Here is a 72,089-nt window from a genome sequence, read left to right as displayed (position 1 = left end):
TGGCATTAAATGCCCCTGTGGACTCATCTACATAAGAAAATGCAAAAGAGAAATCAGGCAATGCATTTACGCACAGATCCTGCCAAAAATAAAATCAAGTAGCCGACAAGCCTATGGTGGCACATTTCAAGGCAAAAAACCACAAACATACAGACATGTTCTGGTTCATCATTCAGGCAGTGAGAAGTCCACCCCAAGGAGGTGACCACGACCTGGTACTTAAAAAACGGAACAGAAATGGATCCATCATTTAGACTTGGTAAAGAAAGGACTCAACTTGACAATAGAATGGAACCGATTCTTCTAATCAACAATCACTTCCCATGATCCTTTGGCTTATAACTAGATCCTGCACATCCTCGCCAATTAGGAGCCACTTTTGGGAAACACCACATGGCGCCTCAGTGTTTAGGCTTAGCCCTTTGGTTTTGGCCTTCTTTGGAATCACAGCTTCAGCTTCAAGCCGCCACATATAAATGCATGGTGACACCTAACTGCCATCATAGTTTTACCATCTACTGCACTGCCATCATATTATCAGAATCTACTGCACTGCATGACCCTCATAGGTTTCCTAGATGAGATCTATTGCGGCAATATTTAGTCAAAATTGCCAACAAACACATTCCTTTAAGTTCCCCATTTAGCATGCCCTCACTCCTCTCTGCAGATACTTCCAGCTCTACTGCAGAATGATCACTCCCTGGCTACGGCCACGGCATTACTAGTTGCCACGCAATGCTCGCCCGACAACACAGTTGTCAATAAAGCTTGCCGCAACAGCATAGGTCTCGGTTCCCCCACCTACGCATGCGCGTAATTGAGACAGAGCAGAACAAATCGAGGATTTATTGAGACGTGAACCTTCAGCTGCCAATCAAGTAAGATGCCCTCTGGCCCAGATATAATCTCACTCTGCACTCTATGCTGTATTATTTAGATACTACTATTAAAAGTTGGCCCAGTCTTGCGCGTTCATGAACGCAGCGTTACATAGATGAATTGAATAACCGGCTGCGGCATCCGTGGTTGCTTAGCAACAGCTGCCGCACACATTGTAACCATTTTCGAACACAGCATATACAGCTCGACGTTCCCGCCCAACATACCAAGAATACCACCCTAGCCCCAGATACCAGCGGCGAGCCTACCGGCCGCACACAGCCAGCAGCTATTATAGTAAAGCTGCGACAAGGCCGGGCACCACTCGTTGCCTCATTACAGCCATGGGGCCTCCCATAAACAAGCTTAATACGTGATTTCTCCAGACCCATCACCTTCTAAACACCAGAAATCATTACCTGGCAATTGCAGTGTGAGGTATGCATCCGCCTCTTTACACTATATAATATGTGTAACACTGTGAATTATTATTGCAGTACATCTGGCACCCATCTGCCTCCAGAGGGCCTTGCGACCACTGCGCTAGTATACACAGCGCAAACAGTATTATAACCAGCATAGTCCCAGAAGGGAAACTGTTTTCGCCTGGCTAACCCGACAATCAGGTAAAATAAAGCTCCCCTCATACTGAAGTATTTTATAATGGCGCAATCCCATAGGAAAACCTTCCATGAATCAGACCCAAATATATATCAACATAACATAATGAACATTGTATGACTGAGCAGTCAAGTAATGAGGAACCCAGTGTCCTCTCTCACCCCTCTCTGCAGCATTCATCAGAGATTAACCAAGATATAGCACTGTATTTTTTGACAGTCCCATACGAAATAAACCCAAGACACACATAAGCAATTAAAGGTAGGTAGAGATCCACAGTAAAAAGAGCATATTTTGACACTCTCTGTTTGATCAGGTGGCATTGATACGTACATCCCATTCCGACATCATTTTATTTGTTTTTATCTAGATTGGAGCACTCTCCTCACCTTGAAGGGAGTTCATACTAAGACTGCAATGCATTTAGCAATACTAGTCCTGAGGAAAGCACGGAGGAGTGATTAGACATTTAAACTGAAACCACGTTCAGCCATCCCCGAACTGGAAACACACAATGTGTCAACTTAGGAAGTGTGCTGATAATGAGTACAACGCACTAAATCACTTCAACTAGTAACCCCACTATAACATTGTAATCTTTGTTTTATTGTGTGCAATTGATCCTGAATCTTACTAGAAATGCTGTTAGATACACATCCATGTGTTGTTTTAATTTTGGTGTATTTTGAATTATGAATACAGTTTGTTTTATCAGTTATTTGACCTTTACCTGATTGCTAATGACAAGGTGATCAATACTCCTGTCTCACTGTTGGTCCTACATGTACCATATTGTGTTAAAGGGTGGGGTAGCCCGTACTCGCTTGTATCTCAATGGGTAGGAGTCTTGAACCAGTGTGTGAGTTGAGAGGTATGTGCCTCTAGCCGTGGTGCGCCATGAAAAAGGCCATGATCTGTTAAGAGGTATTGAACTGATACATTGGGATGGCTAGAAGTGTTATGCTCTCAGTAGAGAGGGGTGAGGCACATACATGCCAACATTCCCGATGTTGGCAGGAGACTTCAGATTTTCAACACATTTGTTCCAGAAAGTCCTAATTCTATTAAAGACACAGAGGCAAAGGATTATGCTTTTTCTTTCATTTTACTACTCGAGCAGCATAAACAAAACCAATAATATAACAGTAACAAAGATCAAACTACAAATCCCAGTTTAGGTACAGTCTTTGGTAGTCCAAGATATTATTGGTCTCTGAAATAACCATGTGACAAACATAAACAATCCTTAACTCTCCATCTTCATAAACACACTGTAAATCCTCCTTTACTTCCTCTTTCTTTGCTTGATCGCAACTCCGTCCAAACTGGGAACCCCAATCTTGATGCACGATCAGCTCTGTTCCTCTAATCCCAGACGGCTTGGAATCCACCACGGTCAAGACCGGAGGCTCGGATTTTGCTTGTTCAAAGCTTACTCGCCACCAACAATGCGATATTCACCATCAATTTAAAATAGATGGTCTTAAAGGTAGATTAATTCGACAAATCTGCTGATCTCATGATGTCTTCTAGTCTAACACCTATATTAAAAGCCTTGGTGGCCATTGCTCCCCTCATGAAGTGAGCACCGTAACTAGCTATGTCAATGCCTGCCTGTACCATCAATCCTCTTAACCATCTGGCTATTGTCACCAGTGTCACAGCTTTATAGGGCTTGCATAATGCTATAAATAACTGAGATATCCCTGGGGGTCTCAGTTCCCTCGTAATGCCGTCAAACATCTGACCGGGCATAGCTTGGGCTGATCAGGAAAGGATTCATATGATATAGACTTCAATCCTGTTTTAGTTCTTCTCGAAATAAAGAATGTCACCCCATTCGGTGGTATACTTTTCTTGTTGATCTCCAACGCTCTAATGTCAGAAGTTCTCTTACATGATAACAGACATAGGGGCATAGTGTCTTGATGCCTACCCCCGGGGAACCAGACCAGGTCCAGCAACCCCGGAAGCAGGCATCAAGTTATTTTGAGCAAGACCAAAAACCACTGCTATGGGGCTGTTTGGGTGCGGTCCTGGCGCCTATGGTGCCAGGCTCATATGGAGAGTCAGTCCTTACGCCACAGGCGTCAGGCTCATAGAGTTGAGCTTACCTGATGCAGACCATGCTGCAGAGCTCCAAGCCAAATGAGGCTTGGAAGGGACTATTTTACCTAGGGACTATTTTTTACCCGGGTGGGGCTCGGGAGGAATACTTACCTGGGACTACTTTGGAGGCTATTTAAACCATGCCTGAAGAGCAGCACACGCTTCGCGTTATTCTGCATCCAGCAGTGTAACGCTCACCGTGTCTGCAAGCCTGCATCCAGTCTTCTGCCACGCCCGCCTCGAGTCTGCAACTCCTAGAAAAAGGGAGGAACAGAAGAAGAAGAGGTTAGAATAAGAGCAAAACCTTCGATCCTTACCTGAATTCCGGATCCACTGCCCCTTCGAGCTGAAAGAAAGAAGCATTTTACGCGCGCCGCCTCGCCTGCTGCAGCGCCGCGCTGAACTCACCGGCCTTCGCAGCATCCGCACGATCCACCGCATCCTTCTGCACGTTCCCGCCACACTCTGGCACCTAAGGGGAACACAAGAACAGCAAAGGTGAGCCAAGGGAATAAACAGAGGAAATAGTAACTACCCCCATAGACTTACCTGATTGTCACGGGTCGGCGCAGTCTCCATTGCATCCTCGCCGTACCCCAGCCCCTAAGGGGAACAAAAGGACAACAAGGTGAGACGAAGGGACAAACAAGGGGAACTTTTCTCACCACAATAGACTTATCTAATTTTACCGCCTGAGGCATTATTCCCCGAACTTCATATTTTCTCTCCACACCTGAATAAGGGAACAAGCCGCAGGTTACATTCTGGCATTATTTTATTGAACTGTGTAGGAAAGGCCAAATCCTTACCTGAACTTCGTCAGCTACCACGAGGAACTCTTCGCTGGGGTCAAGCTGCAAACTGCAAGGAATCGGACAAGAGTGAAAGTCAGACATGTGAACTCTTACGAACTACATACTTTTCGGAGTCACTATTGTTCTGGAACTCACCACTTCCTTTGAGCCAGTGAAGCAACTGGTTATCAATGCGTCCCTGTGCTCAATGCAGGATGGAGAGCTCATCTTTTCAAACCATCAGGTGAGACTATAAGAGGGGACATCAAAGGTGATCTGTGGGGAGAACAGCGGGGGTGGGGGGGGATTTACGCTCAACCCCACGGCTGGTTAATTCCCTTTCTCCATTTACAGAAGAATATTCCTACGGGCCGAGCGAACGAAGCTAGGTGGGCCATTCCAGTCCGTCATCTCGGCCCTAAGCGTCACATTGGTGGAGACCGCAGCTGTCCAGTTCCGATCGACGCCTCTGTGGGAGCCAGGTGAGCGTAACAGAACGCGAAGCCTACCCACAAATTCCCACCCGGGCGTTATGGATACCTCAGAGACTGAGCAATTGGCCCAATTACTAGGGGAACTGAGGGCTGAAGTGCATTCCGCCCGTCAAGAAACCAATGCTCTTAGGAGAGAACTGATTTTGTCAAAAGAGTGAACTGATGACCTTGCTAGGCAACTATTGCAAAGCCAGGCTGGACAAGCACCCCTACCTGGTTCCGGGGGAAATCCAGCTCCTGTGTTATCGAGTAACCCTATGCAAATAAACCTACCAGGAAATATTCCATTAGCCCCACCCGAACGATTTGCCAGAGATCCCAAAAGGTTCGCCGTGTTTATGAACCAATGCCGCTTGCACTTATGCAGACCTGGAGCCTTCCCAAACGATCAAGCCATGGTAGCCTTTGTATTGTCATATCTCAGCGGCAGTGCAGCTGATTGGTCAATTCCACTAGTTACTCAGGATGACCCAATTCTTCGGGATTTTCAGGGCTTTCAAATGAGCATGGAAAGACTATTTGCCCAGTGCTCCCAAGGACAGGCCCGGGATAACGAACTTTTGTCCCTACGACAGGGTAACCAGCACCTTCTAGCCTACATCGCGACCTTTAATAGGTTACTAGTGGAAACTGGATGGCCTGAGGTAAAACGAATCACTTTATTTCATCGAGGGCTTCGAGGAGAACTCAAGGATGTTTGGCTCAAGTCGTGAACCCACCTCAAGACTGCGCTAAATATATAGACTTAGTGGTCCAGTTAGATCACAGACTTCAGAACAGAAAGGCTGATCGAGCCAAGTTTGAGAATCGGGTGTTGGTCAAAACCCATGCGAACCCCAAAGGAGCAGATGCTTCAGAGCCCATGCAAATCGGAGGGGTTAAAGGACCCTTAACCAGAAGGAAAGAGAAAGGAGACGGCAAATGCAATTGTGTCTATATTGTGGAACTTCTGGACATTTTCTACAGGATTGCCCTGTAAAACCACCCAAGAAGGTGGTAGGAGCTGCTGATAAAAGCCATATGGAGTCAGACTCGGGAAACGACCACGCCCGACAAGCGTAGGGGTCCGCTTGCCGAGCTTAAAGAAGGATACTAAGACTTCGCATTTTATCATACCATTGGTCCTCGTAGATCCAGGGCAGCCATCGCGTATGCATGCGGTAAGGGCATACATTGATAGCGGTGCCATAGGAAACTATGTGGACTATGAATTGGCTTCCAGGATGAATCTACCTCTCTGCCGAAAAACCACCTCAGATGTCATCACCACAGTCGATGGAACTGAAATAGCCTCTGGGCCTGAAACTCATTCCACCGCAGAGATGACACTATTGGGTTAGGATGGGCATCGAGAGACTATTGTGTTTGATCTAATCAAAGCCCCACAGTTCCAAATAATACTGGGGATACCTTGGTTGGAAACACATAATCCTTGTATTGATTGGCGAGAGAAGAGAATAACCTTCCCTGATTGTGCACAAACCTGTTACCCAAAGAAAAATCAGAACGCAGGCCTGGCCACAGTAACCACAGCAGTCATGCAACTACCTCCAGAATACCAATAATTCCAGGATGTCTTCCAAAAGGAACAGGCAAACACCTTACCTCCTCACAGATCGTACGATTGTCAAATCGATCTCATACCCGGTGCACAATCCCTTTGTAGCAGGATCTATGCCCTTACGGAACATGAGAACCTTCACCTACGATAATACTTAGACCAGTACCTTGCCAATGGCTTTATTCGCCCATCCAAGTCCCCTGCATCTTCAGCTTTGTTCTTCGTGCCCAAAAAGGAAGGTGACCTCAGAACGTGCATAGACTACCGCGCATTGAACCAGATAACTGTTAAGAACCGATACCCGTTGCCTCTGATCCCTGAACTACTAGACCAAGTGAAGGACGCTTGTATATACACTAAATTAGATCTCTGGGGGGCATACCATCTGGTACGTGTAAAAGAGGGCGACGAATTGAAGACTGTTTTCCGCACTAAGTATGGGTTATTCGAATACCAGGTGATGCCTTTCGGGTTGTGCAATGCACCAGCAGCCTTCCAATAATTCATGAACGATGTCCTTCGTGAACTCATTGACGTTTGTGTTGTCGTGTATATCGATGATATTCTAGTATACTCCTCTTCAGAATCTGATCATGTGAAGCACTTTGAGCAGTCCTTGAGAAATTGCGCCAGCACAAACTATATGCAAAACTAGAAAAATGCGTTTTTCATGCCACAGAAGTTGAATTCCTTGGTTTTATCCTGACCCCAAAGGGAGTCCGAATGGACTCACGAAAGGTGGACGCAATCCTTAAGTGGCCATCACCAAGTTCAGTTAAAGGGGTACAAAGCATGCTCGGCTTTGCTAATTTCTACTGCAGATTCATCCCAGATTTTTCACATGTCGTACATCCCATCACAGCACTCTTGTGAAAAAATAAACGTTTTATGTGGACTGAAGAAGCTGAAAATGCCTTCCCAGAGCTGAAAGCGAAATTCACGTCTGCATCTGTGTTAAAGCACCCGCGCCCTGAACTTCCATACATAGTGGACACTGATGCATCCAGTCTAGCCATGGGAGCTGTCTTGTCTCAAAAGGACCCTGAAACTGGCCAGCTTCACCCAGTAGCGTTTTGGTCCAGAAAATTCTCAGCACCTGAGTTAAACTATGCGGTTACCGACAAGGAGTTATTAGCCATTAAATCCGCCTTCAAGGCTTGGCGGCACTATCTTCTCGGTGCCAGGCATACCATTACTGTGATCACCGATCACCGAATTTACAGTATTTAAAAACAGCCAAGGCCCAATCGTCACGTCAACTCCGATGGGCATTGTTCTTTGCCGAGTTCGATTTTGTGATAACCTATTGACCAGTTTGTAAGAATGGTAAAGCAGACGCCTTATCCCGAATAGGGATGGGAGAGGCAGAAGTGAACCCAGAACCAGTACCTATAATTTCCGAACAAAGGATTCTTGGCATGACTACTCTACAGACACTAGAGGACATTCAGGTAAAGATCCAGCAACTCTTTGATCCTACAGCCCTGCAGGACTGGGTAAAGAAAGGCCCAGACTACTCTGTCACCAATGCTCTGCCTTATTACCAAGGGTGGCTATTTCTGCCACACAAGGAACTACAAGAGCTAGTCATTTCCCGTTATCATGATACCCTAATGGAGGGGCACCCAGGTATTGCAAAAACAGAAGCTAAAATTAAAAGACAATTCTGGTGGCCCACCTGGCGAAAGGATATTAAATAATTTGTGATTTCTTGTGGCATTTGCGCCCAAAACAAAAGTCAAAAGAAAAAAACAGCTGGACTCTTACAACCTTTAGACGTTCCGCCTACACCATGGCACACCTTATCGTTAGACTTTATTACCGATCTACCTCCTTGTAATGGGTTTAACACCATTCTAGTTATTGTGGATCTTTTTTATGGCCCACTTTATTCCTTTAAAAGGACTACCTTCAGCCTCAATCCTGGCCAAAGAATTCCTCGAAAACATTGTTCGCATACATGGATTTCTGTCCGTGTTGGTCTCTGACCGGGGCAGTCAATTCATTTCACATTTCTGGAAGAAATGTTGTCAATTGGCGCAAATCGACGTGAGATTATTGACCAGTCACCATCCCCAGACTAATGGTCAAACGGAGAGGACCAACCAGACTCTTGAACAATACCTGCGTTGTATGTTACATCAGACTGAGAGTAATTGGAAGGACATTCTTTGGATCGCCGAATATGCATACAATAATTCAGTACATTCTGGAACTGGACAAAGCCCCTTTTATACCCTATATGGGCACCACCCTCGAACCTCAGACCTTGACTCACCCCAACACTTAGAAATGCCCGCAGTGGACCATCTACACGCTACAATTACACAAGCCTTTAAGGAGGCAATTGCACATTTAAACAGCCGAAGGAGAAATATAAGAAAGATGCTGATCGGCATAGAAGTGAGACTCCACAGTACCAGATAGGGGACCAAGTATGGTTGGCCACAAAACACATATCTCTCAAGGGAACGCGGACCTTTAACCCTAGATATTTGGGACCTTACTCTATTAAGGCCATTATCAACCCGGTGGCCGTCAAGTTGGACTTAGCTGCTAATATGCGAATTCACCCCGTCTTTCATGTGTCACTTTTGAAGCCAGTACAACCAGGGACAAGACTAACTAAGCCACCAGACCCCATCCTTATAGACGGGGAACCCGAACTTGAAGTTAAGAACATCCTGGACTCCAAGATGGTGAAGTCAAAACTTATTTATTTAATCGACTGGAAGGGTTACGGACCACAGGAAAGGTCTTGGGAACCCAGTGACCACGTGCATGCACCTCGATTGGTGAAACGATTCCACCGAAATTTCCCAGACAAACCAAAACCACGGGGAAGAACGACTTAAGGAGGGGCCTTGGGGGGGAGTGCTGTCATGATGCCTACCCCACAGGGAACCAGACCAGATCCAGCAACCCCGCAAGCAGGCATCAAGTTATTTTGAGCAAGCCCAAAAACCCCTGCTAGGGGCTGTTTGGGTGTGGTCCTGGTGCCTATGGTACCAGGGTCATATGGAGAGTCAGTCCTGGCGCCATAGGCGCCAGGCTCATAGAGTTGAGCTTGCCTGATGCAGACCATGCTGCAGAGCTCCAAGCCAAATGAGGCTTGGAAGGGACTATTTTACCTAGGGACTATTTTTTACTCGGGTGGGGCTGGGGAGGAATACTTACCTGGGACTACTTTGGAGGCTATTTAAACCACGCCCAAAGAGCAGCACACACTTCGCGTTATTCTGCATCCAGCAGCGTAATGCTCACCGTGTCTGCAAGCCTGCATCCAGTCTTCTGCCACGCCCGCCTCGAGTCTGCAGCTCCTAGAAAAAGGGAGGAACTGAAAGAGAAGAGGTTAGAATAAGAGCAAAACCTTCGATCCTTACCTGAATTCCAGATCCACCGCGCCTTCCAGCTGGAAGAAAGAAGCATTTTACGCGCGCCGCCTCGCCTGCTGCAGCGCTGTGCTGAACTCACCGGCCTTCGCAGCATCCTCACGATCCACCGCATCCTTCTGCACGTTCCCGCCACACTCTGGCACCTAAGGGGAACACAAGAACAGCAAAGGTGAGCCAAGGGAATAAACAGAGGCAATAGTAACTACCCCCATAGACTTACCTGATTTCCGCCGGGGGTACTATTCCTCTTCACGGGTCGGCGCAGTCTCCATTACATCCTCGCCGTACCCCAGCCCCTAAGAGGAACAAAAGGACAACAAGATGAGACGAAGGGACAAACAAGGGGAACTCTTCTCACCACAATAGACTCACCTAATTTTACCGCCGGAGGCATTATTCCCCAAACTTCATATTTTCTCTCCACACCTGAATAAGGGAACAAGCCACAGGTTACATTCTGGCCTTATTTTATTGAACTGTGTAGGAAAGACCAAATCCTTACCTGAACTTCGTCAGCTACCACGAGGAACTCTTTGCTGGGGTCAAGCTGCAAACTGCAAGGAATCGGACAAGAGTGAAAGTCAGACATGTGAACTCTTACGAACTACATACTTTTCGGAGTCACTATTGTTCTGGAACTCACCACTTCCTTTGAGCCAGTGAAGCAACTGGTTGTCAATGCGCCCCTGCGATCAATGCAGGATGGAGAGCTCATCTTTTCAAAACATCAGGTGAGACTATAAGAGGGGACATCAAAGGTGATCTGTGGGGAGAACAGCGGCGGTGGGGGGATTTACGCTCAACCCCACGGGTGGTTAATTCCCTTTCTCCATCTACAGAAGAATATTCCTATGGGCCAAGCAAACGAAGCTAGGTGGGCAAGTCCAGTCCGTCATCTCAGCCCTAAGCGTCACATTGGTGGAGACCGCAGCTGTCCAGTTCCGATCGACGCCTCTGTGAGAGCCAGGTGAGCGTAACACATAGAGAGTTTGGCTGATCTGGCCTTCCTGGATAAGTCAGGGTTATCAGGCCATGATAAGAACAACTTCAATACTGTGTCTATGTCCCACAGCTGAGAATACTTCTCTCTGGTTGGCCTGGACATTCCCACTCCTCTTAGAAGCCTGCAAACCAAAGGGTGTTCACCTATAACAACCCCCTCAATCCTGGGATGGCCCGCCGATATCGCAAATCGGGCCATATTGATGGTCCTATACGCCTTCCCCTGGGCTGCCATCTGGGCTAAGAAATTGGCTACGTGGACCACATCTGTTCCATTGCGATGAATATCCCTCTCCATACACCAGCTACACCAGTTAGACCATGCAGATTTGTAAGCCCTGTGGGTCCCTGGTGCCCAGGATTCCTTAATGATGAGTTCAGCTTCATTCGATAGGCCTGGCATAATCCAAGCGCCCTGAAATCCCCCACGCGATCAGGTTGAATTTGCAGTCCACACTAGTGGATGGATTATTCCCCTGGGTTCCCGTACAATAAGCTTGTGTTTGGGGAGAGCCACTAGATTGTGATGTGATAGTTCTATGAGACTGGGGAACCACGCTGGTTCCCTCCAGTCCAGAGTAATCAGAACTATAGATGCTTCACTTGGGCTAGGTTCCTCGCAGTCATTGAGAAGAGGGGAAAAGCATACCGTATTCCCTGACCCCATGCCTGTAGGAATGCGTATGTTGCTTCTGCTTTCGGATCTGGCCTCCAGCAGAAGAAGTGAGGTAGTTGGTTGTTCAATCTCGATGGGAAAAGATTGATTTGGCATTGTCCCCACCGAACCATCAGGTCGCGATATACTTCCTCGTCCAGCTTCCAATCGCTGGCGTCCCTGAGATATCTGGAGTTCCAGTTGGCAACCTCGTCCTGGCAGCCTGGCAGGTACTCTGCTGTCACCGAGACCTGTCTCTGAAGGTGAAGACTCTGTAATTCCTTCACCATCTCTGCCAACATCTTGGACCTCGTGCCTCCCAGCCTGTTTATATATCTGACTGCCGACACGTTGTCCATCTTGAGTAGAACACAACATTGTGCTCTCTATTGAGTCCAGCATCTCACTGCATATCCGGCTAGATGTTCCAGACAGTTCATGTGTAGGGATGTCTCTTGTTCTGACCACCTGCCCCGAGTCGACAGGTCCCCACTTTGGGCTCTCCAGTCCCATCTGCTGGCATCAGATTCTGTGATCAGGTCCGGGGATGAGCCAAATAATGCTCTCCCATTCCAAGCATCAATGTGATGATGCCACCATTCCAACTCCTCTCTTACTTTCTGGGAAATTGGGACGCTTGAGTCGCAAGATGTGCCCTTTCTGATGTGTTGGATTTTAAACCTCTGAAGGGCCCTGTAATGTAGACACCCCAGGATAATTACTTCAATCGATGACGCCAGGTGTCCTATCAGCCTTGCAATGTCCCTCAGCAACATCTCTCTCCTTGACAAAGTGTGTCTGATTGGTTTTTTGATGTCATTCACCTTGGTAATTGGTAGGCTGAGAGATCCCGAGATGGTTACCAATACCAAGCCCAGGAATTCCATGGCCTGCTCTGGTTGAACCTTAGATTTTTCCCATTTTATAAGAAAACCCTGTTTCTGAAGTAGTTCTACCGTCCTTTGCACTTGTATATGGAGCATCTCCCTGTCCTGGGACATTATGCAGATATCATCCAGGTAGATTATGAGGCAGATGCCCTGCGCCCTCAGATGAGTCACCACCAGTTTCATTAACTTGGTAAAACACCAGAGTGCGGATGCCAGTCCGAAAGGTAGGCAACGGAATTCCCATGTTGTCTCTCCCCAGACAAATCTCAGAAACCTCAGGTGCTCTGCTGCTATGGGCACCGTCAGATATGCATCTTTCAGGACTATCCTGGCAAGCCGGTCGCCCTGCAAAAATATATCCCTTAGAAGGTGAAGCCCTTCCATTTTAAAATGTCTGTATACCACACATTTGTTAAACCACTTCAGCTTGATGATCAGTCTTTTTTGTGTTTCTCTTTCACTAGGAAAATGTTGCTTATGAACCTAACTGCGGAGTCTGTCACCTGCATTATAGCCTCTTTGCGCTCTAGTCCCTTCAGCTCTTCCTCTAACAACTGTAGGTCCTCTAAGTGTAGACATATGCACTTTGGGGGGGGTCACTTGGCATGATGTCGTGTGAAAATCTATGTGGAAACCCTGAACTGTCTCTAGGACCCAAGTATCTTTGGATATGTCGTGCCAGCATTCTATATGCTCTGTCAATCTCTCCCCTACTGCCGGGGTAATTATGCTTAAGGTGCACTGGAGCTTGCTTGCCCTCACCTGTGGAATTCTGTTGACGATTTCCTTGTCGCCAGCCTCTGCCCCTGGAGGGGAAAAAGGGGTTCTGTCTCCGATCTTCCTGTTCTCTCCAGTGTGATCTATCACTGTAGGGCCTGTTGTATTGGAAACGGCTGGAAGAGAAACCCCTTCCTCTACCAGCCTTTCCAAAAATGAGTTTCCCGAACACTCTCTTGAGCGAACCTTGTGCTTTATCAAGTGCTGCATAGGAATTTGTGAATTTGTTTAATTCCTTGACGAATGAATCCCTGAAAAGTTTCCCCTTTGTTGTGGTCACTGTCTCCGAAGAGTCTAACTCACTCAGTTTGGGTTCTATTTTGACTAGTAGGGCCTCCTCCTTTCCATGGTAATGGCGCAATTGGCATTACCCAACATACAAATGGCCCTTTGGCCCCACCCGATAAGTACCATCGGGTACACCGTTTCGTTCTTTTCTATGGCCTCTTCGCCCATTTGTAAGATCTTAGTCAGTAGACCTACTATATCTAACATCTTGTACTGGCAGCAGCGCCAGGACCTCTCCAGGCCGTTCTTCCCGTCCTTCACATATTTCCCCATAAATGTGACCATTGTTCCGTTTATTTCAGGAGTATCTGCAGCTCCTTCAAGGAGGTGCGGTCTAGGGCATTCCGCCCTCAATTTTCTTCTGACTTCTATTGCCAGAGGTGCCCTTAGGCGTTTTTTAAGATGGGCTGCTATTTTTTTTGGTGGTTCCCATTCAGAATCCAGGGAGTGGATCAGTGGCTCAGGGTCAAAATCATCACCCCCACAGTCCTCCTCGTTATCCACTTTCTTTTTCTTTGGAACTTTTCGGCCTTCCTCATCTGAGGTTGATATTGACAATACCTCCTCCTCAGAATAGTCATCCTCCCAACCATCATCCTCCTCGTCTGACCTGTCGGATGATCCATCTTGCCACATGACAGGCCTTGCTCTGGCTCTCACCTTACTTCTCTTATCACCCTTCTTTTTAGATGGAGTGCCCGAGGGTATGGGCCTTACATGCCCTATGGCCTGTTTTTCTGCCCCCTTTTACTCTCCCCTGTGCTTTAATCCCTTTCAGCTCCTCTAGCACCTGAGAAAACTTGAGGCAATCCTCCATCAGAGCAATTTGTTTAGGGCCCTGTCACAAGGAGGCTCCCAAGGCCTTCTGCAGCACTTGGGTCATGTCTGTGTGACTTCTCTTTGGGCTAATACTAGCCTTTCCCTCATCACTGGGGGAGTTCCTCATTAGTACAAATACAGAGGATTATATCTTATATCAAAGAGGGTGCTTAGACCCGTCACCCGTCAAGTATGTATATATATGACCTTGTTCCAGGTCATCCAGGCTTATATGTATATAGCAAGTTTTACCTGGGACCTTGCCCGTCAAGATAAAGAGCTGTGGTGGCACTTGTGACCTGCAGGGATGCTGTTCTCAACCCGTGATCTACTGATCTCAGTGTTGCTGGGAGCGTGCCAATGCTCTTTAGCTACGCACGCTTTATTTCATAAGTAGTTGAATAATGCCCAAAAGGAGTTGCTGCTTCCACATTCTGCCCAGTATATAATGAGGGCTCAACCCGACACGGTCACTGATGAAGAGTGAAGCGCCGAAACTACGCGGTCCCGTCACGCTTCCCTCTTCCGTGACCGTGCTGCCCTCCGTGGGCACTCAACGTCATTGCAGTCGCCAGAGCCCCAGTCCCGTCGCGGCCGCAACCAAACTGTCAAACTCCTCGTGGATATGCTCCGCCACAACCCTGCGATGTGTGCACACTGAAAAAATCAGTAGCACTAATTATAGTTTACACAATACATTAAGTCATTCACAAGCAATAATACAAAAGTAATTGTGTGCTTAACTTGCTGCTGAGCAGCAAAGAAAGAGGAACTAATGGAGGATTTACAGTGTGTTTATGGACATGGACAGTTAAGGATTGGTTATGTTTGTCACGTGGTTATTTCAGAGACCAATAATATCTTGGATTACCAAAGACTCTACCTACATTAGTATTTGTAGTTTGACCATTGTTATTGTTATATTATTGGTTTTGGTTATTGTTGTGGCCTAAATAGATGACAGGACGCTGTGGGGTTTCTAACAGTCTTTATTGACTGGCAACAAGTGGAGAGTTTCTAAGGCGGCCTGGTGGCGCGGGGCGCTTACTCACTGTTCAATGCGACCAAGTCCTGTGCTTCCCCAGTTGCTTCACTGTGGATGGGTTGTGCTCACCGGTGGCACGCTGTAAACTCCTAGGGCCCCCATGAAGCCTCCAGTGGCTGTGGTGTTATGCCCTAGGAGCTGTGGTGAGAGTTCTGCAACTCACTCTCCTTCTCATGTAGTGAGGAGCAGTGCTCCTGCACGACCGCTTCAGCTGGCAGCGTCGCCGACTCTGAAGCGGGAACGTTTTCCCGCGGAGCGTGGGCTCGCGAGATCCCGTCTCGCGAGATCTCGCGAGAACACGCTCCCGCGATCACGTGATGTCCCCACAGTTATGCTGCTCAAGTAGGAAAATGAAAGAGAAAGCATAATCCGAGCCTCCGGTCTTGACATAGAATCACGATTTTTCTTTTTGAAATGCATACATGTCAACCCACCCGATTTGGCGGGAGACTCCTGACTTTTTTTCAGTGAAAAATATTGCGATTTTTCACATTCTCCTGCTTAATATAATTCTAGCCCCAATGCATTCCTAGGGGAAAACATACATCTCCTGATTTCCCTGACGAAATCTCCCTCCCAGGTGCATCAAAATGTTGGCATGTATGGAAATGTACCTTATTTAAGGTTCTCCCTCCTAAAGTAATTTTAACCCCAATGCAAACCAATGGTACATTTCAGTTCTCCCACTTTTGATGCCGGGAACGCACACTCCATGTGCTGCAAAATGTTGGCATGTACATGGCCATCTTGAAAAGATGGAATGTATTCCTGATGAGTTGTGAGCTCACAAGTACTGTAGCGTGTAAAAATAAGATTGAAACATGTTGGCATGTATGGGGCATTAAGGTCACATTGAAAAGATGGAATGTATTCACGATGAGGAAATGGTGAGCTCACAACTACTCCAGCGTGGAAGTAACCGGCTTATTATATATATTTAGTGACAAAAGCCTATAAAAGAAAGGCGTGCTGATAACAAAGGAAAAGAGCGATTGCAAACCCTTCACGTTTAGTCTAGGACTCTAATGAGAACAAGTTGGTAGGTCCTCTTCTCTAACGGAACTAGTTTCTACCTCTTTTTTTGTTTTGTTGAGCTTGTTCTTTATGGTGTTTGGCCGTCTCAGAGCGTTCGTTCTTGGCCACGCCCATTGCCCGTAGGCTGAGTTCGGGGACTCGCTCCTTCTTCTTGCTTGTCTGGCTAGTGACAGGGACCGATGCCTTCACTTCCCGTGTGGCGCGGCCGTTGGCGCCCATGGCGAGGCTGAGCGAGCGCGAGCAGGCTGGCTGCCGGGAGCTGCTGGAGAGCCTCGACTCCGCCGATCTGCGTTCCCTGAGCGACACTGTCACCAACCGCCTCATCCAGCCTGTCAGCCACGAAGGTACTGTACTCTTGAGCCCCGTCGAGTGGTTTATAACGTCCAGTTTGCTTGTGCTTTTTGAGGCTGTGGTGACCTTTTCTATCGGTAGGGTGTTGAGTACGCGACACCCTCGGGGACTGCAGCACGACGACAGCACCGGAGGAACAAGAGTGTACATATGTTGTCCTGTCTCCTTGACGCTTTTGTGCAACTGCGCTATTGCAGGCGTCCCGTTAATGGTCCCCCCGCAATCCCCTGACACTCTGTTAGTTTTCGTTTTGAATGCATTACTTAAAGAAATACAGTATCCAGAATTCAAGCTGAGCATTTCATAAGTTAATGAAAAAGTGGAGCAATTTCAAGAATTTAAAAAAATAAATAAATTCCTCGGGGTTAGTTGTTCAATAACGCTTTTACTTAAAGTGGGAGCCGAGGCGTCACCAATGCGAAATGGAAAGCGGCTACTACTCGCTATCCCAGAGTACCTTCTTACTGTTGGTCAGTGGCAGTGCTACTCCATTAAACGCAGTGGCTTCCCACTGATCAGTGCCCTTACTATCTACTTCAAATACAAGAAGTACAGGTACTCCCGACCTGCAAGCACCTGCCAATTTAAAGCCTTGGGCGTCACAGAAATGAAGGAAGGCATTTCTTCGCATCTCCTTCATCGGTTTCGTTTCCCGAATGTGACCGGGGGCCCAGATGGCTTCTGTCACAACCACTGTCCTACATACCAATAGCTAATATATGGTAGCTTTTGTTTTAAACAAAGCAGCATGATCCATGTATTTATTTTAATTAGGGATGAGGGAACAAACAGTTTCTTCCAGTGTCTAGCACGTCAGCAGTACGTGAAGGTGACTTTAAGGGACGCTGCAAAGTTCATATCAAACTGCATGAGAAAAGGTTGATCTGAACATGCTGGTGGTCAAATTAAAATGCAGTGGCGTCGCAGGGGGGCCAGAGGGGCGTGTTAAGCTGCCCTCCCAGAGGCTCTTTTGAGAGCCAGACCTAGACATTTGCCAGTGAGACACCTCTCCCGTTCAACACCTAAATGAGGGTGCACGTCAGGAAAGGTGTCCCGCTGGCAGAACATGTGTGCTGAGCAAGTAGGACACCTTGCTCTTTCCTAACGCAAGAAGTGTCCTGCTGCCAGGACAATGTCATAAGGAGCTCCGGGCATCGGAGGGGCTCTCACATTGCTGTGTGCCAACAGAGCATTTCAATGTGAGCCATTAGGCACTGATGGGAGGGAAGGGGACTTAGCGCCGACACCCTCAGTGGGGCGGCACAGTGGCAGCCATTGTTGCTCCCCAGGCCCCCCCCCCTTATCATACCGCATTCGTCTCTCACTCCTACCAATCTACCCTCCTCCCCCAGCAACCCACCCCCGTCCACCCAAAGGATAGGCAAAGACCAGTAGGATGAGTGGGAGGAAAAATTGCCACAGCAAACTTTATTACACATAAAGTCAGGAGTTATCTTACAGGTGTTCCGTTCACGCTCAGGATTTTCTGCGCTGAGAGCAAGCAACTATCCCCCCCCGCCCCTTCTGGTCCGCGGGCGCCCAGTCCCTTCCTCAGCAGTCCCTCTCTACCCTTTGGCCATTTCATTTCTTTATTTTGCAATTTCTTTTCATTTTCTTTCCCCAACGCTATTTCAGTGCGATTGCTATTCCGTGCTTTACTTTCCATTACATTTTCCATTTCCGCTTAGGCTCCTTCAAAAGGATGCGTTCCGGTCTCATTTACTTTTGCTACCTTTCCCCTGGATTCCCTCTTCCCGTTTCCCCAGGTTGGCTTATTGATCCCGGTTAACTTTCTCTCCCCAAACAGGTCTTCCTCCTTCCTTTTTCTGACCTCCTACCAGGGAGCCCCTCTCCCCCCCTCAAACGAGACCCCGATCCGCCCTATCTCTCCCTGCCGCCTTAGACCCATCCCCCCCGGCCCCCAGCGCGCCCTCCTGTTCTAGAGAACCCCCTCCATCAAGCGCTACCTATCCCCCAGAGCCCAGCATCCTTCTTATCCCCATCCTCTTCCCCTGCCTATCGCTAAGGAGGGGTCCATCCCAACTAACCCCCCTGCTCCTCCTGGCCCCTACCCCCGCACTCCAAGGCCCCCCCTCCCCCAAGTTTCTTTTCGATCTCCTTAAGCTGCCAATCACAAAGGGCCCCCTTCTCTGGAGCCCCCCCTTATCCTCCCCCAATCTCCCTGGGGCCCCCCTTCCCCTCAGTTACCAACGTACTTGCCGGAGCCCCGTTCCCAGTGCCAAGTTTTCATTCCCCCCCCCCCGTTGCTGACTTCATTGTTCCTTTCCAATTTTCAGTTTCCAACGATGCATTTCCCATTTCCCCCACCCACTTTTGGAGTTGGAAAGGTCTTCCAAGCCCCCTAACCCTCCCCATTCTCGTGGGCCTCCCCTGAGTCTAATACTCCTGGGCGCCGTTCTTAATAAACTGATGGCTGTGCAGTTCCCCTTGTGGTATCCGCCAGTACTTTCTAACGGGAACACCAGGTGGGACGAGACAACCCGAGATTAGCTTAGCCCACATAAATATTTGCGCTGCTTCTTCATTTGAACAATCATCCCTTCGTCCACGATGACCCTCCAAACCCTGTTCAACAGCGCCACCCAATGGCAAACACCCGTGCATAGGTGTGTTATAAATTGCATCACCCATCGCGTAAGCACAGTAATTTGCTCTACAGCCATTGCGGTCCTCCTCCTTTAGTGCCCCCCACTTCCTCTTGGCCAGACTCTGCCCCTGCCCATGGCCACCTTCATGGTTCTATGCTACGAACAGCCTTGTCCCTTGGCAGCTCCATGATTGCAGGCCTGCTTAATTTGATATAACCGAACCCCCCGCCCCGCACTGCCCGCCGTTAGCACCGTATTTAACTCCCAATATTCACCCTCTAACCTCCCTCTTAACCCTATCTTATCTAACATTTCCGCTGCGTTGACTTTTAGAGGCCACCTGGTGATCACCTGGACCCCCGCCCACTTCCCTTGCAATTAAGGCAACGTTCACACGAAAATAATTACGGGCCCCACCACCCCAAACCTATATACGCGAGTCTGAGACCCTATTACCCGCATCGCCCCAAGGGACATCCTATTTGCCATCCCCGTCTCCGCGCTGCGGTACATTTGCTTTCCTGCTTCCCCGCATGCTGTTCCCATTATTCCTGAGACTCCCCTCCCCCCCACTGCACGCAGTTTATACGTTCCAAGCACCAGTATTCGACCTATACAATGTTAACATTATCCCCAGCGACGCATCAGGCCCTCCTCCCCACGTCTCAGCCATTATCTGAATTGCGGCAAGTGGCGACCGCGCAAGGAATGCCCAGCTACCCCCAGTGACCCAAGGCATATCTGATACCAAAAGACCCGTCTGCCCGCTGCGGTTTGGTTACCATAGCGACCATTTCCGGGTCCTGTCCAAGGTGCAGGCATAAATGCGCCCCATATGCCGGCATCACTTGACACGGTATAGCGTCCATAATTGCTGTGTATCATTCATGGGCCAGCCGCGTTGCAAATGCTTTCCCTGTCCTCCTGCAATAATCTAAAATTGCTATTGATGCATAAGCATCTCACCATTATATTCGAAATTAAAAATACCCGTGGTAATCCACAGGATCGCGGAATGGAAGCCTACTGTCCCGCCTGATAAATTCGGGCTCCCCAAAGCACACCCGGCACCTCGGGCCTATCCCCTAATCCAAACGAGGCCACCTCGAAAACGATGCCCACCACAATGGCATCAACCCCCAAAGCCCTACCACAATTGCACGTCCAACAGTCTAGGCCCGTGCTGTTCTGCGTTTTCAAACCATCCCTTACTACACGGGAGGCTGCCCCCCTTTCCCAAAGGCCCGACGCATTCTCTATCTTAAGATAAACAAAATTTCAAAACCTCTCCCTACATTACTATACATTGCCCAAGCCACTTCGCCATGACCGCATACATTCTGTACATTTCCCCAGTACCCCATCACCTTGGCCTAGCCCCTGACCCCCCTCCTTTATCCCTACCGCAGAGCGCCCTGACCATAACTCCATTCCATGCCACCGCGAGGCCCAACTTCCAAAATCCCAATAATTCTCTCTGATGTTCCTTCTGGGGCAGGGGGAAGGGGGGGGGGGTCGTGCACTGGACGCCGCGGAATGTCTCCACGTCCTGCTAGTGTGCTCCAGCTTCAACTGAGCCCGAGGCCAGGCCGATTTGGTCTCTAGGTGTTAGATTTAGGGGGCCAGCACTGCACTGCCCACCCCCATCCCTTCTTGAGTGGACATCCCCCCATTAGCATGTCCTGGCGGCATGCCTTTCATCTCCCTGTGGACGGGGCATGCGCGGGCGGTGTCCCTTGTGCGGGCGAAAAGGTGCTAACAGCCCTTTTGTCCAGGCCTCACTGCCAGCCCCTACCAGGTGCCGAAGTCATACTACATTGTCTCCCTTGTCAGCCTCGGACCACGACCTTCATGTCTTCGTGGCCATTGCGGGTTCAAGGACGATCATTTCTGCGGCAAGCTGAGAGGCTGCTTTATGGGTGGGTCCCTTCCTGAGGCCACCCCCTGAGCTATTTAGCACTGCACCCCGCCAGCCCAAGAAACCGGTCTTGCCTTAACCCGCTAGACCATCCAAGCCAGCAAATAACTTATCTTCAAGTTAATAACAGGTCTCTGCAACAGGTGCATTAACCCACCAAGCTATCTCACAGATTAAAGCTGTGCCCTGTGTCTCTTCACGCGCTTCACGGCCCGCTCCATCTCCCAGACCCCATCTTGCCCACTTCTTCCTTCACTACATAGCCAGCGCCCCTGCACCTAAGGTGACCAAATGTCCCGGTTTTGCTGGGACTGCCCCGGAATTGGCGCGCTGTCCCCCTCACCCCATTTCTCAAGATTACGTTCCTATTGGAACCTGTAGTGGACCCGTTTGTAGTAGGTTCTCCTAGCTAGCAGGCAGGAATGCACAATCTCACACAGAGGAAAAGCTGCATTTTACGAATTAATACCTGATGACTCGTGCTTAAAGGAGGCGATCAGGGTTGGCTTATCTGCTCCCCAACTTCTGCTGTCTGCATCAACCGTACAACAGTGTCTACATTTCACGGGTGTAAACGGTATTTCAACTTTTAGCTCTGTTCAATGGATTTCGATCTAGTTCTTTGCTAATAAACCTAACCATTTGCGCATTGAAACCCACAGACACCATGAACTCTTTCTGTATGAATGCCCAATGGGAATTCATGTCCCAGATTGAACTCCAAGAAGAGACAGAGGGCCTAATTTCCAAGAATGAACTCTGCACCACACATTCACTACATCAGAACTTCACTATATGTTCAGAAAGCATTACGCCCCGCCCATTATTGGTGCCACACCAGGCATTCCACCACATACGACACCTTAGCCCGGAATGCCCTACATATCATTTAAACATAAAATGAGGCCCATGCTCCCCAACCGCAAGTACGCTGAAAGCTTTACCGGCCGGGGCCCCGCCACCCAACCCGCATCTATCACCAACCCTACCCCTCGTACATGTTCCATGGGGCCGCTGTTCTTGCCAATGTTTTCCTTGTCCTACTGCAATAACTAAACTTGCCATTGATGCATAAGGCATCTCACCATTATATTCGAAATTAACCTACCCGTGTAAACCACCGGCTCGCGGAATGGAAGCCTGCTGCCCCGCCTGATACATTTGGGCCCCCCCAGGCAAACCCGGCACCTTGGGCATTTCCCCTAAACCAAACGAGGCCCCCTCCAAAACGATGCCCCCCACAATGCCATCATCCCCCAAAACCCTACCCCAATTTCACATTTCTATACATTACCCAGGACCCCGTCACCTTGGCCTTGCCCCTGAAACCCCCCTCCTTTGGCACTAACGCGGAGCGCCCGGACCTTAACTCCATTCCATGCCACCGCGCGGCCCCGCATCCCCAATCCCCATAAACAATCCCATTAAACTTAATAAAACGAACGTGTCCTTTCACATTAGCCTTCCAAGGGCGACCATCCATCCAGCCCAAACTCAAATCGGAAGGGAAAATGCTGCCTTGCAACCATACCTGCCACATGCAAATTCACTGCGGAATACCTCACAAGCATTACTAATCCCGAAACTGCCGTTTTACATTTTACAATATTAATTGACAGAAAACCACGTGCAAGTAAGTGTAACCGATGAACATGATAATTATTTGTGAACACGTTGCTGGGGCCATGCTGCTGGTTCAAAATGTCAAGTGGTGCATCCGACCCCGCACTCTACGGCAATACAGCCGACGGGCTCCCGCGCCCTACGGAGGAGGGCCCCTCGGCGTGGGCCCCCCCTTAGTGGCGACTTAAATGTACGCATGCAATTTCTAACCCATGCAATTTCCCACTCCACCGTCCCACGGAGAAACAAGCCCGCGCGGTCGGCGACCAATCCCAGGGCGCACGCTGTATTTACTTTTGATCGTACCAAATCTATTAATATCCAATCCCAGGCCAGCTGTACCCAAAGCACCATCTCCATCCCATGTCCGTTGCACCAAACGAACAGTTCTCCCTGCCCTCAGAAGTCACTTATTAACGTACAATAACTGCTGCCCCATCGAAAAAAGAAAAGAAATTTTTTTTTTTTTTTTTGCCAAACCATTTTCATCCAACCCCCCTACGTAAACAGAATGTAATGGCCCCAAACCACAGATATTCCCTACTAACGTTTAGCCCCACGAACCACCACCTAAAACTGTAGCATACCCCTGCATCCAAATAAATTGAGCCCCTCCATTTTGCCATTCTATCCTAGCGAAACCTTCTCCCAGCACTGACCCGCAAGCAAACACAAAACCTGCTTCTTTATACGAGATGAGAGGGCTTGGAAGAGTCGCTGCCCGGAAGCCTACAGTCAGAACCATGCCGTCACCCCTTTTCAACACACTAATGCTAATCCCGCATGCACCCCGCCCGTCCCAACAAGCAAACCACCGCAACTTCTTCCAACTGACTACCACGCCCTGGATGCAACCCTGCTGCAATCTGGAGCCCCCTACCCATGGCCCAACCTTTTTTTTTATTTTTTTTATTTATTTATTTATTTATTTTTTGATTCCCGAACCTGGCAACTTTCTTGCTTCTCAACACATACCTATTCCTGTGGCGATCCTAGCATGCAGTTAAACATTTTGTGCTCCGTGCATGGGCCTCCATGTTGCTACCACCCTCCAACAAATACCCTTCCTACTCCCGTCGTGCAGCGTGTATAAACCCAGAATGGCCCCCTCTATATTAAGCCCCCACCCGCAGGGAGAGACGTGCAGACCAAACGGACTTTGTGGGAAACAGCATTTAACTGCATTTAACTGCAACTGGAATTAGTTCACGTACCCTTTCGCCTTCGCTTCGCCCGTACTCCCTTTCCTTCCTTCCCGACAGGAACCGGATCAGCAGGACCGTTTCACCGAAGCTACGATCTCGAACACCCAACACCGGACTGCAGCAGGAGAACAGCAACGCAGGATACACGCGGCCGCAACAGGACAACAGCAACTCAGGATGGAAGACGGCAAACAGAGGATAGCAACGTAGGCGAGAGCCGGCAAGAGAGACCCAGCGACCTTTCCCAGGGTATTTAAGCCCAATGGGCGCGCGAGGTGATGACGTCACCTGCCCCTCCACCCCCCTCCAGGGGGTGCGATGCGTGGCTCACCCCCCCCCCTCCCCCATGAATCCTCAAGCCACCATGCCTCGTGAGGCAGTCGGCACTAAGGGGGGCCCCCGCCGAGGGGCCCTCCTTCGTCGGGCGCGGGAGCCCGTCGATTAGCAGGGACTTTTGTCTTTTTTTTGGGAACGGGAGGGAGTGATCAGAAGTGAGAACGGTGCGTAATGCTGCATGCTTTATGAAATAATGACTATTTATTTATTTTAATGTGATAGTTTTTTTAAAAACAAAAAACTTTACACAAGTCTAAAGAAATTTTTTTTGAATTATTAAACAGCAATTTTTTAAACAGCAATTCATCATTAAAATGAAGAAAAGAAAAAAACGTTTAAAATCATGTTCATATTCATTCTTATTAAAAATGTCACAGGTTATAGCCAGAAGTTAACTTTCGTGCAGTTTCATGTGATTGCATGTCAAGGCTCATTTATTATTTATTAATGCAAGGAGAGTAAGCTAGCCTTCAAATTTCTAGTATTCCCTTAACTATATACCATACTCTATATAAGGCCAAATGTAGGCTAGGATTCAGAGTGTTAATACATGCTATCCAGAAGTCTTTGGACTTAATATGGTCGAGATTGTGTACGTATCTGCTATAATGTTTTATGTAAGTTAATCCCAATCTAGGGCCTAGTGTGAGAACGTGTCTTGCAGTTTCAGGTAAGTCTTTATTCTTGCATACCCTGCAAAAACGCTCTGTTTTAGAAATGGCCCGTTCAGGGCCCAACACCGCTAGGACTGGTAGATGGTTGATACGTAGGAGTAATAGGAAGCGTCTTAGATTAACCGAGGGGCAAAGATTGAGATATCCTTGTGCTCTCCTGAAGGTATATAAAACATGAGTTATAAATCCGTAGCTAGGAAGACTCGCAAGATGGCTAAAATTGTCTTGCCAGTCCCAAATTTTAAGTCGTTCTGCCATTTGGGACTTTAGATGTATAAAATTGTCTTCTCAGTTAGGGATCCATTCTATCGCCTTAAATAGAGCTTTCATTTCTCTCGCAAAACGGGCCTGCTTATTCCTGTCGATTTCTTCTTTCACGGTTATCAAAAGGGGATTAATCGGGTTAGTGTGCATCTTAATATAGACCTCGGCTCTTTTCTTCAAGACCAGAGCTTTTAGAGAGGGTAAACCTAGCTCTAATCTTAGTATCGCCATAGGTATTCCCGGTGGCAATCCCAGCAGCTTTCGCCAAAAACGTCCTTCCAGTTTCTGCAGCCAGTCCAAATTAAGGTTAACTAGGGCTTCCAGTCCATAGATTACCGTGGGTATCAGGCACTGGACATAAAGTTGGCGGGCTGCCCACATGGAATATCCACTCTTCTTACGAGTGAACTGATATATCTAGAGGTAAGTTGCGCTGCTTTTGTTTTGCAGGCTTGTACACATGATTGGGAATTTCCCTTAGAGTCGAATTCAACTCCCAGGTATTTATAGCTATGGGTATATTGAATTTCCTGACCTCTTATAGTCATTCTGGGGCGGCTCACTTTGCCATGACTATATAGGATCAACTCTGTTTTTGTGTGATTAATTGTGAGTTCATTCTCCTCCGCATACTCCCAAAGTCGCTCTGCCGAGCGTAGGATGCCACTAAATGTGTGGTCAAAAATAACCACATCATCTGCATACGTCAGGATTAAGCAATGTTGGGAGCCAACTTTGGGAGGGCAGTTACTCACCTCTCTGATACATTTTGGAATATCGGAGACAAGCAAATTGTATAGCATGGGTGCGTTGTTTCACCCCTCTTGTTTGCTCTATCACCCTAGTTGTAGATCCACTTCCGTCAAGCCTCAACTGGACTGTGGTGTTATGGTGTAAGAGTTGCAGATAATGGAGCAAGCCTTCAGGGCACGCCAGGCCCCTAAGCTTCCTCCATAGCTTCTCTCTATTAACCAAATCAAACGCTGCCTTAAAATCTATATATAAGGCATACAGTGGTGGATTATTGGGGATTAGGGCTTTATCTCTAAGGCTGTTCATGATGAAAAGATTGTGGGTGGTAGAGTAACCAAATCTGAATCCGCTTTGAAAGCGGTCCAGAATCCCTTCCGTTTCAGTCCAAGATTGTAATTTCTGTAACAGTAAGGAGGCAAATAATTTACCAGAGCAATCTAACATGGATAACAAACGGTAATGACTATGGCTTTAAATCCCAAGGGTATTTTGTTAGGCTCACATTAATCTGCATGATGCTGTTGTGACTTTACATGCAGGATGGGGGAGAATAAAACGAAAGCAATACTATTATTGCTTAACATATTTCTATGGCAACGTGTATAGTTGGTTTACTATGGAAGGCTAGTTTATTATGTAGTGTGGTTTGCTTCCAAGTTATTGCTATAAATAAAGTACTACAAAACCTAATATCTGTTGCTTTTTGATTCTTTTTTTATTTTATTAAGCATTTAGCGTAAATAAATACAAGCTTTGGCTTTAAAAGAAAACGTTTGCTTCTCAGTTACATAGCCAAACCATCTGCATGGGCTTTCTCTTTATTCCTATGTCCTTTTTTGTTAGTGGATTTCGGGTTAATATTATTATACTTTTTTTCTTCCTCCATGGTTTGGCTTTGTCTTTAGGACAGTCATTACGTAGGGCTAGCTCCACAAACAAGCAGTCCTTTTTTTCGCTTGTATTATGGAACTGCTGGATTCTTTTCCAGTCTAATTGGCATTGTTTGAAGGAACATTCCAAGGGCTCTTGTTGTTTTTTGTTTCGGATTATCGTACAGCCTTGACCACCACAAATCCGGATCCAACTCGCAGGCCGGCATTAGTGTTGGTGTAGCAGTTTTCCTCTTGCTGATCTTAACTTAAGTGCAGTACAGTGTCAAGTGTTGCAAGGACTCTTTGTCCTTTTTACAAAGCCGGCATGTGGTATCGCTTACTATGCCACATTTCTCGAGGATCATTTTTGTTCTTAAGATGTTAAGTCTAAATCGTAAAATGAGATCCCTATGGGTGGGATTTCCACTCTTTCCCCCCCCCCCTCCCCAAAGTATACAGGCAAACATTTTGGAACTGTGGTGGTCCTTGCTGAGAGTGTGTGGGATTTAGAGGCGGCACGGGCACTTTACGTTTCGCCCAGTCTACAGACGGGGAGTAGGGTTTTAACCCTCTTGGGATTGTTACATAGGGTGTCTGTTGATACATGTAAGTTTTGTAGAATCTTGTTGCATTTTTTTTTTCCAGCTGCTCAATGGCCAAAAACGGTGCTTTTTCATTTTCGGCTTTTAGAATTGCATATTGTGGAGGACAGTCTTTTGCAATTATCTTTCTTAATGTTGCCAGAGCTTTCCATACAACCGAGACCTGCATGGAATGGAGGCCTTAGTTTGTGCCGAATTATACTCATTGGAACGCAAGGTGGGATTCTCAGAACTTTCCTCCAAAACCTGACTTCAATCTTGTCCCAGGTTTCCCACGGGATTCTGAGACATGTCACCAGCGTAGGTTATTGTTGGAATCGCCTTTAGAAGTCCACTGTTGGTTGGATCGAGAACTTGCTGTGTCTTCTTTTCACAATTAAAGCTTGTGCTATGAGCTGGTTCATTTTGTGGTGGAGATGTTCGATCCATGTCTGATCACTACAGTTGGTGCTTATTATTGCTCCCAGATATTTCGAGCTTGTTGTTATTGGTATTGGTTTATTATTAGAACACCATTTGAAGGGTTTTTTGAACTGTTGCTCTTGTTTCCTTGATTAAGATTTCAGATTTTTCAGGATTTCTTTTTTTGTTTGTTTTCTTTGACGTAAGCGTCCAGGGATTCAAGCTTTTTTTTTTTTTTGCAGGCCAATTGGGGTCTTATCCAAGATAATCAGATCATCTGCATACAGTAGGTGGCCTATTGAAGTGATGCCTATCTTCGGCGAGCACGCTCTTTTTGGCTCAAGTCGATCTTTTCTTTCCAAAATGTAAAAGTTGTAGAGTGTTGACGCCAAAGGACACCCCTGTTTTAAGCCCCTCTTTGTTGGAATTGCCTTGGTTTAGTTGCCCTTTTGATTTAGCCGCACTTGTATAGGCGCATCATTGTGGATAGCTTTGATTTTTTGCCACTAGATCTAACGGGCATCCTTTCTGCTCCAACTTGGGCCACACAATGTGTCTGTCCACTCTGTCAAAAGCGGCGGCCATGTCTATACAAGCAAGGTACAGCATCTGGGTTTCACAGATGGTTTTCGCCTTCAGCAGGTTGAGTATAAGTAGATTTAAGCCACAATCCACTCTCTCAACAATTTCCTGACAGTTGTATCCGTTCTTTCAGTCTTTTTAGGAGGATGCCAGCGAAGATTTTACCTATGACGTCCAATGGAGATGTTGGTCGGTAGTTCTCGGGCCAGGCTCCATACCCCTTTTTGTGTATTGGAATGATGATTGCTTTTGTCCATGTTTCTGGTATTTGTATGTTCTTGATGATTCTTGCAAATAATACATGACGCATGTCGGCCCATACTTCTGGTGCTTGTTTTAATATAGCGTTGACAATCCATCGGGCCCGGGGACCCAGGAATTGCTGGTTATGTTGATCAGTGACATGATTTCGAACTTCTTAAATGGTATGTTCCATGCGTCCCCTGTGGGGTTTTCTTGTGTGCACTCGACAACATTTGCGGACTCACTATAGATTTCTTGGAAATGTTGTGTCCGTTTTGCCTCATGGATCAGATTGATCTGTTCTGCTCCTTGTAGTTCAGTGTTCTGGTTTAGTAGTGCCCACATTAATTTGGCATTTTTGTTGTTAGATGCTATCAGCATTTGTTCGGAGTCTTTTTGGAACAGTTGGGCTCTGTGAGATTTGGTTCAATTCGGATATGCTATTTTTAATGTGGTTCTTTCATCAATTGCGCATTGAGTATTTTGTTTTTTTAGTGCTCTGACCTTTGATGCCAGTTGGGTTTTTCAATATCTATATCAACTAAACCTGGGAGATTTTGCTTAAGTTGGCCACATCCCGGTTTCACCGTTCAACCAAAGTGTGTGATCCCGGGCAAATCATTTAATCACACTGTATCTTATCTGCAGCTTTGTAAATGATTCACGTAATAACTTGGCATATTTGTCATGCTGTTATTTAAAACAAAAAAAAGCCTAATGTCTATAGAGTTGCTCCACATATAATGGTGCAATTTCGATATTTTGCACCAGTTATTTGCCACTTGGCTTACTTATGGCAACTTATTTGTCACTTCCACGGTGCCTCCAAGTATCAAAGACTGATGATGCTGCTTCCAATGTATTTTTATGTGAAGTAATTTCTGTTGGTGCAATTCATATGCAAATTAGGAGGTCTGAGTATATTTTGTCCCAGAGCACCTGGGCAGAGCTCTAATTGATGAGTTTCCTGCATCTGTAATGATTATGCAATTTTATGTTTTTGTTGTGTTGATGCCATCTGCCACTAATGTTACCAAAAAAATAGATTGGGGCAGGGGTGAGCGGTTTAGGGACGCAAATGAGACAGTATAGAATTGCGCACACTGTATTTTGGGTGGGGGGGTAGCAGGACATTTTTCATGGCTTGTCCCCCCGCCCCCACTTTTGCACTGCTGAATACTCCTCCCAAAAACGATGTCATACTATTAGTTGAATAAGACTGAACAGCACTCCTCAAATTAGTTAACTTAACATTTACAACAAAAAGTGACATTTGGTATTGCATTAAAAGCATCGGATGACATGTATTACAGTAAGATCGTGGGTTATTAAAGTAGTGCCTGCTGATCTTGGGCAAGTATGTTCGGAGCTCTTCTATTTGTAGAAAGGGTAGGAATTGGTACTTGTAGATGGATGGATGGATTCATTGCAGATACGCTTTTTGATCCTGGGTAAATCTAGTCCCTAGCTCTTGGGTTGAGGGGGACAGGTAAACGATCAGTACTGGGTGGACGGAAGGACTCCTCACAGTAGTTTTGTATCAATAGTCTTGCAAGGAATTGGCGCCTGGCGGTGAAGGGATTCCATGCAGCAGAGCCTTGTTATTTTGCAAATGGTATATATTGTTAGCTCTGGTTTTTCGGGGGTTGTTTTGAGGGGATTAATCATAGTGCAGCCTTCTGATCCTTGGAAAACAGCACATCCAGTTCTTGTGTTGCAAATGATTGGATAAAGTCAGCACTGTACGGTGATTGCTAGGTAGAAGCGAGCTGGCCCCCTATACCTTTTGATGGCTTTTCTGGGTTTTGGACCTTCCCCTAACCAGGCTTCATCCAACGCCTTGAGCGTGGCTCTGGATTTTTTTTGTGTGCTCGACATTAAGTTCTTATGAGTCGTAAAACGGGTGTAGCCCAAAGGTGCTCTTTCTGTTTGTCATGTGGCTAGGCCGAATGTGGCTTTTATGCCTGTGCAGTCTTGTTCCACTGGATGGGCTCTGTTTTAAATGACTGGGTCCTTTTTGACTCGCCTTCCTCCATGTCACCAAAATGGGGGTTGCCTTTTCCTTGAACTGCTGCATCAAATGGTAATCCCTTGTCCCCCCATTGTGTGTGTAAGCGGGGGAAACTGGGGGAGGTAGTCAGCCTGAAACCAGTTATGATTGGCATATGTGTCTGCCTGTTGTGTGGATTTCTTTGTGTGAGAGACGCTACCAGAATTCATGAGTGTGCTTGGATTGGATGGTCTTGTCATTGGCTGACCATCCCACGGTTTTTAAATTATTCTTGGATCCTGTTCGGGGGGCATACAAGCAGAACTTTTTATTCACTCGCCTGGTCTACTTGCTCATTTAAGGGCCAAAGCTTTGCACCAGCATCCATTGACGCTCGGTAGAATCTGACGGCAATGTTCTTCCTCGCAAGATGACCACAACGAAAGCTCTGTGGCGCTCCTTTCCCCTGATCTGGTGCGGATAACTAGATCAATGCAGCAGTTCAAAGGCTTTGTCTCCCTTAACCTCGTGACTGTGCCTGCATTGCCGGATCCAGATGCAGATGGCCATTCGCTTCTAGAACTCTGAAGAGACTCTGTAACTAACCAACCAGAGATTCTTCATCCCAAGGTACTGCTCCTTCAGAATACTTCGGAAGGAGAAAGTTGCCTTCTGCCAAAGACTGCCCCTGTATACTCTCTTCAACTCTCTAAACCAGCTAGCCTAGATAGGAAAACTGTGCATCTGCATGTTTACTTTTTCTTTTCTCAGAAACACTGCTGATGCCTCCTTGAAACTGTTATTTACTTGTAAGTGTAGTGATTTTTCTCTTTTTCCTTTTCCTATATATAAAGATTACATTTTTATTAAAATAGTGTGTAGACATTCTCTCATTGGGTATATTAAATGGCTTCCGCCTCAGCCTATTGAAGGAGGCCGTGGAGAGGTCTAGGCTGTTAAACAATGATTTTGTAGACTCCTCCATGGCCTTCGGCAGTGTTTCAAGAATCAGCTGTGGGCGAAGTTAGAAACATTGGGCTGCCCTGCACACTTATTTGAAATCTTCAGTGCGAGTCCGTTTGTATAGGCTGGGACATCTATCTGCCCTGATAAAAACAGAATGATGTATGAAGCAAGGGTGCCTCTTGGCACCATTGTTCTTTTTTTTATTTCAAATATTGGAAATGCTTTTGTAAATACACGTGACTTCCCTCCGATGGAACACAGAATGTTGGTAAACAATTTACTAAATGCAGATGATGGGTTGATGGATCATATGCCGATAGGTCTACGACAATTGGTGGATCTTGTAAAGTATACAAGGGTGAACGTTCTAATCATTGACGTAACAAAAACGAAGATTCTGAGCTATCGGGTGGGTAATAAAAGACCCTGTGAGAATTTTACTTGGTATGTAAGCAAAAATGCTATTGAAAGGGTTGATAACGTAATTTATTTGTACTTGTTTGAGGCTAAAAATAATACTTATCTCTGGGGCAAAAAGAAAGCATAGATTAACGCCAAGGCAGCTCAAACCTCACATATTGACAGGAAATATGGATACTTCTCCTTAATACCTGCGATAGAATATTACAACAAAAAAGTCATCCCTGTTTTTATTTATGGGGCTAAAACACTCTTATTTGACCTGGAAAAAACTAGGTTAAGCTTGAGGGTTTCTTGGATTAAAGTCCTAAATCTTCCACAGGGAGAGTACCATGTGCTGTCATAAGATATGAACTAAGGCTAACCTCACTGACTTAAATGGTAATTTGTAGGAACTTAAGTTCCTTGTTAATATTTATTTGGCGGAGGAGGGGTCTATCTGGTGGCTTCTGAAAATAGTTATGGTCGTAATGCCTAAATGAATACATGGTTTTCAAAATGTAAGGCTTATTTTGAACTTTTTGATTTAATTGGGGATATGTTGTTAATGTTCCCTGATGAAGCAACATGACAATTATGGGGGAGGGATTGGATATATGTACAACCCAGAAGGTAAGAGATTACCTCTGTACTTGGGATTGATGTCCGACCTCATGGATTGCTCCCGTATTACCTGCAAAAATAATTTTGGCACACAATGTTTGCGAATGTGTCTAAATCTCTTCCAGACGAAAGCAATTATAGAAGGTAGAGGGGGTTGGACGCTCAAGGATTTGCAGATTTGGTAATGAAGAGTAAACTATTGAGAAACGGCACCATCTGTTGTTCGTGTCACTCTTAACCCACCACCATGATCTACATTTTAAAGGATTTTAGAATAATTTCTCCAGGTTTAATCTGGCAAGATATTTTTTCTAATAAATCGAATGCATGGAGACTTCAGCTTTACTATTTTTGAAAGGCCTGTTTTCTGAGGAATTCAAAGAAAAGGGGTAAAAGTGCAACTGTGTGTGGTAGCTTAATATCATTGAATAATGTAACTTCTTGTTTTTTTTTGTTTTTTTTTAATTTGGGGTGTTTTGGTGTTGTATTATATTTATGCAGCATGATTATTATGGAATTGTATTGACTTGTATATCTTGATGATGATACTCTTTTTCTCTTGTTCTTAGTCTTATGTCATTTTTTGTAATGTTTCTATTTTTGCCTGTCCAGTGAAAAGTTCATGTGAAGTAGAACGCTAATAAAATAAAAGGATGCAGACATTATCTCATTGGGTATAAATAAGTGTGTACTGTAGCTGTAAATCACCATGCTCCACCTCCTGAGAGTTAGGCTTGGGTCGCTCTGTTGACTGCCAGTTGAAGGGCCTGATGAACTTGAGGGAATCCATAAAAGTACGTAAGTGAGGAAGAGGCACCTAAATTGCATGACCTCATGGCTTAAGGAAAATCTTCCTAATCGTGATTGCGTAAGGCTGTACAGGACCCTTTTTCATGTGTATTGGTGGTTCTTTGACCTTAACCACAGTTGCCAATAGGACATCTTCTCCAATCATTCCATGTGGCTTTGAGTTATTGCCTGGGGGCAAGCATACAGTAGTTAGCACACTTCGCAGAGACAGGTTTCTCTTGCTTGGTCTGCTCCCGTTTGCTTTACGCGCCTGACTTAAAATGGTAGTCCCCTGATGTGGTTACGCCTTGGAGCAGCGGACCCGAGATGAGCCACGGAGCCTGTGACTTTCGAGAAGGCAAATAGCCAGTTTGATACGCTGTAGGCCCGTGCATCTGACAACGGAGAAGCCGTTGTGCACCAGCAGAACAGAATCTGGTACCAGGTGGTGGTGGTGGTGGTGGTGGTGGGACAACATCCATATCGTGGTGGGCAGGACACCCAACAAACCATGTCGAGACCATCAGAGGAGGGAGCGCAAACCGCTTTTCTACACTAGCGTCCGTGCATAGCAACAGTCGGAGGAGAAGCCGAGAACTGGAGAGTGTCGAAACAAGAAGGCAAATGGGAGCGCGAACAGCTTCTTAACTTCAAAACCCGTATACAGCAGAATGGAAGCCTAGAACAGCAGGCCAGTAAAACTGAGGAATGAGCAGGCAAATGCCCAAAAGGAATACCCTAGCGAATGCCATGCACTGCAATGTTCCCCTGCATTAAGAGAGGTAACTGGGAGAACAGGAAGCCACCGGGGCAAGGTTATGCAGAGAAAGAAACTCGCTCCAGTAATAACGACGTGATACTAAGTAGGGGTATAACGGTATACAGTTATAGATATATGCCATTTGTAACGCGCCTATACACAAGTGTTTCAAGGCGCGACGAGGCGGGGGGGGGATCAAAGGGAGATGGACAACGATCCTACTAGGCCAGGTGTCATTCAGATCGCGAAAGTGTAAGGGTAGGGGGACTGGGAAAAGTGCAGGGGAAGGGGACGGGGAAGTGCAGTACATGGTTAGTAGAATACAAGATACATAATAGGGCCAGCTGGTGGCAAGTGCAAGGAAAGTGCGGTACATGGTTAATAGAATACGAGATGAATAATAAGCCAGCTGGTGGCAAGTGCAAAGGTAAGTGCCGGGAAAAGGGGCTGTAGGATACAGAGACAGTCCCGTAGTCCATGTAGGCAGTGCAAGGAAGAGTGGCTGGGCCAGGACATGAGATCGGTGAGTGGCCCAGTTGCAGATTCAGTGCAGGTTCAGTGATTTTAGCAGGGGAGATAGGGAGAGAAAGCAGAGGCAAAGAGGAAGGCTTTAAGGTGCTTCCGGAACCAGAGATGGTTAATTGAACTATAATAACCGTCACGTTGTTTATACCGGTATACCGTTTTAGGGCCTGCAGCTATTAAGTGAACTTTTCAATCTGGCTTGGAAAGGCTGCAGTAAGCAAGTGCTACGCATTCTTGATCTTGCATTCTGGGATGTGGCATTTGTATGGCAGACAAGAGCATAGGGAAAGTGAGGCCACATTAGTAAATGCAGCTTTGATGGTGTGACCACTCTTTCTCTCTGATCAGTAGAGTCGGGTTAAAGATCAGCCGATTTTGTAGTTTTCTCACCAATTTGAAAGATGGGGCACTACACATCTCAGAATTCAAAGGGGGGAATAAAATGGATGCACTTCTGATGCATGTCCACAAAAAACGTTGGCTCTGTAGACTGTATGAACACTGGGCCTATCAGTGTTGTGTTAGTATATAAACTGCTTCCCTACCCCACTGTCCTCCATGTTAATGTACACATTGGCACTAGAGTTGTTGCTTCCCTTGATCCTTCACCTGCCTTCTGCTTATGACACTGGACTCAAGCAGGCAGGACAGATTCTACTTTCAATTTGTAGTATCCAGAGCAATGGGAGTGAGATTTCTCAGGTCTATCCTTGATTTGTGACACCACCCATGAAAGCATTCCTCCACCTGAACTCACATGACCAGGGTCCTAATGCGCTCAGACCTGGAGGAAATTGTAATGATGGGGCGATGGGAATGTGGTGGTGTAGGCCATATTTGTGCCAATATGTATTTTAACTGTCATTTTCAAAAAATGTTTGTGCCACTATCTTTAAGAAGGTAAATGAACATGTATTGCAAGAATCAAGAAAGAAATCCACAGCGCCCACAGAAAGCTGTCCTGTTAGAATTACATGGTCAGTGGTAACTCCAACATCAGACCTTTATAATACACCAGGCAGATGGTAAACAAGCTATAGTGATTTGATCAATATGCAACCTTTCAGTGAGTGTGTGTTGGCTATGACATTTTGACAAAAGAAACACAATGACATGGCCTTTCAGACCTCACATAAGTGACTTTTCTCCCTTTTAATGGGATTAAGTGTTATGAAAACAAACTTTTATGACTGATCGCAGCGAGGGGTCCTGATGCCCATGCCACGTGGCTACAAAATAATGCAGCTCGAGGCTGATTTTCAATGCGATGACCTGTGACTGAGCAGCAAGCTCATTGCTCAAAATGTGCATTTTTACACTTCCACTAGTCACTCTTTCATTCAAGGCTATCAACGAGTGAGCGCCATGAAAGAGCAAATCTGAAGCCGCCTTAGATTCCTAGAGGATCAGCTAAAAATGTGCAGACAAGTTTCAAAATGCTGACAATGACCTTTAAGAAAATATTTAAGATTAGTTAACTCCACCTGCTATACCGCGATAACCATGATATACTGTGTTTGGCAAGAAGTTTATCATACCGCCATAAAACCAATACCGTGACACCTCAAATACTAAATGTAAAAGTGTTGAACTGGAACTGTACAAAGCATATAAAGAGAAGTACAAATAACCCAGTGTGGGAAGTGGATAAAGACTGGGAATCAAAGACCAGTGAAATAAGGGAACGTACCCTATGACCCCCAAACATGAAGAATGGAGAAAGGATGGCATAAAATCATGTAATAAAGAGAGGAGATAAGACTATCAAGTTAATAAGATCCAGATAGATATCCCAGGACGGGAGCGATAACCAAAGTGGATCACATCATATCCATGTTGAGAGAGCCTGGATTAACAGATTGTGTGAGCTCTATAAATTCAAACAAGAGTGTGAGGTAGTAGTATAGTATCCTAAGGAAGGTTGTCACAAATGCATCATTAAAGAGAGTGCAATCTTTAAGAATATTGTGGAAGAGCTACACAAATTAATCTAGGAGATATCCAGAGACTGTTATTGAAGATAGTGTTAGGAAATGAGCACCGGAAAGGGAGACATTGATCTAAAAAGTCTGCTAAAGGATACCCGAATACCAGGAGAATTTTAAGTTGGTTGTATTGTTGGTAGAGTCGGGTTGAATTGGATTTGGACAGAGTCAAACCAGCATGTTTCAGTTCCTTCAGATGGACAGGGAAATCCCTAAAGCATCAGGGAAAGATAGGTTGCCTTCCTATACGTTTATTAAAAGCAAATAAGACTGACCTTGACGTGTCTGACTCTTTTCGACCCTGCTACAGGGGTGGGGGTGTGTGTTTTTGTATATGTACATTGCTATTCCTATAAAAGGTCAGTCAGTGACCTATTTGTACTCACACACTGTCCATCCAGTCATCCCTTAGTAATCCATCTTGTGTGAAGTACAACCTGATTTTACATGTCAAAAGCAGTGTCAAATCCGAACAGTTTTTTATGAGTGTTCAGTCAAGACCTAAATGATCTCTGTAGCATGCATGATGAGGACTGGGTAGAGAAATTTAAACTCATGTAAGGATGGATAGCAAACATGAAACATGGCAATCTGGCATCCATTATAAGCAGAAGCAAGTCTCTTCAAGTGTAATGTACACTAATACGCATGCCTGCGGCCAGCAACAGTGGCCACTTTACCTCTACAACTGGATCACGGGTATTTTACACATGTTTGTCCCAGGTCTTGAAATGGACCAAGAGAGAGAATTTGCAGGTAGTTTCCCATTATATGCTTTGCAGGGTTCAACATTTATGGGAGCTATTTAGCTCCTTCTACCCCATTTGCTTACCTATTCTACACCTGGTTTGCTTACAAACCAAAGCTACCTGGTGCTATTTGTGGCTCCCCAGGCCAACTTGTGTGCTACAGACACGCATTAAAGAATTGGAACCCATCGAGGACACACTTAAATATAATGGGAACACGTTAGTGTGTTTAATGTGGGAGTTAGTCTAGCAGTGCACTGCGTACCTGCTCCAGTTCGCCAGCAGTACCTCCTACCTACTGAGTGATGCCTGGCACCCAGGTGCTTGTTTTGGCTCCTGCTCACCATCTGAATTTCAAACCCTGCCATCTACACCTATGTTATCTCAATGGAGAAACACATTGACCAATCACAATCTCCATTTTCTTGCTGTCGTGCAGTTCAAAGGAATACCCTCTTGTTACTACATATTGAGGTGGTGAAGGTGTACTCTGTGTAGTTCTTCCACTAAATAGCCCCCTCTCCAGTAAAATGTAATGTTTACCTACACCATGCCCTGTTTTCCCCCATGAGCAAAGTTTCCAGCCCAAACGTGGGCCCTCAGACACAGATGGACACTCGCTCTGTCCTGTTGACATTTCTTGGTACTTAAAACATGCTTTTGACTTAGCATCTCACACCCCACACCCAATGCACTGTGGTTTATCAAATATGTTGGCGCTATACATCAATTGGATTTTCTGCAGCTTAGTTTCAGGGGACATTTTAACTCACAAATGTCTTGCTTCACAAAGCCCTACTTGTGATAGAGGGGTCTTCTCTTTGAGAGAGAGAGGGACTCGCACGTGCCCACCTGCACCCTTTTGTCGACCTTGCTAAAAATGTACGCCACAGCGACCTACATATACACCCGATGGTGCCATCCAACCTTTTCTCATGGGTTTTTTGCCAACACAAGGGATCGTACGTCTTGACCCTTGTGTATGGCTGTTGAAAATGACTTTTAAAAAGATACCCACGCAATTCACTGCTGTAGGGTCCCCCCAACGGGAAGTGTAAGGGACCATGTCTAGGAACTGAATGAACCAACAACATTCTTACACTGTTGGAGTACATTTGGTTTAGTCGGGCTTGAGAAAAAGAGAGTCCTGCTTAAATCCTCGAGACAGACAGGTTTGCACGAGGGAGCCCGTCAAAAGAATGTGTGGCATGAAGCCTTCCCCTCTGAGGGGCCATAGGGTCTGCTATTCAAATTGCCCGTATCTAAACGTGTGTCTTCCAATATGGCTCGCTGCTTCAATTTCACTGCGAGCTGCTGTATTTTATGCTTCAAAGCATTTTTCAAAAAGGGCAGCATTCGATCGAGAAATTATGATGAATGATAGGATTGTGGCTTAAAAGTCAACTTTTGAACCCCTCTGCTATTAACATCATGTAAAATGTGGTGCTTCTTCATTAAAAATAAACACCACTAAACTGGACCCCCTAAAATCAGAGAGCGGTTAAACGTGTTACGATTGCAGAGAAATGCATCACTTATTTATATAGCGCACCGAACCCGTAGGTATCTGGGCGCATTTCTTACAATTACACAATGTTACGCATTAATAATAGGTGAGACAGTACATGAATTAAAGTGCATCGCAGATAGGTACAGGCATGTGCAAGGTAGCAGACGGAGTAAGACATTATGGTGCCTCCTGCGTGTGGAGCCACGTTTTTACATTTTTCTTGAAACTGCAGTAAGAAAGTTCTGCTCTTAGGGCTACGGACAGAGTATGCCATCGTTTTGCCACTAGAACAGGGAAGCTACTGCCACCTGCCTGCTGTAGCTTGAACCTGGGAACCTTGAGGCAGTGTAGTTGTGAGGACCTCGTGCGTGGGTCGATCTGAGATGTTTCGTGAGAATTTGTCAGCCAGGTTTTTTTTAATGCTAAGTTAGAAACACGTTTGTGAGTGTGATACAGTTTTGAATGCGATTCTGTGATTGACTGATGGTCAGTGCGCATTATGTCTCAATTCTGATATATGGTGAGTTCTAGGGATGTTCATCGCTGATCTGAGCGCATTGGTTTGGAGCATTTGCAGCTTTTTTAGGTTGCGCTGGTTGGTTCCTAAGTACAAGGCGTTGCAGTAATCTAATTTGGATAGAATTAGCGCCCTGGCTATAAATGTACAGTTTGCTGTCGACAAAAAGGGTCTGCAGGCATTGATTAGTTTTCAAGTACAGGCTGTGGCAGAAGCTGTCGCATTGATTTGTCTTGTCAGGGTCAGAGGTAAATTCCTAATGTTTTCACATACTTGGACATTTATGTTGTTGCCATCAATGTTAAAAGAATTGATCTGCCTGTCTAGTTTGGGATCCAATGAGAAGTAACTGTCTTATCGTCAGACAGGGGCTGTGCGTTGCTATCCATGCTTGGGTGATTAGGTAGATATTGTTTTAGTAGTTTTGAGTCAGTGTTGTATTCGCCAGTGATGGGGATGAGGATTTGGGTGTCGCCTGTGTATTTGGTATAGGTGACACCCAAATGGTCTAGCTCATCAAAGAAGGCCTTAGAGAGTTGGAGAAATGCATGAGCCCTGAGGAACTCCACAGGTGACCGGAGCTGGCTCGGCTGACGCCGTTGGTACTTTCAGGTTTTTTTGTCCAAGAATGATTGAATCCAAGTGGTCACATTGTCAGAGAAGTGGGCTGCTGTCGAGATGTGATTCCATAAGACTTGATTGAATAAATCAAAGGCGGTCGATGTTTAGTAGCAGAAGGAGGGCTAGATCACCTTTTATCTTTTATGTCCATTTGAGTTTTTAAATCCATCGGAGCCGTTTCGGTGCTGTGTCTAGGTCTAAAACCTGATTGTCCTAGGCCAAGAAGGTTATTGCTTTCAAGATGTTCCTGAATCTGAAGATAAGCCGCCCTGTCGGGAGTTTTCAGGAGGAACGGTACTGTGGTGATCAGTCTATAATTCGGAGGATGTTTGGCTCAAGAGTGTGTTTCTTTAGTAGTGGGAGGAAGTAGTGGGAGGACCCAGGCATCTTTCAAATTAGTGGGGACCGTACTGGTTTCAATTGATGCGTTTATTAATGTTGTGATGAAAGGTGCGAGATCCCTCGCTGCATCTTTGATAATGGTTGCCGGGCAGATGTCTCCCCTGGCCATCTTGATGGTTTCAGATTCATTATTATACTCTCTACGTTCTTAGTGGCGAGAGGGGAGAAGTTGAATAGGTTGTGGGGTTTGGGGAGGATGCTTGAGGAATGTGTAGATGTGTATTAGAGATGAGACTGAGTTATTTTCTTTTTTTAGATTCGATTTTGGCTTGTAATAGTGTGATTTCTCTCAAGCAGTGCTTTTTGTATGTTAGTGCACCATGTGGTGTCTTTTGGTACAGGTGTCTGGGGGTGGTATGGTAGATTTTTAACTCTCTAAGGATACTAAATAATTCTTTGGTGCTTGATTTGGCCTTTTCTATCATTATGGGTGTGATTTTTTTTTTTTTATTTTTTTTTTTTAATTTTTTTTTGGGGGTCTGGTGAATGGCAGTTTTGTAACTGTGGGAAGCTTTTCAGAATTTTTCTTTGAGTGCTGATGGAAGGCTCTTCCATAAGGTTTCAGCATTTCTTTTGTTTTTGCGTAAGGTTCTGAGGTGAGGGGTGAACCACGAGTTGATGTGAGCACCTGGTTTGGCTTTGTGCATGTTCAGTGGCGCTAATGAGTTAATGGCATGGTGTATTGTACGGTTGTACAAATCTACTAGTGATGAGGGGTATGTGTTAGGGATAGGGTGACTGGTAATAGGTTGTAAAAGGGGAGTAGTTTCTCTAATGTTGTTTTATGGTTATTTCTGGTAAGTGCTGGTGGTGAATTGCAGTGGTTGGGACGGTTACTGTCCTGTGTGGTGAATGAAATGATATGGTGGTCGGACCAAGCGCAGGGTGCGTTGGAGAGTACATTAGTGTGTCAATTCAGGTCTATGATCAAGTCTAAGGTTCTTCCTTTGCTGTGAGTGGGTTTAGTAATGCGATGTGAGAAGCCTAATTCTGATATAGTATTAGCGAGAGCTAAAGCATTGTCTTTTGGTTCGTGTAGGCCTAGATTGAGGTCTCTTAAAAGCATGATTTGTGATCCTGGTTTGGTGTTTGCAGTAAGAAGTAGTGTGATATCTTCCTCGAAGGTAGATAATGGTCCTGGTGGTCTATACATGAAGTAGATGGTTAATGTATGTGATGCCGTAACGGGTAACTTGATGGACAGAAGTTCTCCAGAGGGGAATGGTTAGTTAGGTATAGACCTTATGCCTAATTGGGTTTTGGCTATAAAGGCGACGCCTCCACCTTTGGAGGATTCTCATCTAGTCTGATGATAGTGTATCGTCCGATATGGCATGTGAAAGTGATGGCCCTGCCGCAGCGTGAAGCCAGGTCTCGGTTATGGCTAAGAAGTCAAGATCGTTTGGTTATGAGGTTGGCAATGTCTAGTGCGTGAGCTGTCGAGGATCTAGCGTTTATAATCGCTCCTTTAAGGAGAGGGGTGATGATATCCAAATTGCTTTTCATTAAGGTAGGATCATTATTAGTTTACTGTTGATGATTTTTCTTTTTTTTTCTTGCCTTCTTGTAGGCAAGGTCTTAGTGTTAGCCTATCCCCCTTTAATCAACTGCAGAAGGAAAACTATCTTGAATCTAGAGCCGAGCCTTGAATTCCTGATTTTCGTTGGGCGTGGTTATTTAGGAGTTGGTCTTGTGACGAGCCATTGGGTTGTTGTGAGTGGATGAGTTGATTAGAATTAGAACTGTCAGGGAAGTGGGGTTGAGCTTAGTTGCTTCTCAGTTGAAAGAAGGCAGGAATTTAGTTGGTGTAATAATATCAGATGGTGGTAGTTTCGAGGGCATCGATGAAGAAATGCTGGTTGAACTAGGCCTAGAGTGGTGGACAATAGTCAGTAACTTGATGTCATTGCTCTCAACGTTGGCAGTGGTGGCTGGTGCATAGGTTGCCATTATAGGCAGTGACGGGGAGTTAAATGCAAGTAGAATGCACGTGGTAGGGAGAGTGTGCAGGTACATGACTGGGCAAGCTTGGGCTGGTAGAGGTTGTGTGTCGACGATCAGTAGCTAACATGAGGCATATAGCAGGAGCAGTGGCTAGCATCCTACGCTATGCACAGATATTGCTAACCTGAGGCATTTAGCACGGATCATTGAATAACATGCTGCAATAGGCATAGATATAAGGCTAAGGTGAGGCAATTTATCAAGGTGCAGTGACTAACAGCCTACATAATGTGTGGAACTAAGGCTGGTATGGAACATTTTAGCATAGCCATGAGGTGACAAACATTGTTCGAGTTTGCAGCGTAGAGACCAGGGAAGCATAAAGGCAGTTAAGCATTGTGAAGAGTGGCACGTATAGGTCGAGTTAGCAGTATATGGTCAAAGGCTAAATGGGAAGCCGATACTCATTACCAGACGGTGACGAGCAGTGTGCGGCACAGCTTAAGGTGGGAGAAGCTGAGTGATAGTGGATGCGTGATTACAAAGTGGGGGCTGATAGATTGGCATAATGAACAATGTACAGATTAATGCAGAGAATGTAGCAAGAAGACCAAGATCGGAATCAATGCGCGTAGAGGTAGACATTTAGCATATCTCAATCGTTATATGGACCGTTCATGACCTAGTCGGTAGCCGTAGTGGTTGTAAATGTGCAGTGTGGAGAATGGCTCTTGCGCAGGTATGGCGTAGTCTGAGGGTCTTGGGCTTCAATGGGCCGGAACCAGCACGCAAGAGCAATAATGTTCTTGAGTTTCAAGGGGTCCAAGATAATAATTGTATTGTACTTGTGAGATAAGAGCTAACCAGGGCTTACCGCAAGTGTAGGCGGGGAAGACTGGTTAGTCCGAGCAAGCAAGGGCAGCGTGACTGGGCCTGCAGCTTGGACAGGCACAGACAGGCCTTGTAACTCCGGCTTTAGAACGATCGGCCGAATTCTGCCTGCCGGGCAATGTGGTTGGCTGTTATAGGCTATCCAATCAGAGGATGCAGCCATTTGACTATGGAGCTACTTGCAATAACAGAATGTGGCAACAATTTTCAAGAGGCCGAATGCACGATGGTAAGATTCAAATGGAATTTGAAAGCGCCAATCCGAGGCTTCAGGTCCTTGTGTACGGTACGCTTAGAATGCTTGTAGGTAGCGATACGCAGTCAATACATTATTTTTGTAGCTGGGGCAAAAATTAGATGCACGTTGAGTCGTGCGTCGATTAATCTCACCGGAGTAAATCTGGAATTCGATCTCGTGCTGCAACAGAGGCCTCAAGTCCTGGTAGTGAGGGCTCCTGCCCTATGTGCGACACTGGAGGATGAAATAACTTGGTGTAAACCTGCCTGTGGTCACTGCACCTGCACCCCAGCTTTGAACACCAGCTACTTACTACAATGAGCTTGCAGTTATTTTGCAAAGCTCTGCTGAATGAGAAGCCACCTAGGATCTACATGCTGTCTGTGATGACCCGTTGAGGTCTTCAGATGTACAAGGTCAGCACAACCTTTCTGTAAGCATAAACGTGTGCAGATAAAGTGAAACCATTCGAGTCCAACCACAGCATCTCAATTTAAAAGATGGTGAACTAATGTGATGAATGGAAATGATTCAGATAAACTACTATTTACAAAGCGGACGATTATCTGCAAAGGTAGGGTGACTAGACATGCTGAATTTGCTGGGACAAATGCAGATTTTGAATGTCTTTCCCAGTGTCCTGAGATTACTGCAAAACAAATGCATAATCTAGCTTTGAAAGTGGATATGAGCATCCCGCTTCTGAAGTTCTGTTTTGGGGCTTATACCCAGCATGAGTCATGTACAGCTAGATAAGAGCAATGGCAGGCGAGGTTGGGTTTGGTGGATGAGAGGCTATTCATACCTTGCAGTGACACAGTTCCACAAGACCTGCCTAGGGCTATACGGACCAAGAAGCAGCTAATGGAACTCAGACATTGTTAAAGCGTCTATGCATAGAGCAATTCTTTGAAGTTCAAGTCACCAAATTAGCACTCCTTTTAATAATCTCTGCATATAAGTCTCTTACATAATGTCAGTACTTTTTATATTGGGTGCTGACCACACCAAGCCCCCAATACATTTGTGTTACTCTGAATAAAGGTGTATGTACTAGGCACACAGGTTCTTGTGCAAAATACAAGAGTACTTTAGATACCATGTGCAGTTAGTAAGGAAATATGGTAAATCAACTTGAGCCTCCGAAGAGAGATGATCTCCCAAATTGCAGACCTCGTTGGTATATCTGTGGCTTGTCTTGTTTTTTCGTTTGGACAATCTAGTCAGTCTAGTAGTGACCTCATTGAATATACTGGACTTGAGTCGGGCTTTCACTTGGCACCCCACGGGGATATGTACCACAGCATCAGCAGAGTGGTGGCATATGTTTAAAATGGTTGGTTCGTGTGTGCAAGGCTTCTCCATGCAACGCTGTGCTCGGAGATAAATGTTGCTGTAGTCCACAAATACTAAACCAGGTTCTGTCATCTAGTGCTGGAAATGGAAAACATTTATCGGGGGGGGGGGGGGGGGGGGGGGAGGGATAGGGGGAAACTGTCACCTCTTTGGAGGTGCGGGGCTGTGGAAAGGAGGGGACGCGGTGTGCACCCCCACCCCCCTTGCTAAGTTGCACAACACAGCATCTGTTCATAGAACCCAATCCCGGGGATTTGCATAAAAGCATTATGGGACCATCATAATGCCTAAAATTTTAAATGTTAAACGTGTCTTACAGTGATTCAGTAAGAAACCCTTTTTAAGCAAATAATGGACTCAATTTTGATTGGTCACATAATCCATCCTAATAAAGAGATGTAAGTAAATTGCAGGACATGTATATCAGTTTGGACAGCTGCAGCACTGTATGTGACGCTTTGGAAGTTTCTGTTTGCAGTGCCGAGTCGTCTGAAGGCTCGTGGAGTGGTTTACTCGTGCCGAGTCGTCTGAAGGCTCGTGGAGTGGTTTACTCGTGCAGTGTTAATCGTTTGTTAAATGTTAAAGGTATTTGTGCAGTGCACCGTCACCAACGGAGTTGGTCCCCAGGCGCTCTGGTGGATCTGTAAACGAGAAGGTGGGATGGGTTAGTAAGGTGAAGAGGGGGTAGCATAGTGAGAGGGGTGGTATTCTGTTGGCAGCTTCAACTCGGTATACACCGGGTGCTGAGATTTGGTGTGAGTATCGGATCGATGTCAGTCCTCGTGTGCTGTTGGTCTGGCTTGTGTCGTTGCGGTGTGGTGAAGTGCGTGCAGCTTGATGTGCGAGAGATGTTTGTGTGAGTTTTTGAGTGAGATAAGTTGCGCTCTGTGACACGTGTGAGCAACCTGCGCTTCAACGAGCAGACCTTCTGTTCCTTGAGGTGGAGGATCTGCGACAGTCGTGCATGCTTGCCCCCTAGGTCTGGGGATGTAGCGGCGCTCTGGCAAGACGTTTTTGTTTACTGGAGCGCTGCTCCATCTTGCTCCGGCCCTTTCCCTGCACTGATGTTGTCTTGTGAGAAGGAGCAGGGTCTGTTACGGGAGAGGCGGATAAGTGTTATCTGCTAGTGATGACCTAGCTGTTGGGTTACCAACATGCCGTTATCTTTAGAGCTGTGCCTTCAGTGCCGCACACAAGATGCTTCGGATACCCAAATGTATACTAATTCAAGCAGTCTTTTTGTTCGGGCATTCCAACGATTCACTTCTTACCAGCTCTAATGCCCATCACTTCCTTCTACAGTAGAGACTCTCCATGGGCGTTGGCCTCTCTCCAAATGGATGAAGGAAGGATCTTAACGGACACATGAAAATGTGCATGCACTTTGAGAGATTATTTCGAAATGTAAGCAGCCAGCAGGGTGGCCCTGGCATGGGCCATGGGCAGTCTGTGCCGTTGCCCAGGTCCCTCAGCTCATTGTGACCCCCCACCCCCATGCAGGCATCACCTCTCACGAGTATACCAACTAATGCATAGCTCTTCCATAAACGTTTGTGCTGCTTACTAGCATGAAGCCTTTTTTTTTGTCCTTTCATCTCCCCTAAACGCTGTGAGGGTAGCAGATGAATCCTACTCCTCCCCGGCCTCCAACCTCGGCACCTCCCCATTGGCCAAGGAAACCGGCACAGCAGGCCCCATTGGGGTCTCCAAATAGTTCAGTACTTAAACACTCTTTGTTACGGCAGAGCATTTAAGAAGCTATCTGTAAGGACTGATTTATGTCGACTTTGTTTCCCAAAAGACCATAAGTTTTAACTTTTGGGAGTTAACTAACTTTTTTGTTCCGTTACCCTTCTAGTCTAAGTTTGAAATGTCTTTTCTCAATCACCTATGTATCATCTATCACTGTATCCACTAGGCTCTTGCTCTCTGTAATCATGAGCAAGGCCTCCTGTACATGTAACTAAGACGTTTCCTTGCAACAGCGCTTCGATGTATACATTTTTAAAAAACTACAAGCGGGGCATTTGTATTCCAAAAACGCACACGATGCACCATGTGGCCAAATGTATGCCTTTTTCCAAGACAATTAAAATGTGTTAAACACTCAACGTGTTTTCATGAATGGTTAATTGACCCAAAAACGTGTATTTCTTTTGTTTCCAACTGTACACTTGAAGCATGCCTTAACCAGGAAATCTTGTCCCGCGTTGAGTCCAAGTCCTGAAATTACATTTACAAAACTAACAGGCCTATTTTTTTTGACCCATGCTAAATTGCTTTATGGTATTTGTAGTCTACCATCAAAATAGGGATGATGAACACTACAGCCTTTAAAAAAATGTTTGGCCCAAATTTCTGTAAGGATTTACATTTGTCAGACTAGTTTATGATGATTTGTGCACGTTTCAAGTCTATGAAATCAAGGAACGGAAAGTTCCTGGCCTGGAGTATGGAAAGGTTGTTCTTCCCTAGCATCTGAGCTGATTTTTGGTTAACGTTTAAGGAGTTTCAAAACACCTTGCTCTCACTGTCTCGGGACCTTCCTGGTAAGTGGGCTTTGCTCCAATCACACAAGGAGGCAATTCTGAAGACTGGCAGTTCAAATGGATTGTGTACTCCCACATGTTCCTCATCTTTGATTCTCCGCTTGCAGCTTGCTCTGCAGTTTTTCTTTTTGTTCACAGTGGCATTGAGTTATAGCCCTCAGGGGCCTCCATCCTGTCCTCGGCCGTGACGTTGACGCTGGTATAAGAGGCACACATGGTGACCCTTGCCTTAGTTATGTTATTTCCACATGCTAGCTTGCTTCGGAGCGACAGTGCCTCTGCAAATGTTTGAATATGTGCTACTTTCAACTGTCAAGATTTCATCTCTTCGGGTTGTCCTCGACACCAAAGACCGCTTTTAAGCAGTGTGCTGGTTGTCAGGCAAAAATGTCCATTACAGACTTGCGCTAAGTTTGTATGTGGTGCCTGTGGGTAGGCCACAAGGCTGATGACTGTGGCTCTTGCCAGTCCATGGCGGTCAAAGCCTTGCATGAAAGGAAGTGGAAACTCTAAGTAGGTAAGCCCATGCCTAACTCCTCCCCTGCCCCCTCCAATACCCCGTCTAAAATAAATCTCTCCGATTCTAGTGTCCCCTAAGAGAAAGCACTCTAGGCATCAAAAGCGCTCTAGATTGAGGTCCCGATTCTCATCGTTGGCCTCTTGCAAAAGGAGCAAGAAGCGACGTCACAGATCTTCTTCCTCCTCTCCTGGCAGTGTCCTTCCCAACTAAGTCGTTGACTCCCACAGAAAGAGAAAATTTCTGCTTGACAATGCTTCATACTTTTCAGAGCACTGCCCCTCGGAAGGAGTCGAAGAAATCGACCCACCCCTATGCGTCTCTTAAAACAAGCAGGGCGTCTGATGCGTCTCCTTCTCGCACGCTGAAGATTCCGAGCGGAGAGGAGAGGTTCCTCCACGCAAGTTGAAGGAGTCTTCCTTAATGCACTGAGTTAAATGGCTATCGTCTTCCTTGACGATCAGACAGTCGGGTTCATCAACGCCAGTATCAAGGCTTTCTCCTAAGCTGTCGGGGCATTTACATAGGCTGTTGAGATATTTACCTTCGAAGCCCTCAACGCCATCAGTGCCTTCAATACCCTCAAAGCCTTCAAAGACTTCGGTTAACTCTACAAAGTCATATAAACCCCTTCCAAGACTGGTTTTCTTTAAAACCATAGGGTCAATCTTAGAGGAAGCTCCCTTTGGCTACCACTATGGGACTCCCAACAAGCCAGAGGAGCTAATTTTAGAAGTCAATGGTGAATCAATCGTGTTGAAACTTTGAGAGAGACCAGCAATTGGGGGACTTCTTCTGAGAAATATTTTGGCAAACCAGAGGTGACTGGCTACTCTGACCGATCATGAGTAAGGTGTCAGAGTATATTGGTTGGGCGAAACCAGCTGTTATGGTGAAAAGAGAGATACTGGACAGTACACAGGTAAGGGAAGTGGTGTTGCCTTTCCACGGCGCATTAAGGGTCGGAGTCATGGAGAATTGGCTTGGGCCGGATTCCATTCCACCTGTGAACTAGACACTTAAAGTATAGACCTGCTTTCATAGATCCATCTTTCCTCATGAAACGCCCAAAGCCAGAAAGTCTGGTAGTTCAGGCAGCGACTGCTTCGTCTAGGGGCCCAGCTTATCGTTCTGCTCCAGCTGACAAAGATGATAAATAGATGCCCTAGGAAAAATGTTTGATGCAGGCAGTATGGCACTGAAATCTGTTAATGCCACCATTGCTCTTGCCAAATACACGCATACCCTTTGGGGAGTGGCTGCTTTGCCAGCAGAACAAATAACGGAAGGTGAAGAGATGGATGGATTTTTAAATTTGATTCAAGATGCTAAAGAAGCTATGAGGCAGTCATTACTATCAAAGCTTGATACAGTATTTATTTACTAGGTATTTATAATGCGCCTATACACAATGTGTTTCGAGGCGCAGCAAGACCAGAGGGAGGGGAACAGGGAGGACACAAACAAAACTATCCTACTAGGGCTTGTGACATTCAGGCCGTGTAAGTGCAGTAAAGGAAAGTGCAGGGGAGAGGGGTGGGGAGAAGTGTTTGTCCGGGGAGTAACAGCCATGAGCAAAGCGAGTGCCAGGGGAAACCAGGTGGACAGAGCAAGGGGAAAGTGAAGGGTGCAGGGGAAGGAAGGTCCCAAAGCTGAGTGTGAGGTAAGGGTTTGAAACGGGCTACCCAGATCTTTCTCCCATTTAGCCTTTAACATGGTGGCGCAGGGGTTAGGCCTGTCGTTCAGTTGGGCATATAATCTCGACACTGGCTTCCATCGTTCGCTCAGATTATATATTTCTGTTATCAGAGGGTGAGCTACTGGTTCTTTCCGGCCACTCGTCCCAGTTCGTTCTAGCTGCATGCTTAATTCTGTGATACAGTAAAAATTGCCCACTTGGCAACCCCTCCTTTTTCATGTAGGGAATTCAGTTCATGTCCTCGTACAAATCTCCCCAGGTGTACAGGCCCAGTCTTTCCCAGTGTCTAATGGCGGGAAGGTCAGTAGCGACCTTTCCTGTCACTGCCAATAGCAGCATTTCAGTTGAGTAAGGGTGGACCAAGTGTTGTACTGTTCTGACTCTGTTCCACACCTCCTTCCCCGGCGCCACCAGCATGGGTTCTTGTTTCATGCGTGTTTGTGGGATCCATATGATTTCTTTCAAATGCGCTGGTGCTACCAGTTCGCACAGCAGTCTCATTTCTACAGTGACCTCATCCGATAGCAGCACAAATGAGCCATGCACAAGATGGCTAAGTAGTATCTTTCAAAGTCCGGGAGTTGTATGCCCCCTTCTTTATGGGATAGTTTTAGCGTGGATGGTGCCAGTTTGTGGCGCGTCTTCCCCCAAAGAAAGTCTTTAACCAATGTTTCAAAGGTGCGAAAGAAAGGCGGCCCAATGTAGTAGCAAACGTTCTGAAAGTAGTACAAAAACCTCAGTAATATGATCATTTTAGCAATCGATGCCCTCCCCATCATTGACAGCGGCAGTTTAGACCAGAACTTCAGTGAGTTGCGCAAACCCTGTATCACAGCTACTGTGTTGTTCTTGTGTGTTTGGCGTGTGCTTGATTTTAACCCCAAGATATCTGAACGTGTCTTGTTGCCATTTTATTCCAACCTCCAGTAATTCCTCGATTGCTATCCCAAATCAGGCTTGCGAGTGGAAACGTGCAAGATTTGTGTCTGCTAAAGTGTATTTCAGAGTAGCGTGCAAAGTTATCTAATACTTCCAGTATTGTCTCTGCATTTGCCTTGGGTCCCTCAGGTAGAGTATTACATCGTCTGCGTAAAGTGATATTATATGGTGTTCTCCACCTAGTTTTATCCCAGCGTCAAAAAATTGCTTTCTAATGTATATCGCAATGGGCTCTAGTCCCAGGATGTAAAGCATGGGTGATAGTGGGCATCCCTGTCTGATACCCCTACGTATGTCCAAGGCCTCTTTACTCTCACCTTTTGGGTCTTTATATAGTACCTGTACCCATCGCACAAAGCCCTCTCCAAACCCAAATTCGCGTAGGACCGCCACCAACCATTCCCAGTATATGGAGTTCAATGCCTTAATGGCATCAAGTGACATCACTGCTAGTTGTTTCCCATCTTGTTGTATTTGTGCCATAACATGTTGCAGTCTGCGTAAATTAGCAGTTATGTTGCGCCCTGACACAAGACCGTTCTGGTCCTCGTGTATCAGGCTTCCTATCACTCTGGACAATCGTTTGGCTAGTATGGTGGTTAATATTTTTAAATCCTAATTAAGCATGGCTAAGGGGCGGTATGAGTCGCATTCATCCGTCTGTTTGGTTTGGGTATTGGAACGATCAGTGTTTCTCTCATGCTACTCGGTAACCTTCCAACCTCATATGCCTCTTGAAACACCTCGTGGAGTACCGGCGTTGGCATTGATTCATATGCCTTGTAAAACCCTGGAGGGAGACCATCGCTACCAGGGGATTTACATGTGGACAGTGACCGTATGGCGTCTGTCACATCTTCTGGGGAGATTGCTTCGTCTAGGGCCTCCCTTTGTTACTCGCCCAGTTTGGGTAGTCCAATTTCGTCTAGCGTGTCTCTTATGTCTACCAGTGGAACCGGGGTGTCGTGAGCATACAGTTTAGCATAGAAGGCTGCAAAAGTAGCATGATTGCTTTCTGTGTCCTGTGTACTTCCCCAGTGTCTCCTTTGAGCGTTGTCGTTGGTTGTCTAGGATTTTCCCGCTTACATAACCACGTAGCAGTCTGCCAGGTTTGTCCCCTTCTTTGTGTGTTCTGGTGGTGCGAGTTACATAATCAAACTTGGACAGCCTCCCCCATGCTTCCTGGCAAACTATTCTGGCTTCTGCTAGTTTTGTTTCCTCCTCCCGGGTTCCCAGGCTAGTGGCTTCCAACTGTTGTATGTCCTCCTCTTGTTTCTCTAGTTCCCCTTTCAGCATTCTCATAATGCCCCCTGCACCTGCACTGACTTCCCATGTATTACTACCTTCAAGGCTTCCCACACCGTGCTCCAGCGGTCTACTCTACCCTGGTTGATCGTGATGTATTCCTCCAGTTTCTTTCCCCTAGCTCCCCCTTGAAGGCCCTATCAGTGAGTGCTTACGTGGGCATACGCCATAGTGGTATGGGAGGGCTGGGGCCTGCCATAGCCCAGTGCATTAGCAATGGTGAGTGGTAAGATATTGTCCTGCCCATGTATTGTATTGTTTCCACTTGTGCCAGTATGCTCTGTCTACGAAGAGGTAATCTATTTGTGTGTGCAATCCATGTGGCGAGGAGTAGTGTGAATAAGCTCTGATCGTGGGGTGATGTTCTCTCCAAGCATCGACTAGGTCTAGTTGTTCTACCACGGTGTTCAATGCCTACAGGGCCGCTTCTGCTCGGATTCGTGGTGGTTCAGATCTGTCCAGAGCAGTGTCACTCACGCAATTAAAGTCTCCACCCCAGATGTATAAAGCCTCCCGGCGCCAGAATAGTTTAGGATATAGTGTGTGGATGTGTGCAGGTATGCCATGATTGGGGAAATATGAGTTTTCAATGCAGATCTCAACTTGTTCAATTACGCCCCATAATGCCAGGTATTGTCATGATGTCTACCCCCGGGCATCCGGATCGAGTCCATCAGCCCCGGGAGCAGGCATCCAGATACTCATTAAAACCCCAACAGCCCTTAGGCGCCAGGCTCATAGACTTAACTTACCTTATGCAAGCCATGCTGCAAATGAGTCCACGCCAACGTGAGGCCTGGACAGGGACTAGTTTTTACTCGGGTGTGGATCTGGGGATCTTCTTACCTGGGACTACTTTGCAGGCTATTTAAACTATGCCCGAACAGCAGCTCATGCTTTGTGTTATTCTGCATCCAGCAGCGTAACGCTCACCGTGTCTGCAAGTCAGCATCCAGTCTTCTGCCACGCCTGCCTCAAATCCGGAGCTCCTAGACAAAAGGAAAAGAAAGGAAGAGGTTAGATCACGGACATTATTTGATTCTTTACCTGTTTCCGGACCCAGCACATCTCCGAGCCTGGAAAGGACATTATTTCAGCACGCGTCGCTTCGCCAGCAGCAGCGCCGCGTTATACTCACCAGTCCACCGCATCTTTCAACTCGGCGCTGCCCCCATCATTTTCTTCGTCGAAAACCAGCACCTGGGAGGAAAACAAAAGGAATAACGAGGTGAGCTGAGAAAACCGACAAAGACAATCTCTTTGCCACCATAGGCTTACCTGCTTTACCACCGGAGGTATTCTCCTTTAATTCGCTGCATCTTTCTATGCCGCACCTATAAAGGGAGAAAAAACAGCAAGTTAAATTCATGCAACTTTTACCAGACAGTGTTTGGTAATACAGACTCTTACCTGAACGCCATCAGCTGCCTCCAGGCAATATTCTTTTGGACCCAGCTGCACCCTAACGAGAGACTGGAACAAGAGTGAACATCGGACATATTGAACTCTTTGAACTTTATAGACCCTGGAGTCAACATTCCTGCGGAACTCCTCCAGTACCTTCAAACCAGTGAAGTAACTGCTATCTACGTGCCCCTGCATGCCGTGCAGGATGGAGAGCTCATCATTTAAAAACATAAGGTGAGGTTACCAAGAGGGGATATCGGAGGTGATTAGTGGGGAGAACGAGAACAGTTGGAGGTCGTGGGGGGGCATCACTAAAGTCCACGGGTGGCTAAATCCCTTTCTCCACTTGCAGGAGAATACTTCTACGAGTCCAGCAGACAAGATTAGGCGGGCCAGTCCAGGCTGTCCTCTCTTCACTACGCATCACGTTGGTGGAGACCGCAGCTGTCCGGGTCTGATCGACGCCCCTGTGGGAACCAGGGGAGCGTAACAGGTATCTGCCCTCTGCATCCACCTCCTTCCCCAAGAATCTGAAGGGAACTCCCGGGCCTATCCAAGTGAACACTCCTCTAGCGTATTTGGAGTAGGCAGCCCTGTGACTTTGGCCCCCCCAGCTTTCTTCTAGTTTGGCCATGGCTTCCGCTGTGAGATGGGTCTCTTGGAGTAGGGCTATGTCTACTTTCTTCCTACAGAGGTAGGATTTGATTCTGTTTCTGCGCATGTCGGTGCCCATCCCAGGCACATTCCACGTCAGGACTTTAAGTTGCACGGCCATAGTCGCAGTGATGGCCCTCTAGACCCCTCCCCGTCATGTTCCTAGCCAGTTGTTGGCACCGAGCATGGACATCCTCCATCCGCCACATCCCCTTTTGAAGACATCTAAACAATATAAAAAAACAACAACAAATGACACAAACCAACTTGTTGCGCCCAGCGACTGCATTGCCGGCAACATGCCCGCACCGGTCATTCCGTGGGTTGGGTGTCAGTTTACAGGTTGGGTCGCCCAGCTCCATTCCAGCCGTATGTTGATTACTCTCGCGGTCGTTACATATCTTTAAACTTTTTTCAGATAAGGATGTTCTTTTTCAAATGGACTCCTCTTTCCACGCCTGTCCCCCCCTTCCTCCCCCCCCAGCCGCAGCATGTTTCAATTGTTTTGTTTCCTCCTATCCGCCAGGTTGTTGTGCTCCAGCCACATATTGGCTGCCGGTGGGGTCTCTAAGAATATTGCTTGCCCTTTATATATCACCTTCAGTCTTGAGGGATATAGTAACATGTATTTAAAGTTCAGTTGCCTGAGTCTTGCCTTTATCGGGACATAGGAGTTCCTTGCTCTCTGTACAGCCTGGGTGTAGTCGGGATATATGGTTATTTTGGAGTATCCTCGTTCTATTACCCCGCCTTCTCTCGAGTACCTGAGTATAATTTCTCTATCTTGGAAATTAAGGATTTTCGCAATCATTGGGCGGGGGTGTGAGCCCGGCGGGTTTTTTTCTGGAGGGATCTGTGAGCGCTCTCCATCGCGAAGCGCCTATTTCTTGCTGCAGTAGGTACTCCACAAATTTTGTTGGGTTCAGACCCTCCATCCCTTCCGGGATTCCTAGCAGCCTGATATTACTGTGTCTGGCCCGCCCTTCTGCCTCCTCTGCTCGTGCCTCCAGCGCCCTGACCTTCCTTTCCAGGTCAGTTACTTGGTCTTCAGGTCTGTTGTAGTCTCGGTTGTTTCTAGCAGCCCAGCTTCAGTTACTGTCACCCTCTCTGTCAAATTCCTTGCATCGTGCCTCATTAGTTGCATGTCTGTTTTTTTTCCTCATCGATTTTAGTGTCGCTGAATGACCTTTAGGGCTGCAATTGCCTCTAGCACCTGCATGTCTCGACTGTCTGTTTCTTCTGATTTTTGGGCCTCCGGCATAGTCACTTCCCCTTTTGTCTTGGATTTCGAGCTGGATGCCGCAAATGAGTCCATAATTGTCACCTTTGTTTTGTCTTTATCTTTAGTGGAATGCATGTTTTTCTTAGTGCTGTGAGGCAGGCTATTTGGTGGCGCCGTCAGTACCACACAGCAGGGGAAAGGCCGCTCCCCAACAGTGCGGGTATACAGGGTTTTGGATTATGTCGCTTCTGATTTCTTCCTGTAGCGGCAACACCTTTCAGCTTTGGTGCGTCTTGATCTCCAGTTTTGTGCGCCCCTTATGTGCCGAGGCTCTGTTTCTTCATTTTTGTGCCCCGCCTAACTTTACGGCTCTGCTACCAGGCCTTCGTCGTTCTGTGCTAACCTTAGAACACTTTTGTCCTTCTGTCTCTTCTCATGCGCCTCAGGTTTAGTTCAGTCTGCGAAGTAGGCTTCCAGGCGTGCACTATGATCGATGTTAGTTGCCAGGAAGGTCTTACTGCGCGTACTCTGCTACTCTGTAACTCATTGACTCTGATGGGAGCTCACGTTTGTTTCGTGTTGGGCCGCTATGACATGTGACCCTACGAGGCGTCGCTTTGGTCGCTGCCAGAGTTCTCTTATTTGACTGTTAGTTGTGCTGCAATGTAGGCCCCTGGGCTAGTGCTGCGTGGTATTGTAGTGCGTGTCCCAATGGTGGTTGGCCACCCTGTGGTTCCGGGGCATGTTCACCGTGTCCGCCTTATGCGTTCTCCATTGCTGCTGTCTCCAGTTGTTTATCAGAGCTGGTCTATGTGGTTGGGTGCTCGTGGGGTGCTCAGGCGCTCCAGTACTGTCTGTTCGTGCCCCCAGGGGGAATCTATGTGCCAGTGCCCCAATTATAGTTTGTGTTGCTGCCTTTTCGCTAGCTGTGCCTCTTACCTCGTACGGCCAGGTAGCCCTTGGCTGTCTTGCTTCTCTTCCGCCTCTGCTCGTCCGCTGTTGCTTCTCAGTCATTCTGGGGGTCTCCTCAGTGTTGGTGACCAGCCCGTGGGATCCTTCGTGCTGGTCAATGGCCAGCTTGTGGCTCATCCATTTCTCTGCTTGGGTCTTACTTCATGCCACTCGGGCACGCCAGGTCCGTTGTTATTCCACCCCTAGAGTGGCTCCGTTCAACCCTCTGATGAGGGTCGAAGTGGGGCCCGTGCCGGGCGTCTGCTGCCGTCCCCGGCTCTGCACCGCCCTGGATATCGGGCGTGTACTGCCCCGTTTCGGCACAAGCTCCCTGCATGCTCCTTGCCCAGGGGGGTCAGGGCACCCGCTCTCCTTGTCTGTGCGTCGTTCACTTGTACTGTGCCCGCCAAGGGATCCTCTTTGTCTCAGCAGGCGCGGGTCGTTGCAGAGGCAGTACTCCCCACCCCACCCCCCCGAGGGGCAGCCGTATTGCTTGGCTCAACTCCCGTCTCTGCTACGTCGCATAGCCCTCTTTACCTTCCTGGTCTGCTCTGGGGAAACCTCCACGCAGGGTCTCCCCCACGGCACACGGAGTTGGGCTGCTTATTACCAGGTCCTCTTCGATCCCCCACCGTCAGATCCGCTCTGCTGCGTCGTTGTACTGCCCTCGCCCCCACCCCCCCAGTTCAATTGCAGTCCGCAGCCGCCCCCGCCATTTTGGTTTGGCCAGGGGGGGATGTGACTTCGCAGGAGCATCCACTGCAGTTTTGAGCTCCGATTTCTCCCATTCGTCGTTCCAGTACGTGGAGAAGCGTCTCCGCTGGTGTTTAATGTATTTTCCTGTCGGTCCTATGTCAGTTCGCCGTCTCTTAAGGGTCTTCTTCCAGGATCTCGGCTGGAGCCCGGTGCTACAGCTTCCTCACACCATGCGCGCCAAGCCATGCCCCCTTGATTTGGTTCCTTCATGACCTTTTCACGTTATAGATTTGATTGCAAGTTAAGTACTAAAAGTGCTCATTCAGTACCTTAATTTTCTTCACCATGCGTGGAACAATTATGTTTATCCTCAAGTCTGCCTTTTGACCTACGGTGCCACACATTTGTTAAGACAGATGTTGCAGACAGCTGAACATTACAAAACACCTTCTCTTGTAGGAGATAGCTCAATCACCTGGGTGAAGTATACAACCAGCCTGCTTCAGACGCTGCTCCTGGTGACAAGAGCCTTGATAGCTTTGCTATCATCCTCCGGCGGAAGACTAGTCGACATGCCTCTGGTAGCCTCCAAGATGTTTTTACTGTATGGAGAACCAGCCCCAAACCTCCTTTCAGAAGTGGGGAATGCTCTTGGCTTACGCATTAATTCACAATAGAGCACCTGCCCCGCCCGATCGAGAGTGATGGGCCTGGTGGAATCCCCCTAGGGGTGGGGGGGCAGACGAGACTTTGCACCACCTGCTGGGCATAGGCTATGTAGTTGGCAGCATGTCCGTTGCGCAGGGTGATTGTGCCTGAGGAGAAATATTGGAAACAAAAGAAAACTGCAGCATTGTGACACCGTCCCACACTTTGAAGGCCAGGTCACCTGACCTGATAATTCCCATAGAACAATGTAGACACTGGTTGTGGCAACTCTCTCCAGGTTGCACTCACCGTAATTTGGCACGAAACAATTAACCGGAAAAGGCATGCAGTTACATTGTGGTAAACCCGGTGTTACCTTAATGGAATCGTATTAAATGTCACCCTCACAGTTACGATGGCCGAAAATGGCAACTTTCTTTTTGGACCCCTGTAAAGACTGGAGAGGGGTGTCTGTACTTCTGCTCTCTATATGGTAGAGGAGAGGCACAGAGGACTCCAGCCAAGATTCTCTTTTGTTGGTACGTGGTCGAGTAATCAAGGCCTAGCTTATCAGGAGGTGATGCAGGCTGGTTCCTAAGTACAGTGTAGTCCCCAAGCCCCAACAAAGGAATGTCCACACACTGTATTGGTTAAAACACAGTCTTTATATAATTAATATTCAAGGTTATGTACACTATCACAATAACTCACTTTGTACTCAGAAAATCAACAATGGTAAATATATACAGTTCTAAAGTGGTACCACAAATACTATCAGATCTCATTAAAGTGCATCAACTATATCAACTATACTGTCAGAATGTCACACGGATAAAGTAAAGAAGAAACCAGCATTAGAAAGAGGAGGGAAAGCAAGATGGTTGAACAATACCTCTACCACCTAGGCCAGTTCTGTGTGGAGATTCCCCCTGACCCCCCCACCCCTCCACCCCCCCCCCCCCCCCGCCTACCTTGGCAACCTGTAAAGCAAAGATGTATCGCAAGCCCAGTCCATATATTGTTCTGAGTCTTATTTCCCTCTACAATAGTTCTACAGCCCCAATGTACCTGGAATTGTAGTGTTCGTCGACGGGAAATCGACGGCCCTTCTTGAGTGCCTTCTCTTTAAGGCAGGAGTCACAGGTCGTAGAACGTCCGACGGAGAACTACGGCGGTGAAGTGGCAGCTTCGTTCCTAGCGGTGCTCGTCGACGACGGATGGTTGGCGTCCTGCAAGGAAGAGGCGTGCGGGGCACCTTGGTGACAATAGTTCTTGACTGCAAAGAGATAATGGAAGAACTGTGGCCCAGCAAGGGCATTGAGTTGTCGGCGTCTCTGTGGTCTTTAGGTGGCGAGAAACCCACCAGCGGATGCTCCTCGGCGCGTCGACGGTCGGGCCATCTCTAGCGGGCTAAAGCGGGCGGCGATGCAGACGAGAGCGTCCTTGGATCAAATGAAGTTCTTAGGCAAACGGGAGCATGGCGGCTCCAGTCGGCAACGGTGGTCGTCGACAGTGGCGGACAACAGTCCAGGTGCTTCTCCTTGGGATTCCGCGGCAGTCCCCGTCTCCGGTCGGCAGCCTGTCGTAGGTCTGTCTATCAGGGAGCTTTGGCAAAGATCAGCTGGTGTACGATGGTCCCTCGTAGCTCGGGAAGAGGGCGCCTTACAAGGTCCTCTCTGGGGCAGTCCTTGGAGACACAGCAGCTTTCAGATCGATGGAAGTAGAGCAGCAGCAAGACTTCTCTTCTAGCAGGGCTTCAAGGTTAAGCTTCAGGTTTACCCCAGTTACTCTTCGTAGTGGACTTCAGCTTCTGAACACGAATTCTAGGAGTGAGAGGCCCCCAGATATACTAGTTGATCTCCCATTCATTCTGCTGGATCATCGGTCAGAAGAGCATTCATGCAGGCAGGCAGCCAATCGGGTGCATAGTGCATTGAGGCCATTCACTTCTCTCCAGACACTCACAACAAGTTATGTATATTGGAACAAGTACCCAGCCATTCAACACTCCACACTGCATTCATGCCCGTTTCGGGCAGGACTGTCTATCATTGTGTCAAACACCAGGTACTAGACACCCACAACACAGAATGCGTATTCGTCACATGCTCCATTCACCCAGGTCCCACCCACAGGGTGTACCCACAACATACAGTCACTGGGAAGACTCCAGCCAGTCTGGCCTGGACTTCACAACAACACCATATATGGAACTTCCACCCAACAGACAGTCAGAGGGAAGGGACAGGGTCAGGGCTTCCCAGGACTTTGGGAAAACAAGGTAACAGGCAATAGAAAGCAAGAGGCCACAGGGGCCATCTTGTTTCCTATCAGGAATCAACTGATTCCAGTGGCAGGGCCTGGGTATCCCAAAATGGAGGATACTCTGAGCACCTTTCAAATTCAGCATGGAGATGCCACCAGCCCATACCCTGCGCTGTGGGCCATGGTGAGGTGCTCAAAAACATACACTAGGGGCACAGGGTTGTACCCCCACCCATGGGTGCCATAACGCTATCCCATGTGTCTGTACACCAAACCAAAAGAGAGCTGCACCGCCAGGAGTCCCACATGAACTCCTGTGCGGAAAACATGACAGAACACACGATAAAAAGCAGTAAAGGACAAGGATACGGAGGCCCTGTCCCTCCGAAACCAACAGCAAACACTGCAACTCCGGTTGTATTGTATGCAACAACCTTTTTTTCCATTTGCAGCAATTTAAAAAGAATCTCCCAGTAAAAGTTTTCTAGCCAAACGGCAGCCTGATGCGTTTCACCACTACCCAGTGGCTTGTTCAGTCACTCATCACCCACAGGAAGTTAGTTTGTATAAAAAACACACCCACCTCAGTGAGAAACATAGAAAAGGTGACTTCTAGACCCAAAGTAATGGCAGTTAGCCATCTTGGCTTGGGCTACTGATGCACATTGCCAATAACATGCACATGTGTTTACAGACAAAACCTGCCTTTGAAACTATAGCAAGGCAAATACAATTAATCACATTACAATATTAATATTGTTTTTAAATTGAGCAGTCATATATAGTACAGTCCATAATTGGAAAAACAATGCTTAAACATCCGTGCTGCCATATTGTTAGCATAGTGTTGTGGACTTGATTTTTTGTAAGAACCAAGAATGAAGAAAGTAGCTCCTATTTGGAAACCAAGAACACATTAGCCAAATCCTTTATGGTAAATGCATTCCTCATATCTCATAAATATAGAAAAAGGAAAACATTTGCCGAGTGCGTGGGCATGGAGCAATCTCTTCCCTTAGAAATACCAAAGCAAAGATGACATAATCCTATGAAGTCTGCAGAAAATAATTGCAGACCGAGGTAGTCACTATAAATACATATCACCATCATAATTGGGATGTATGTGAATAAGATTGGTATGACACTAAGTAGTGTTGTAAGAATATAAAGTGCATAGTGCTTATGTGCAAAAAATGCATTCGTATGATATGGATAGGTTCACAGTAAAAAGAGCAATATTGTCATTTTATAAAGTGCATAGTGCAAGCTACTGACGTTCTCTAAAATACTTCAATACAATAAAAAGATTTTTCTCTTGCAAAATACAACACAAAGAACCAGATATCTTACAATGTCACATACTAATAGTCTACCTCAAATACTACCTTTGCGATGATATATTCCTATATTTACTATCCTTTGACTTAGTGATGTCAAATATAGATATAAGGGAGAGAAATGCTCTAAAGTGCCAAATGCATACACAAAGCAAGGAGTACCAGAATCCCAACACTGAACTGAATCTATAATCGCACTATTATGAAAACATCAGATGTCTAAAAAATGTATAAAGATACCACTATTCAAATACCATGCTAAAATAGGTTTGTCATCAAAAAATGCTTCCTTATGTCCATAGGTTTGCCAAATCAGTTCAAAATTTGAGTCAAATTGAAAGTCACCATAAAAAAGTGAAAGATTAAAAGTGATAAGTAAAAAAGGAAAGAAGAGAAAACATTCACAACAAATCCAACATATAAAGTTATAATATAAGGTCATTAACATGGATGAGCTACTTGGGGTACTGTATCATATTCAGTATAGTCCTTATGTCCCCAAGAAGGTGAAAAGCTCCTCATCAATATTATGTCCCAACGGCGTCTTACTCTCAAAATCTAAAATGTACTTAGTCTCTTCTTTACGGAGTGTTCTCTCGTTATCACCACCCTTGGGACCTGGAATGATCTTATGTATGCCAAAAAACGTGAGATAGGCTGGGTCGGCATTGTGCACTTCCGAAAAATGTTTGGCCATGGGGTAAGAACAGTCCTTATTGATAATGGCTCTAACATGTTGTAAGATGCATACTTTAAGCTTGCATTTTGTACTTCCAACGTACCATTTTAGACATGGGCACATCAAAGCATACACCACCAGTTCAGATTCACATGTAATGTTGCTGTTAATGTAGACCAGGTGTTTCAATATTGGATGCTCATAACTTTTGCAATTCTTTGCCAATTTGCAAATCTTAAATCTGGTACATTTAAAGAAGCCAACTCCTGTTGAGGAAAGCCAATTAGTATTCATATCATTCCTTTCCACGGACATGTAGTTTTTCACCAGCAAGTCTTTTATGGAGGCGCTTTTACGATAGGTAATATCAGTATAGTTGTGTAGCATACCACCTATATGTTTGTCGGCTTTCAGCACTTTCCAGTACTTATTAACTATCCATTTAATGATACCTGCGTGGCTTCCAAATGTCAAAATTAGTCTGGTGGTGTTTTGCTCCTCTTCTTTTGCTGGGTCCTTCTTAGATGTTAACATTTTGTGTCTATTCTTTTCTCGGACCTTTTAGATATGCCCTTTCAATGATTTCTTTTGGGTACTGCTGTTGTAGGAAGTTATGAGCTGTTACTCTGCTGGCTAAATCAAAATCCACAATTTTGCTGCAGTTGCGTCTGATGCGGATAAACACTCCATATGGAATACTCCATAGAAGAGTCTTAGGATGGGCACTATTTGAGTGTAGCGGGATGTTAGCACCTGTGATTTATCTGTAAAGGCAGGACTCAATTTTTTGCTCCTCTATCTTGACTTCCACATCCAGAAATACAACAGATGTGCGACTGTGGTGTTCCGTAAATTCAAGATTTACATTGTTGATAAGTAATTTAACAAATTCACACCACAATTCAGCGGAGCCGCCCCAAATTACAAACAAATCGTCGATGTAACGAAGCCACAACACAATTTTTTTCACTGTACTTTTCATCAATTTCTGCCCATAAGTTTGTTTTTTCCCAATATCCCATCATTAAGTTCGCATATGATGGTGCGAATGTCGTGCCCATCGCAGTTCCTTGAGTTTGGCAGAAAAGGTCATTATTTAATATGAAAACATTATTATTCAAGCATATATTGATCATCTCTAAGATCATCTGAGAATGTTGTAAATGATTTAAATGATCTTGTGTTGAGGAAGTATTGACAGGCGGAGATCCCATCATGATGTTTAATAGACGTGTAAAGGGACACAACGTCCATGGTTGCCAGTATATAGGTAGGTTCCCAAGGAAGTTCGTCAATTTTCAGTAAGAAATCTGTTGTGTCCCTAACATATGATGGTAGTGTAGTAACGAAAGTACAAAGAACCTCATCTATAAACTGAGACATATTCTTCAAGAGTGACCCGCACCGTGTCACAATCGGTCTGTCAGGTGGCTTAAGAGGGTTCTTATGGATCTTTGGGAGGAAGTAGATGGTAGGGAGTTATTGAGTTCTTGGAAAATAGAAATTTCACCATTTCCTCATCAAGAATGTCTGCCTTTTGCCATTTAGTTACGAAAGTCCATACATCATTTTCCAATTGCTTAATGGGATTGATCTTTAGTCGTTCATAACATTTCACATCGTTCAATTGTTTGTAAGCTTCAGTAATATAGTCGTGTTTGTTCATGATGACTATGTTGCAACCCTTATCAGCCGGTTGTATTATATATTTATCAAGCTTCGCAATTTCTGTTAATACTTTCTTTTGTTTTTTCGACAAATATATATATATATACGGGGGTATAGAATATAATATTAATATGGAGGGAGGACCTGCGCATATATATATATGTGGTGTTAAGGGGTTAAAAAAAGTCGCATTTTCGGCCGTCGCAATAATCATAGATCCGCCTTAATCGCTGTATTTTCAGCACTTGCCATCCAGCAGGTCATGCTGTTTGCAGTGAATTTAAGTTTTACTTTTGAGCCATGAGCGACATGGGACTCACTTTGCCCTTTCTTAGTCCTTGCATGCAGACCTTTCAGGAAGTGCTCTACCAAACTATTTTACTAATTTAACAAAATGATTACAAGTTGAACACCATGCTTTTAGCCCCTTTAGGTGATTGGATTTAAGTTTCTGTTGTGCAATGTTTAGTTGCTGCTTACTAGATGATGCCCCATACTCCGGGGGGGGGGGGGTTTACATATAGCTCTTGCCAATATAATCTTAACTTCACTCCCTGCCAGGTATTGAGGTGAATCCAGGGGGATTTGCACGTGGTGAAATGAGACCTTTTGTTATTGACATAAATACTTATAACCCAGGGTAAACATTTGTTTGTATTTTCTGATACAAAGTTACTTGCAACCTCAATTCTACACGCGTACAGAGCACATAATTTCCTACTTTCTAAAAATCTATAATCGCTCTACAACGGCTAGTGTTAAGCGTACATTTTGAGACATCTTGGTTTCACACCGGATATAGTGACAGTGATTTCCTAATTTTGTGGCAAGAATAACGGCTTTTTGTAGCGTAAATATTAAGTCATTTTGAGGCTTTTATGCACCATTGAAATAGTTGAAGGTAGATGCTAAACATATACAATTACATTTCTAATGTGTCCTCCTGGTGCCTCTGGATTGAAAATCGTCCCTCTCCATGGGAGTTGATACAAGTGATGTGTGAAGTTTGTGGCTACTAAGGTTGTAGGCACTGGTTATTGGAATTGGACATGGACTTGTCTCTCAGACTAATTCGTATGAGTGGCTGATGGGTAAAATACTATATTTGGCACCATTTCAGGAAATCTGCAGTGCATTTAAAAACGACACATTTTACACTTTATTTTGTCGTGAGCATAACATCGCTATAAACAATGACCTGTACAGTCGAAGGACTTGAGGAGACGCTTTCCTTGTAGGCTGCGATATTGAGGGCAAAACAATAAAGGGTCTTTGAAGTTCGTTTTTTAACAGGCTTCTTGGTGTCCCTAACATTTTTTTTTTATTTTTTTTTTTTAAAAAGCAGTGGTCTCGGTGTACATGAGCATGAGAAAAGTCAAATCTTCCTTGGCAGAACAGTCTTCACTTCTCTTGGGTTGGGAGGGGAAGGTAGATGGTTCTGACATTTGCAGCCTAGGTGCTCCTTTTCTCTCAGGGTTTCCTCTATTGCAGCATTCGAATATGAGTTGCTTGGGGTAAACCTTCCCGGTTTCAAGCTACTAATTTGGTATTAAAGTCTCTCGGCCCCTCTAGTCACGAGGCCGTTATCAACCGCTAGTGGCAAGTTCAGGTTTAAAGGTCTGAGTTGAGTAAGGTAATCTAAGTGGGTTCTTTATCATGGATTGTCTATAGCAGTAAATCTTTCTGCCTCAGTGCAGGATCTTGGACTCTTCTCTTCCTAAAATGAAGGTAAAACCCTAATTAAACAGCTTTTTGTATTTTTTTTTTCCAATGAGCATTTCAATGTGAAGAAAAACGCATCCATACTTGTTTTCATCTAAATTCGTCAATTTTAAACAAAAAAAACAGGAAACTGTTAACCTGTAATGTTAAACAGAGAAAAACCACTTGCGGGTATGCACGCAAGTATCCCGTCATGTACTGTACTGACAGTTGGGAGTCATTGCATTTTTCCACTCCTGTTGAGCAGTCATCTCTGAATAGTTTATTTTATTATTATTTTTTTTTCTTTTTAAATCAACAAAACCTGTTTCTGAAGCGGTTTTCTTGTACTTAATTCAACGTCCTTTCAGTGGCCCCATAAAGCGTATTTGTGAATGTAGGACATTTCAAGAAGGTCCCCAGGAAGATGGAATGCCATCCTCTCCGGCAAGGACTGAAAAATTGCTTTCACTGTTTGGAGGGTGGTAGTGTGGCGTTAATAAATAACCATTAATTATCAAATGTAATGCTTCTTTTTATAAGTCACCCTGCCTTCAATTGATACTCCTCTTTTTTAATAACATGTTTTTATCCTATGATTATCCCTTTTTGTTACAGAAACAATACGTGTAATATTGACTTACAGCGAGAGTGCTACGGAACTCCTGAAACGCAAAAAGGTTCATCGAGACTGTATTTTCAAATACCTTGCAAAGCGAAATGTTATCGTACCACCAACAGCTGAAAAAAACCAGCTCATCCAGCGTGCACTGGAACACTGGCAAGCAGGAGAGAGCACCGTGAAGCCAGTGACACAGGTAAGCACACTTGTTTTAGGATTATGGTCCCCAGGATCAAAATGGCAAGTAGCAAACAAGTTGATGTAATAGTATGCCGTTTTTCTAAAGCAAATACGCGTAAACTCAAATTTGTGGAAAATTATTATTAGAACAGTGGCTATTGAAACTTGATGAATGCAACTTTCGCAAAGAATACAATTTGGGTATTAACCCACCCATAAATATTCATATTTTTTCAGGTTTTGAGTTACAATATTGCAATATCAACTCGGTATCCAGCCCCTTGTTTACTCCACCCAATGTCAGGCCTGAATGTCTTCTCTTTTTCTAGTCGGATCAGTATTTCGTTTCTTCACAATCTCCCCTATTCATGTAGCTTCACTGCCCTCTAGTGTTTACTGGCGTCTTCATGCAAATATGTGGCTAGTACATTTGATTACAATGGGCCTGATCATGAGTTGGGCGCTATCCCAGCTGGGATACCGCCTGACGGTATTAGCGTTTGCGCCCACCCGTCCGGCGGTATTACCACAGGATCATGGATTGTGCGCTAAGTGGTAGTCCCTATATAGTGCATTTTTGGCGCAATTACCACCGAAAATGGGCATTTTTTCTGGCGTGTGTACGCCAAGCTCTGTGCTGAGGAGTAAACGCACCAGACGAGATTGGGCAGACCCTTAAATGCAGCTACCGCCCAACTCGTGATCAGGTCCAATATGTTTTAGGGCGAATTAAGTGTTCAAATAAAGGCAATTGTGTGGGGGTGGGGTGTTAATTGTGAGGTCACATTGTGTACACCAATACATACAATAAAATATCTTTTTGACACATTTTTTATGTTTTAATACTAGTGTCGACGTTGTGGTGAAATTAGATGCATTTGAGGTTGAGACTTGGGTAGATGATAATTTCCAGCTGATTTTTAGGACAGGCGACATTATCGTAGGTGATTAAAATGTGAACTTTAGTTGCTCAATCTGAAATGAGTGAACTAGAGTCACTACACCTCATCAATGTTTCCTTATTGCAATAAAGAATATCAAGATATGTCAGGAGGTTTTAACCGGTTCTCTTGTCTTTTTGACATTTTATTTACTAACTAGAAGTTGCAGTCTCCCAATTAACATCTTTCAGAACAGTAGTCTTCTGTTGGCACAACTGAGTTCAGGCAATCATTTGCGGTTAGTGGCAAAGACAGTGTTGCAAGACAAGCCTATAGAGCTACAAGTTCACTCTTACCGGAACAATCCTGCAACAACCGGCCCCACTCACCAGACCTCCACCTATACAGGTCACAACCTCTGTGACCAAACAGAGAAACTATGAGACTCGAACACCATGTCCTTTACCCAAGAGGAGGCCTCCTTCCCGTCCAGTAGATGCTGATTAGACCCACAAATTCTTCAAAGCAGATGCCTCTTCTACACTGATGCATGGTTTGGAACTTTCTGTAAAGCTCATGCTTAATAGATACTGATTCGCGGACTTCCTTCACATGCTTGGCTGTAACTTTCCATCCCGCAATGCTCACAAAGTCCTCCTATTTCCTCCATACTGATGTCCTCGGGTGCCTCACTCTGAATCACTGTTTCATAATGAAGTCCATTATCCACTGTGAAGGAAAGCGGGGTATACGTTTTATAAATTGCGATTTAAGAGGGCTAAAGGATATTCTATGATTAATGGAAAAGAAAACCTAATCGAATCAAGTGTGTATCCACCCCACTCATGTCGAGACTGAACAATACTTTATGAAAGCATTGTCCGAGTCCAACAGACTTTTTTTTTTTTTTTTAACTGCATTAACAAGAAAGACTAGAACTTGATGTGTTATTAGTGATTGAGAAGCCCAAGAGCATTCTCGATATTGGCAGTGGAGCACTTTAATTCTAAAAGGAAAAGGGCAGGAGGATCCTATTTCGGGGAAACACCTTCGGGGATCAGGAATGGGGTTTGAAAAAGGGCAACGAAGATGATGACCCTGTCTCTTACACACAACCCGGCTGTTAATATACCTATTGATGGAAAATGTCAGTTAATTAAAGGACAAGGAAAACATTTCAAACCATGTCCATGGAGGTGCCGAAAACTGACTCTAGGCAGGTGTGGTTTTTCACCACAATACCAATTGTGAATCTCATTTGCTAAAAACTGTAAATCAATTTTATTTAATTCTCAATAAAAAAAACTGTAAAAAACAGACAGTTCACTTTTAAAAAAAAGATCTTTGAACACATGAAGATAAGAAAACAGACTTGAAAATCTGATGTGACACAGTATACATATGTGATGGGGTTAGTACGTGCGTACTTGTCTTGTTTCTAATTAATATTCTGATATTCCAAAGTCTTTGGTGTGACTTTTTCACATCAAAGCCTAAGGGTTCTAAAAGGCTCTTTATATGATAGAGCTGTCTGTCATCAACAAAACTGCTCTACTCTTGTGCCTGTATTTCAGAATATTAATTAGAAACAAGACACAAGTACGCACGTACTAACCCCATCACAAATGTATACTGTGTCACATCAGATTTTCAAGTCTGTTTTCTTATCTTCATGTGTTCAATCAAAGATCTTGTTTTAAAAAGTGAATCGTCTGTTTACAGTTTTGTATTGCGAATTAAATACAATTGATTATATTCAGTTTTTGGCAAATGAGATTCACAATTGGTATTCTGGTGAAAAACCACACCTGCCTGTAGTCCGTTTTCGGCACCTCCATGGACATTTTTTGAAATGTTTTCCTTGTCCTTTAATTAACTGACGTTTTCCATCAATAGGTATATTCACAGCCGGGTTGTGTGTAAGAGACAGGGTCATCACCTTTCGTTGCCCTTTTTCAAACCGCACTTTAATTCTAAGCCATGGCTAATTCGCATGAATTGGTAAACGCCTCAAGAAGGGGCTTGTACGGCTACCTGCATGACACCAGTGGAATGTGCACTAGTATTTCTTGGTAGTTCAGTTCACTGCACTGTTACTTTAGTAACCAAGCACTTCACTGAACCATCAATGCACATTGTGCCAGACAAAAAGGGGCCAAAATTCCCTGAATTGTCCTGGTTACCTAGCAACCGATGGCCATCTTTGCAAAGCATAACCCTGCACCTGAGCAAAACAGCACGTGAGACCCAAGTATTAGAAATTAATCGGTAGCACTCCACTAAAGTGCGATCAACGCCCCAATCACAGTTGCAGACTTAACTGCCAGTTCCTCCAATCAAGGAAGGGAGTGTAGAAAAGTCAGCAATACTGACAGCCCACCCCCCCCCTCCCCGCATCCCAGGCCCTGCATTATTGCTGGAGCATTCCAGGCTGGCCAGCCCACACACATTCAGACTGGGCCTCTGGATTGTCGTCACAAGTTGCCACTGGAGAGTAGTCCTCGGGAGAATCAGCGAGGCACCCTGTAGATATGTTGCTCACCCCAATTGTCTTTAATCGCCATGGAGCACAGTATTTTACAAGGTAGGCTACTGTTGTGCCAGAACAACCCTAGGGCGTTGCTGTCTTGAGTGATGGCTCACTAGTGCCCTCCTGAAACGGATTTTTCATATTCGGTTGTTCTATGTATTTCTTCAATCCATGGTAATTGGCAATTCTAAATCCCAAAATTGCTAACTTTAGTGACATTTCAGATTGTACCGGTTTCTTTTTTTGCTTCAGTGTGGTCAAGAATGATCCTTATACAGATTTTTAAACAGATGGTAGGTGTTAATAAATGTACACATGCATGGGTAATAGGAATAAAAACCTTATTTAATTCGAAATATAGATTTGCTGTAATCTAGGGGACTGTTGCTGGTGTCAGAAATATGAAAATATGTTCTTGACAGTACGCTGTTTGCCTGTCGCAATTCAGGCATTGAGGGTAGTCATGTTTTAATGTTTCGCATTTAACCTACGTGTAGGCCCAATATGTGCTCATAAACCAATATGCTTGCTAATGTACTGCAGTTCACTACTTATTGGTTTGTAAACTGCCTATATAGGCTCTGTAGGAAAATCTATTGAAATCAACTGTGAAATTGTATTGCCAGAAATGGTGGTAATTTACAGCATGCTGCATGTTTTCTGTCTGCAGAGCTATGAAAAGAAGACAGAAGAATATGGACCTGCTGATATCAATTTGCTAGGAATACAGTTCTGCCATTGGTTCTACCCACTCCTGAACTCACAAAATCCTTTGTCTGGACAACCGAAAGGCGAATGGGGCCCACAGCACTTCTGGGAGGATGCTGTTCTAAAGTTTCATTATCTCACATCTGAACAGAATATGGAAGAGTATCGTGGTTCGGCAATGACAAGTCTTCGTTTACTAGCACTGGTGCGAGAGGAGAATCTCTTGCTTTACCCAAATCTGGATTCTGGAGGTGTAAAGAGTGCAGATTCACCACATGGGTTAGTAGTAGTTGCGGTAGCTGGAACAGTACACAGAGGCACACTTTGCTTGGGTATTTTCGAACAGATATTTGGACTCATTCGCGACCCACATGCAGAGCATTCCTTTAAGATTAAGTTTGTTAACCTTAAAATTGTTGGACAAAAATCTCTTCGTCCTGAAGCATTGTTATCAAAGCCTAAAATAGAGTACAACACTACAGATTTGCAGAGGCTTTACAGTTGAAAATTGGTTAGTACTTCTATATTGTACTGAAACTTTTTTTTTGAGGAGTGGGGGGGACGATGGGGGCGGGGGGGGTCTGGCAACCAACCTTTTTACTCTGAAAAAACAATACCAATTTGTGTGTGTGGCGCTTTACTGCCCCATATAAAATTATTACGGGCTAGGGATCCAATTTGGCATTTTGTGCTGTTAAAATCCTCTATCCAGGGTACCATTGTACTGTAAATAACCACTGAGGTGAGAGAAATTGTGCTGTGAACTGCAACAATCCTAATTTATATTTTTCCCCACTTACATATAAGATAACTAATTTGAGAATAACATTGGAAAAAGGACTTATGAATGAAAGCATGTTTTTAAAATCCATAATAACTTATTCTTTGGCTTTTGATGTAGCAACGTAAATGTTTAAAGTGAGAGGTTTTTCTTTATTAGTAAAGATTTACAAATTATGCTATCAAATGGATAGTTGTAGCGGTCCACTTTCTCGACAGTATAAATGTACTTGACTTATTAATAATTTTGGATTTATATAGCGCTTCGAACTCTCAGGCATCTGAGCGCTGCTTATTATTACCCACGGTGTGGGTGACATAGCTGGCAGTCATACTTTTTAAAACAAGGTTATAGCACTTTGCTTTTTATCCATAGCTATGCCTTGCTAAGTATCTGCTGCTGATTCATAGTTGAGTGACGGTCATTGCAACTATCAGTATTTCATATAGACAAATAATTTTGTCTCAAGCAAACATATGGCTTGATTGCAAAGCACTTTGACCTCTTAGCATAGCTTCAATATGAGCACTGCAATATATGTTGCTTGCAAAAATGTTGAATGATCATACAAAGAGATGTGGAAACACTGCACAAGTCACATTTTTTTTTAAAGCTTCCTTAGCATTCAATTTACTTCGCAAATTATGATGGAGCTGTGCATCACTGTGCAAAGGGTGCCGTTTCAGAGCACGTGTGTGATGAGCAGTCGCAATCTGGATGTGGTCTGTGACTGTTTGTAGCAGGCCACAAGACCCTGGAATCTATTTTACCTGCATCACATGTATTGTTTTTCTAATTGTGATCTGTAACGTCTTCGCTTGTATGATACATTTTTTAAAAACTGGATCACAAGTAGAATACAGTTTCCCAATGTATACCAGAGAATAACAAAACAGTGACCTTTAAATCTACGTACAGATGTTAGTTGACCTTTCCTATTCTTGGTTGTGGTGCTGATTCCCTAGTTGCATTGAGCGCATCATGGAGAAACATTTAGTGATATTTTTGCAGGAGCTCTTTGTTACATTTTTACAGAGACATGGTTTTGTTGAACTCTTCTGCAATTTGTCTTCAAGAATGTTA

The 72,089-nt window shown here is 45.6% G+C and overlaps 1 protein-coding gene across 1 annotated transcript; it reads left to right on the top strand.

Annotated features, from left to right (window-relative positions):
• The first annotated feature begins 16,314 nt into the window (after positions 1-16,314).
• C7PH3orf38 (chromosome 7p C3orf38 homolog) lies at positions 16,315-71,192 on the top strand. Its single transcript, XM_069636773.1, has 3 exons — positions 16,315-16,711; positions 65,923-66,122; positions 70,188-71,192. Exons 1-3 carry the CDS (start codon positions 16,585-16,587, stop codon positions 70,728-70,730), a joined length of 870 nt encoding a protein of 289 aa, XP_069492874.1. The 5' UTR covers positions 16,315-16,584; the 3' UTR covers positions 70,731-71,192.
• The last annotated feature ends 897 nt before the right edge of the window (positions 71,193-72,089 follow it).

Source organism: Ambystoma mexicanum, chromosome 7p (genome assembly GCF_040938575.1).
Source record: "Ambystoma mexicanum isolate Mex_15411 chromosome 7p, UKY_AmexF1_1, whole genome shotgun sequence".
In the NCBI taxonomy this organism is placed as follows: Eukaryota; Metazoa; Chordata; class Amphibia; order Caudata; family Ambystomatidae; genus Ambystoma; species Ambystoma mexicanum.
Note: the sequence above shows the minus strand (reverse complement) of the source record. Positions and strands in the feature narration are given on the sequence as shown.

What these genes read in the sequence shown, in the direction of transcription:
- C7PH3orf38 (XM_069636773.1), top strand. Translation starts at nt 16,585, where the DNA reads ATGGCGAGGCTGAGCGAGCGCGAGCAGGCTGGCTGCCGGGAGCTGCTG. An exon ending in CCAGCCTGTCAGCCACGAAG is followed by an intron (nt 16,712 to 65,922) that starts GTACTGTACTCT and finishes TTTTTGTTACAG; the next exon opens with AAACAATACGTGTAATATTG. An exon ending in CCGTGAAGCCAGTGACACAG is followed by an intron (nt 66,123 to 70,187) that starts GTAAGCACACTT and finishes TTCTGTCTGCAG; the next exon opens with AGCTATGAAAAGAAGACAGA.